Source organism: Spinacia oleracea, chromosome 1, assembly GCF_020520425.1.
Source record: "Spinacia oleracea cultivar Varoflay chromosome 1, BTI_SOV_V1, whole genome shotgun sequence".
NCBI lineage: Eukaryota > Viridiplantae > Streptophyta > Magnoliopsida > Caryophyllales > Amaranthaceae > Spinacia > Spinacia oleracea.
In genome coordinates this window covers 91,604,012-91,676,100 of record NC_079487.1, presented here as the reverse complement: position 1 = coordinate 91,676,100, position 72,089 = coordinate 91,604,012, and the positions used below count along the sequence as shown (strand labels likewise).

At 38.5% G+C, this 72,089-nt stretch overlaps 2 protein-coding genes across 3 annotated transcripts; one reads left to right on the top strand and one right to left on the bottom strand.

Annotated features, from left to right (window-relative positions):
- Positions 1-39,818: 39,818 nt before the first annotated feature.
- Positions 39,819-43,187, top strand: LOC110803886 (50S ribosomal protein L1, chloroplastic-like). Its single transcript, NM_001426485.1, has 7 exons — positions 39,819-40,284; positions 40,692-40,871; positions 40,994-41,048; positions 41,943-42,070; positions 42,288-42,371; positions 42,470-42,595; positions 42,679-43,187. Exons 1-7 carry the CDS (start codon positions 39,937-39,939, stop codon positions 42,814-42,816), a joined length of 1,059 nt encoding a protein of 352 aa, NP_001413414.1. The 5' UTR covers positions 39,819-39,936; the 3' UTR covers positions 42,817-43,187.
- Positions 43,188-43,302: 115 nt separating this feature from the next.
- On the bottom strand, positions 43,303-66,556 carry LOC110803878 (structural maintenance of chromosomes protein 5). Of its 2 annotated transcripts, XM_022009418.2 has the most exons (30): positions 66,212-66,556; positions 65,838-66,015; positions 65,538-65,691; positions 64,774-64,847; positions 63,822-63,971; positions 63,626-63,730; positions 63,386-63,531; positions 62,857-62,968; positions 62,615-62,770; positions 62,181-62,302; positions 61,962-62,106; positions 61,023-61,088; positions 59,413-59,541; positions 59,236-59,334; positions 58,920-59,085; positions 58,690-58,835; positions 58,492-58,555; positions 58,280-58,404; positions 58,114-58,191; positions 51,251-51,323; positions 49,728-49,831; positions 48,249-48,365; positions 48,097-48,174; positions 47,851-47,950; positions 47,701-47,755; positions 46,156-46,204; positions 45,985-46,072; positions 45,837-45,909; positions 43,675-43,778; positions 43,303-43,575 (listed from the first exon to the last, which is right to left on the bottom strand). In XM_022009418.2, exons 1-30 carry the CDS (start codon positions 66,247-66,249, stop codon positions 43,514-43,516), a joined length of 3,156 nt encoding a protein of 1,051 aa, XP_021865110.1. In that variant the 5' UTR covers positions 66,250-66,556; the 3' UTR covers positions 43,303-43,513. The 2 variants fall into 2 exon arrangements, with proteins under 2 accessions (XP_021865110.1, XP_056692148.1); XM_056836170.1 differs by lacking the exons at positions 64,774-64,847; positions 65,838-66,015; positions 66,212-66,556 and having other exon boundaries at positions 65,538-65,665.
- Between the last annotated feature and the right edge of the window lie 5,533 nt (positions 66,557-72,089).

Sequence of the window (72,089 nt, the reverse complement as noted above, 5' to 3'; positions counted from 1 at the left end):
CTATGCTGTAGACACCTAATTTGTGTCTCCCCTTTGGGATGATGACGATACCATTATCCTTGTTAAGTGATTGGAATAACTCCAGGCAGAAATCCCAATTGCTAAGAATGCTTCAAAAATTCAAGATCCAAAATCCAACCCCCGAGACCGTTCCCCTTTCGGTTCTCGGTACAAAATACAATTTTCCAAATTCAATTTCAAAATCCAAGTACAATTCCATCAATTAGACCATCCCATTGGTTTTACTAAGCCTTTTCCAATCAAAATCATATAAGGCAAGTCAAATTCAGGCGCCGACCCACAAAACCGAGCATGCCGGGCCCCGTCCCGTAAAACCGGAATTCAAAACCCGAGAAAGGCTTGTTTTTAGACACTAAACGATGCCTTAACCTCCAAGAAAATACAAAACTCCAAACCTAGTACTATTCGTACAACAGGTACAACACTACAAGACGAAACAAGGACGGATTCCCCGTTCTTGCTTTGGCGGCATTCAAGCCACGTCACCAGCGCCCAGCGCTGGTCCAGTGCCCTGCGCTAACGTGTGATGGTGCCTTGCACCCATTCCTTCTATAAATACCCCTCATTTTCAGCATAATGAGGAGGAGAACAACAATACAACGTCGTAATTTCGACATTACGCCTCAAAATACAACTCAAAAACTCCTCAAAAACACATACAAAGTTCCTAAATTCAAAAGCAATTGGGAGCTCTTGCCTAAATCTAACTAGGTAAATCCGAATCCCATTCTAATCAACTATGTTGCTTTGATTTCTAATTGATTAGCAAGTTGGTGTTTTTAATCATTAAAAAACACCACTTGCAACAATCATACATGTTTTCCAAAAATATAAACTTTTTCAAAATGCAAAATACAAATTTTCAAGATTCGAGGATGTTTAAGTTGTTTACAATCACCTCTTGGACTAGAATCATCTTCAAACATGGGGTAATCAAAGATGACACCTTTTAACATTTAAAGTTTTAGTCTTTTGAGAGTCAAAACTCCATTTTCAATATACAAGTTCAAGTTTTCAATTTTCAAGATCCTACCATGTTTAGGGTTGTTCATACTTATTTCCCTAAACTAGGATCATTTCAAGTCCAAATTTCAATTATTTCAAGTTCAAAACCTCAATATTCAAGCTTTCAAGTTCAAGTTTAACATGCAAAATCTAGGATATTTGGGTTGAGCAACCTCTCCCAAGTTGAGATTTTTGGCTTTGAATTCGTGTCGTGCGCACTTATTTTTAAGGAGTCGCTTGGCGTTCGAATCTCATGTGCCTGTAGACACCTACTTTTGTCCCCATTCCCGAAAGGGAAGGTTCGATGATGAGAACATAAATCTCCACTTGGCAACACATCTCCTATAAAATAACGAATCTCGATCACCCTTTTCATTTCACCCGAACCTGCTATTTATAGAAACATGCTAAAAATAGTAACTGCCGTAATGGGTAGTTGTTAAAAGTGGCCAGTCATAAAAGATAGAAACCTGTCAGAATTAGGTGTTGCACTCCAACATAAATCCCAAATGAGATAGAAATTGCAAGAGGAATCCTATTCCTAATATGATTCGAAAATAAGAGTTACGTATTAATTAAAATCCTAACGAGCCTAGAGTTCGTAACGGGCCCAGACGCATTCCGTCATAAAGTTAATACACACTAAAAGACTCGGATAAGTCTCAAACACTCCGGATTCTAAGAGTCCAAATATGACAAAGAACTCGGCCCAAACATCATTTTCAACGCCCAGCCCTGGGCACTGAAATTGCCTGGATCCCATTTTCAACGCCCAGAGCTGGGCGCCGAAATCTTTAACGCCCAGACCTGGGCGCTGAAAATACCTGGGACGTGTTCTCTCCTAATTCTTCTTGGATTAGAGCTCTACAATTCTATCTTTCCATGAACTCTTCCCTATAAATACAGCCCCAAATTCGACGTGAACGGAACACACAATTCATATTCTGAGTATTGACTCCAACCCCTAAGCCTAAGCCTCACGCTGTGAAATTGATCCCGCGTTCTGTCGCAATCGATCCAAAAATCGAACAGAACGTATCCTATCCCTTGTAGCTAAAGAACTAAGCCCGGAAACTTGAGATTCGTTAAATAAAAGGAGAAATAGCAAAGCCAAAGTGGTTAGTTTTCTGAGAACCGTGACGCACCTCTTAAGGGTGCATCGTAATGTGTCCCTTCGCATGATTTAATTGCTTTCCTCGCCCTTTTATAAATTGTTAAACTATTAAATCTGGTTGTTCTATCACGCCTAATAAAGATAATATTTTGGGAAATTGAACTATCATGCTAGGCCCTTTAAAACAATCTAAATCAGATAATCGCGATCGATCTAGTATTATGTGTTGCATATTGTTAAAATCAACTCAGATTAGTTTAATAGTTAACGCATGTCCCTTCAATTATTTATGCTGAGCTAGTAAGGATATCCTGCCTCTGGAGTTATCGAAGAGCGAGTACTCCTCTCGGTAGTTACAGTCCCCCGAACCCTCAATCTCTACCTTGCGGGTGTATATTGAGAGATCCCCACACCAGGGATCACAAGGGAACCTATGGCCGTCGTGGTAAAACATAATGGCACTCCCTTTATGTCACGATAACCGGGTTTTGTCAGTTTTTCTCATTGTCGTTAAAAACTGAATGGCGACTCCTATATTACTAGTCAATTGGGTGTAAACTCACAGGAAATCCAATTACACTTGATTTGACAAAAAGAAACGTCACACCCACGAGGGACGAGGTCACGCATTAGCCTCTTGCTTTTTCGACCCCCTCACAGTGGCGACTCCACTGGGGATAGTGAAGGAAATACTCGTGCTCGTAGGTAATCAAAATAGCCGAAGGGTGAAACGATCCTACCCCGCGTTTATTTCCCCATCAAGTTGGGACGACCTGAAAATCAGTATATTAATGTGAACGGACAGAACCGCATAACGAATCTTGGCTCCCTTGGATGTTTCATCTCGGGAGTTGGGACTAAGGATACCCATCGCCAACCGGGGGGTGCATACGCTTCGAATGTTGTCCACTCGGCACTTTCGCTAGTAGTACACCCGTCCCAAACCCAATCGCTCGCCCACTAGGTCCCTCTCATTGGTGCATGCCCCCTTGGCTTACATCGTGATTGGCCTCTTGGGCGAAATTCGTCTGTTGAAGGCACTACCTCGACCGGGGCATGTGTTGGATCTGCGATAGAAGCGGTACCAAGCCGGCGCAAATACTACCCATAGAAGCCTATCATAAACTACATGACATATTATTATTTTGCCTCATGTTGTAATGTTAGTTATGTGTAGCGAATTATGTGATTGTGTGTGACAAATAATGCTAGAAAACCAATGACCTTAAAAATTGCCCAAACATTCATAAATACCAATTGGCCAAAGAGTTACACCAAAATACGTGTTCCGCAACCTCGAACGACCGCCACAAAAATAAGCGACGTTCAGGAGGGCCCGTAACGGATCCCACAACGCTGCACAACGCGTAAAGGACGTTATTAGGCAAGCACGAAAAATTAAGTCGCATATACAAAAAAATATACGCGAACAGAATACGAGTACCAGTCAGGGACGCATTTTCAACGCCCCTGGCTGGGCGCCAAATATTCTCACGCCCACCGCTGGGCGCTGAAGTTGCTGCCTGGCCTTTTGGTCAGGCACAGCAGCCTCGGTGCCCGCGCATAAAAAAAATACGTAGCAGTACAAGAATATTCGTGAAAATTGCTGCAAGGGCGTACGAAAAGGCACTCAATTCTAAGAACGACTTATAAAATAAACAACTCTTTGTGTCGTCATTAGGCCTCCTATGACGACAATGTTCGGCACCAAAACCGAGCATGCTAATTAAATGACCTTGAATGTCACATGGGCAAAGTATTCAAAAATAATGTTCAAATAGAGTCTTCAAGGAAAAATAATGTTCGAATAAAAAATAAATAAATCCGAGTCTAGACTAGGCTATGCCAAAGTACAATCTAAATCCTAAGTCTTAGTTGTCTTATCCATAGAATCGGTCCTAATGCTTGGTGTCGTTCTGCAAGTTAAAAGGTTAAACCATATTGAGTCTCCCTTCCTAACATTTAAATCAATAAGCACCCATATGTAATTGTCATCCCTTGCTAAGAATCTACGGCCTCAATACTCTCTCACCAATAAAAAGAATATATTATGTAATTCAAGTATTTGCAAAATGGAAACAGTCACATTCTCAAAATCATTCCTCCATAGTCGCACAACCCCCAAAGTGAGCCTAAGGTGTCAATACCATTGGCAAAGAAAAAATTTAATGGCCTCAAGGCTTATGATCACATTGGGTCACGACTATCATAGTCCTCTCGAGCCACTTGCTCCTTGAAATACTACTAAGTACGGACTAAAAGATTTTCCATGAATGCAACATGACCAACCATGAAAATACCCAAATCGGCATACCATAAGGCTACCATTGGGGTAAAGCAATACACAATAAGAGGGAAGCCGCACTAATGATTCTAGTCTTGCAAAAATAAAAATTCGATCTCCCCAACTAACTACCTTGCCAACATTAAGCAAAACGGCGCATGACAAATGAACACCCAAGGATTAAAATCTAAAGTGTCAACCAACGAAAGTTATGGTCCAATTAGCCTAAGTCTGAAAGTTGCTTGGTCAAGTATTATAGGCTTACGCCACGTCATTATTTTGAGTCTAGGCCACCTCCTTATATTCCTACACGGGTTATAATCAGAAAAATTAATGAAAGTTCGAGTCTAAATCACAACTTCCAATTAAATCCCAAAAACTGTAAAAAATTATTTTCGATGTAATTCTTTCGTTAAATTTCAATAAAGTAAAAACAACATTTTGAATCTACGCTATTTGTACATTTTAAGAAACAACTAAATACGCTTGCAAAGTAAGACAATTTAAAGGTCCACCCTAGGCCTACTAAAATTAAAGGTCAACCCTAGGCCTACTAAAATTAAAGGTCCACTATAGGCCTACCAAACGAGGCTCACTCAGTCTCACCTCGTGACTCAAACACCACAACCATCTACCTTTTAGCTCAAATAAAAAAAAGGGGGCGAGAAATCCCAAGCAAAAAAGAGAAAGAGAAAAAGGAGAGCGAAAAGAGCGAGCAATGAAATTCTTAGCCCGTACCTCCCAAAGTACGAAATCTACCCAAGTAAACGAAGGGAAAGAATTGAGTCAACCAATCCAAATCATGCCACAAAAACTACATGAAATTCTACGATGTCTACCCTTTCCAATCCTTATGTTCTTAGACGCCTTCGCTCTGGGGCCCCTGTTCAGCTCATTTAACCCATCCATGTTCTCATTGCCATAACCCAAGAAACCATTACCTCGACTCTTGTTCTTGAACTTGTTGTCAACTGCAAACCACGTACGGCCATTGACACGTGCGTCATACCTATTATTTCCAAGGCCCAAACCTGCTCTTACACCACCATTAGTATAATGACCATATAACTTGTTTGGATACACCCTTGAGCCGTCCCCATGCTACTCATTGGCCTTGGTTGATGTAAACTCATGACACTAGCTTGAGGATGCAAAATGTGAGTCCTAGCAGATATGATCCTCATGCTTGACTAATACCTATACAAATTATCCTATCTCATTCGACCCGTCTTTCAAGCCGTCTTGAGTCACGAATAAAAAAAACAAATGAAAAGTACGTTCTATGCTTAACGTAAAAAAATAAATAAATAAAAAAAACTTTGCAGAGCGCACAAAAAAAAGAAGCATTTAAAAAAGGAAAAGAAGCATTTAGCGCACAAAAAAGATTCGCAAATATTTGGCACGAAACGAAAAGGAGCAGCGCAAAAAGGCAGCCCAGAACACGCTTTCAACGCCCAGACCTGGGCGCCGAAAATAATAGCGCCCAGCCCTGGGCGCCGTTCTTGCTTCCAACTCCCAATTCCTAAAAGTGTTCGTATATTTTCCTATATATATGCGGAAGAATAACGAACACTTGGGGGGTAGAAGATCGTATAAAAAACGCAAAATACGCGCGCTCCAAAATTTTCGTACACTTATTTCACCCTTTTTCAAACATTACGAGTCCACTCGAACGTACTTGTTTAAAATCGGCATTCTAAGAAACCATTTTCTAGGCTAAGAACTACGCAAGAGCTGATTCCAAATTAAATCTATTTGATGCGGATACGTAGGCAATCCATGATTCGGTCCAACCAATTTGCAAAAATGTTAAAGCCTATAGAATAACAAGAATAAAAAATAGAGTCCCTTATTGAAATTTAATTACTTGCAATCCAAGTCGAAAGAAAAATTTAAGTCAAAGGAAGAATCCAAGTCATCAAGATGCCAAAATGAGCACACATCGAAAAATAATAAAGGCACGTACCCTTGCCAGAAAGAGCACTCACACGCCTAGGCACTTAGCCAATACTCAAAAGATCGCCTTGCCTCAATTGAATAGGGGCTAGCGCGAGCGTCCATGACTTCTAAAAGTACTCGACTTGACCCTCCCTAAAAGGGAACTAACTCACTTAAAGACCTTCTTTCACCACTAGACACAGTCATAATCGCCAATAAGTAGTAAAGGCAGTAAGCTTGCAATAAAAAGGATTGTTCTACGGCGTCGCCCCATCGTTCCTTCGAACTCAGGGCACCCGTTCATGGTAATTCAAATGCTTGCGAGTTTCCTTTGAAAAAAAATCAGACATTGTCAATAGGACTTGGCCCTTAAACAAGGCTCACCCTACTCAGACATATGACACGGGCATCTAAAATCGAAATCTGAAAGCATCATTAATGAGAAGACATAATAGCAACTGGGGGCTAAAAATTGAAATAAAAGAGCTAGGGAAAGAACTAAGTATACCTTAACCTTTTGTGCAGACATACACCAAGTAAATCTAAGTCAATTTGAAAACGGTTTATATTCCCGCAATGCTGGAAAAGATGGCCCTAAAAGCCCAAAGCATGTGCCACACGGGCACAAGTAATACCTTGACGCCTGCACCCTGGCTTCCAGCAAATCCTTAGACAGCATTCCAAAAATCGTAACAGTATGTAATCCTGTACGAACCCTTCTATAAGTCAACTTACTTAGGACACCTCGGATTGTACATAGTAGGACTCGGACTTCAAATAATTTTCAAAGACTTCTTCAAACATAATAAAGTGTCATTGGTTTAAGCTAAGTATGCGTTTATCTCGATGTTGCAAGTGAGTCAAAAGATTTCTAAATATGGTTATGGGTAAAGAAAGGCACCTAGCTTTTGGTCAAGGCACACTTCAACATGTGACTACCTTGACCATGGCAATGTCGCACAATACGACATTTACAAGAGAAGTAGCAAATCACTACTCGAACGTACCTCGCACTAAACGAGTCTGGTTCAAACTATTCATGATCCATGTCACCATGAATGCATAAAAACATATGCCAAGCATTATAGCACCAAGCCAATCCCGTAGCTACAATTGGGGGCTTGAGAAAAACACTCTAAAAATGCTCGAAATGACGATTCTATCGCAAATTCTCGACGCTAATGCTATACACACGTCATAGGGGCACAATCCTAAGCTTTAATCGTGTAAAACGAACCTTATAATGGCTACAACCCCTCCCAAATTCTAAGCACTACTTAGAATATATAAAGTCACCCCACTAACAAGGGTAACTGAAAATCGCGAGTCACCAAAACTCCGATCAAAATACTGCACATAACGCTCGCCCTACAAACACCCGTTACACAGTCTACGTCGTTCCAAAGCAAAAGCAAAAGAAAAATCAACGATAAAAAAAACTGTCAAATTCTGCCCAGAAATCATTTTCAACGCCCAGAGCTGGGCGCCGATATCTTTAACGCCCCAGCCTGGGCGCTGATTCTCTCGGCTTGTCAAATTTGCCCAGGTATAAAAACAAGAAAGAAACATCCATGAATCCTCGCATCGAACGAAGTAACAAGCCGTGCACACCCACGCAAAAGGTGCTACACTTGTTCGAGCACCTGAACGAGGCGTGATGAAGTACTCCAATGCAAAAAATAATAATGATATCCCAACACCTGGAGAAATGTTCTAATACATGCAGTTAGGCCATACAAGCCTACGTCACACCATAAGTTCAACCATCCCACGGTACAAGTCTAAAAAAAGAGAGTAAGGCATATTGCACTAATGCGGGCACGACCAAAGAGAATGTGTAAAAGAGGCAAAAACTACTTATCGCCCAAATTCAAAATGCAAGCCACACGACTTCTACATTAAGGATTAAAGGTAGCAAAACATTACCTACCACGGAAGCGATAGCCCGCACCTACACGAGCGGAACCCCAAGGCATCTTTCTCGAAAGAACCTACAAAAATCGTACGCCAAAAGGAAGCATCCCAACATGCATACTTGGGGGCTCCAAGCTACGAAATGACCATAAAAAAATAAAAATAAAAAAGTCTCAAGGAACGATCAAAAGGGCACGGTGCTTGAGCCCACTTTATGAATGGGCCTGAACCCTATCAAGCTTCTAAGCAAACTATTCAACATCAGTCATTGTTCCAAAAAATGATTCAAGCAAACTGATTAATGGACCGCACGCAATGGCCATTCTATGAACGCTCGTTCGCACATACATTCTAAGAATCTAACATTCACGAACACGTTCAAAAAGAAAAAATATATACGTCCAAAATAACAACGAGAGCGATCAAAGTCTTACGCCTCAAAGTATGTTCCTCGGGCCATATAGACTCGCCCAACTATTGCAATAACTGTACGCCTTAAAGAGCAACAGTTCCTTTAAATAATCGCCCCAAAGCGACAAACACCGTGGTCCACCAATCGGCTACGGCTTCTCGAGAAATCATCACGATCACTCAGCTCATTGTGATCTCTAATAAAATTCTACGTTCCAAAAATAAAGAAAAACAAAAGAGAAGAGAATACATAGAATCTCCAAGTGAAATAAGCGAGCGGAAAAGAGGCAGATCTGCCCAATAATCAACTCCGACGCCAAATCCCACGCCTGACTTTGGGTGTTAAAGATTAATCCCACAATCGTTCTAAGCTAAGAAATGGCGAACGAATAAGGAAATAATAAACACCGTTGGTCCACTATTAGGCTACGGATTCTCGAGAAATAATTATTCACCAATCAACGGTGATCTCAAATGAACGGTTCGTTCCAAAAAAAAAGAATCTCTAGACGAAAAGAAAAAACGAAAACGAACGAACAAGAGGCCAATTGTGTCATCAAGAAACCTCGCCAGAAATCATTTTCAGCGCCCAGCGCTGGGCGCCGAAATCTTTAACGCATAGGCATGGGCGCCGATAATGAGCCCAGACCCAGAAAAGGCTCTAACTTCTATAGGGCCCTGCCGTATCCATTCGACTCGAAAATTGCCGATTTCTTTACAAAAGTCGCACCTCACGGCTTTGTTAAGAGTAGCACACCACTACAAAGATCGCTCGCACTTACGAGCACAATCCCAAACATGATCAAGGACATCACAAAATGCGTATCCCTAAGGAATCTCTTTGACAAGAAATGACCATCAAGCACGAATGCTTGGGGGCTCGAAAGAAAATATATATTTCAAAAGAGAGTATGCAAAGTTAAAACAATATTCCCAGACTACGCTGTACGAAGTCCCGTGTTTCGATAACCTCAAAAGATAAAACCGGATTACGACCTCAAGACAAAGGCCGTCGTTGATACTTATGCATAGTCCCCTAATCAAGGACCCAAGTAGTGGCAAAATTGAGCCGTAAAGACTAGCTCAAAACCATGAAAGATGATGACCACGAGACAATGGTCCGTCTAAGCACGTTGTCAACCCACATTCAGGTTGCAACTAAATCCGAGCATCCCTCGAAAGAAAATAAATTCTTCAAAAAACAAAAACAGGCTCGCCATCTTTAGCCGGCGGGGTCTACGTCACAAACCGCGCAGGTCCTTATTTTAAAAAAAAAAAGCAAGCAAACAAACTTTAAAACAGATTCGTCCACTTCTTTCGGACGGGGCGTCCACCCTTAGCGGACAGGCTCGCCATCTTTAGCCGGCGGGGTCTGCGCCACTAACCGCGCAGGTCCTTAGTCGCTGCAGCGATAACTTTTTCAGGTTTTCCCTTTTCCAAAAATTAAAGGATTGGTTTTCCGTTTTTCCAAAAAAGAGCGATGTGAGTAGTTTTCCTTATTTCCAAAAATTAAAGGATTGGTTTTCCGTTTTTTACAAAAAAGAGCGATGTGAGTAGTTTTCCTTTTTTCCAAAAATTAAAGGATTGGTTTTCTGTTTTTTCCTAAAAAGAGCGATGTGAGTACTTTTCCTTTTTTCCAAAAATTAAAGGATTAGTTTTCCGTTTTTTCCAAAAAAGAACGATGTGCTGGATTTTCCTTCATTTTATGTCCCATAAAAACAAGGGGGTTTTCTCGTTTAGCTAACCCTGAAAATGAGAATCTTTAAAAACATTTTTACCTCGTGATTGGGCTTGGCCAGGCCCAATTACACTTTATAGCTTTGATTTCGAAAACATCTGTAGCTACTCCCAATGACAAAGTGAGGGAGTTTCTACGCCTCTTTAGATACTTCCAATGACAAAGTGAGGGAGTTTCTATACTATCCGTTGACAAATCCCAATGACACGTGAGGGATATGTCGACACTTCAAGTGATGACCCTTAAGTCAAATGTTATCACTCGGGGGCTCGTGAGACCCTCGCAAAACAAGTCACATACACTATGGCTTGTGTGACGCACTTCGTCTAGTACTTTGACCATCGTCTCATCCCGAGACTCAGTCAAAGTGGGGGCTAACTGTAGACACCTACTTTTGTCCCCATTCCCGAAATGGAAGGTTCGATGATGAGAACATAAATCTCCACTTGGCAACGCATCTCCTATAAAATAACGAATCTCGATCACCCTTTCCATTTCACCCGAACCTGCTATTTATAGAAACCTGCTAAAAATAGTAACTGCCGTAATGGGTAGTTGTTAAAAGTGGCAAGTCATAAAAGATAGAAACCTGTCAGAATTAGGTGTTGCACTCCAACATAAATCCTAAATGAGATAGAAATTGCAAGAGGAATCCTATTCCTAATATGATTCGAAAATAAGAGTTACGTATTAATTAAAATCCTAACGAGCCTAGAGTTCGTAACGGGCCCAGACGCATTCCGTCATAAAGTTAATACGCACTAAAAGACTCGGATAAGTCTCAAACACTCCGGATTATAAGAGTCCAAATCTGACAAAGAACTCGGCCCAAACATCATTTTCAACGCCCAGCCCTGGGCGCTGAAATTGCCTGGATCCCATTTTCAATGCCCAGAGCTGGGCGCCGAAATCTTTAACGCCCAGACCTGGGCGCTGAAAATACCTGGGATGTGTTCTCTCCTAATTCTTCTTAGATTAGAGCTCTAAAATTCTATCTTTCCATGAACTCTTCCCTATAAATACAGCCCCAAATTTGACGTGAACGGAACACACAATTCATATTCTGAGTATTGACTCCAACCCCTAAGCCTAAGCCTCACGCTGCAAAATTGATCCCGCGTTCTGTCGCAATCGATCCAAAAATCGAACAGAACGTATCCTGTCCCTTGTAGCTAAAGAACTAAGCCCGGAAACTTGAGATTCGTTAAATAAAAGGAGAAATAGCAAAGCCAAAGTGGTTAGTTTTCTGAGAACCGTGACGCACCTCTCAAGGGTGCGTCGTAATGTGTCCCTTCACATGATTTAATTGCTTTCCTCGCCCTTTTATAAATTGTTAAACTATTAAATCTGATTGTTCTATCACGCCTAATAAAGATAATATTTTGGGAAATTGAACTATCATGCTAGGCCCTTTAAAACAACCTAAATCAGATAATCGCGATCGATCTAGTATTATGTGTTGCATATTGTTAAAATCAACACAGATTAGTTTAATAGTTAACGCATGTCCCTTCAATTATTTATGCTGAGCTAGTAAGGATATCCTGCCTCTGGAGTTATCGAAGAGCGAGTACTCCTCTCGGTAGTTACAGTCCCCCGAACCCTCAATCTCTACCTTGCGGGTGTATATTGAGAGATCCCCACACCAGGGATCACAAGGGAACCTATGGCCGTCGTGGTAAAACATAATGGCACTCCCTTTATGTCACGATAACCGGGTTTTGTCAGTTTTTCTCATTGTCGTTAAAAACTGAATGGCGACTCCTATATTACTAGTCAATTGGGTGTAAACTCACAGGAAATCCAATTACACTTGATTTGACAAAAAGAAACGTCACACCCACGAGGGACGAGGTCACGCATTAGCCTCGTGCTTTTTCGACCCCCTCATAGTGCCCAAGTACAAATTTCAATTATGCACCTTTCAATATTGCACCTTTCAATACCGCAATTTCAATATCGCACTTTCAATACCGCACTTTCAATATCGCAATTTCAATATCGCAATTTCAATACCGCAATTTCAATACCGCACTTTCAATTCCGCATCTTTACTTGCCTAGTCCCTTTCTAGGCAATGTGGACCTACTCCCTAGTCCTTTTCTAGGGGGTCTTGTATTTACTAATTCCGTACTTTATTTAGTATTGTGATGTTGCTTTATTTGCTTTATCGCTTTCATCACCAACATGCTAAATGCAACAAAATGCAAAGGTTACATCACGCTTAACAAAGATATTTTTGGACAAACCGGCCTTAGGTTCCTTAAATCAATCTTTAAAGCAAAAGTGACCACCATACAATTAGAGATTTAATTTGCTCTAAATTCAAACCCACATAGTCTAATCTAGGGTTTATTTTCGAAAACAATGTTGTGCCAAAGTACTTGAATATTTCTAAAGCTCGCGGAATAAGCATTTTTGTTCCCGTGCCCGGATCTCACCCATCTGTTTCAAGGATTCAAGGCCTTATCCAAAATAGAGTTACTTGCGGTCTTTCCAAACCAGACTTTAAACAATGTTTGGTGGCGACTCCTTCGAGGTACAAAAATTCTACGGTTTTCTAAAGAACCGCCCCTCTTGTAGAACGAAAAACAAGTTTTGACACAAAAAAACCCCCTACAATTCTGGCGACTCCACTAGGGATTCTACTAATTTCAATTCGAAAATGCGGGCAGATTTCGAGTAACAAGCCACTGATCTGCTTAAGTACTGGATGCCAGCACTGGCGCCAGGCGCAGCCCCTGCGCCCAACGCCACTGCCTGCATCCAGGACAGTGGCTCACAGTGGCTCGTCGCCCACTTTTGCTCAACTTTTCGTGTTGGGAGTTAGTCTATTTTTGAATCTGGAAGGACGCTCCCAAACCTCGTGAACAAGTGCCGAAAAACGAGCTTTACAAATACAAATTCAAGTACGATTTCAATTTCAATTTCTAGGCATTTCATGCATTTTTCGAAAACCATATTGTGCAAAATGAATTTCTACCTTTGCCCAAACGGATGTGTTCTACATTCGGGCTACCCCCAGGGGTAACGAAATGGTGACTCTCCATACGGTTCCCGACCAAAGTGTGTGACCAGTTCCGCGCCTACCGAAACTTGGCATTTACTTTACATTCCCGATGTCAAGTATGGAGGCCGTCTGCCGACACACACTTCCCTTAGGCGGATGTGAAAGCTTGTCGCCGGATCCGTCTCTTAGCCGAGTACCTTTTGACACCCAAAGCCGACCACTTGCATCATACAAAACTTAGACCGACCTTAGGTTGAGAACTTTGCATGTCGCATTCATATTCATGACTAATGTGACAACGTGCTACTTGTGCATTGTGTGGGCGTCTTTGCACGCGTGAATGGCTAACCTCGAGTTCTAGCTTGCCAAAACCAATTAGCCTCCAACTAGGAAGCCAAACCCCTAGGAGCATCATTCAAACCTCATGCATCTAAATCGCCGATTTTAGGGTCTTTGGGAGTGTCACTCCATTTGATTCAAAACCCTTAAACACGCCTCACGCACAAATTTCAAATTCAAAATTTAATCTAACGGCGTCATAATGCCGGATTTTCAAGTCCAAATTCCAAATTTCAAATTCAAAATTCAATCCAACAGCGTCATAATGCCGGATTTTCAAGTCCAAATTTCAAGTTCCAAGTTCAAAATTCAATCCAACGGCGTCGTAATGCCGGATTTTCAAGTCCAAATTCCAAATTTCAAATTCAAAATTCAATCCAACGGCGTCATAATGCCGAATTTTTCAAGTCCAAATTCCAAGTTTCAAGTTCAAAATTCAATCCAACGGCGTCATAATGCCGGATTTTCTAGTCCAAACCTCAAATTTTCAAGTCAAAGCTTAAATCCAACGGCGTCATAATGCCGGATTTTCTAGTCCAAACCTCAAGTTTTTCAAGTCAATGTTCAAATCCAACGGCGTCATAATGCCGGAGTTTCTAGTCCAAACCTCAAGTTTTCAGGTCAAAGCTCAAATCCAACGGCGTCATAATGCCGGATTTTCTAGTCCAAATTTCGAGTTTCAAATTCAATCCAAATTTTCAAATCCAAACCTCAATTTTCAAAATTCAAATCCAACGGCGTCATAATGCCGGATTTTCTAGTCCAAATTCGAGTTTCAAGTTCAAATCCGAATTTTCTAGAACCTCAATTTTCAAATCCAAATCCAACGGCGCCATAATGCCGGACTTTCTAAATTCAAATTTCGAGTTTCGAGCTTCAAGTCAAGACGCAATCCAACGGCACATAATGCCGGATCTTCTAGTCAAAATTTCCATTTCCAAACTCAAACCTCAAATCCAACTACGCCATAATGCCGGATTTTCTAGTTCAAATTTCGAGTTTCAAGTTGCAAGTTCAAAACCCAAATCCAACGGCGTCACGCCGGATTTCCTATTTCAAACATTCAAGTCTTCAAAACCTCAAACTCAAGTTGCCAAATCCTATCTCAAAGTCTCAAGTTCAAATATCCGAGCTCATACCGGCATAATACCAACTTTCCAACTCGACCTTCCAAATTTCAAGCTTTAAGGGTCAAATTCCAAATCCATGCCGTCGTAATGCCGACCTTTCTATTCTATATTTCAAACCTCAAAGTCCTATACTTCGAGATTCCAAGTCCACGGCGGCATAATGCCGGACTTTCAAGTTCCTAAATTCAATGTTTCAAATCCACGGCGACATAATGCCGGATTTTCCAAATACAAAGCCTCATGTTCTACATACAAAGTGCGTCCTCTCCATTTCAAAGTTCAAGCTTCAAGCCAAATTCAAATTCCAAATTCATCTTCAAGCTACAAAGAAATCTTGCTTTCCATTGCTCCCCAATACAAAATTCAAAACATTTCCATCGGGTTGAAAATCCCCAGAAATAATACAAATACAAATTCCAATTCTCAAACGGGTTGAAACTCCCCAGAAATAATACAAGTTCGAGATTCCATTCAACGGGTTGAAACTCCCCAGAAATAATACAAATTCAAATTCCATATTCTATCTTCGGGTTGAAACTCCCCAGAAATAATACAAGTTCAAGATTCCATTCAACGGGTTGAAACTCCCCATAAATAATACAAGTTCGAGATTCCATTCAACGGGTTGAAAATCCCCATAAATAATACAAATTCAAATTCCATATTCTATCTCCGGGTTGAAACTCCCCAGAAATAATACAAGTCCGAGATTCCATTCAACGGGTTGAAAATCCCCTGAAATAATACAAGTTCAAATTCTATCCACGGGTTGAAACTCCCCTAAAATAATACAAGTCCAATCTTCCAACGGGTTGAAACTCCCCTAAAATAATACAAATTCCAATTCTCAAGCGGGTTGAAATTCCCTTCAAATATTCCAGATCCAATGGGTTGAAATCCCCCTAAAATATTGACGGGTTGAAATTCCCTTGAAATAATACAAAGTCAATTCCCTTTCCAATCGGGTTGAAACTCCCTTCAAATACTCCAAGTCCAATGGGTTGAAATCCCCCTAAAATATTGACGGGTTGAAATTCCCTTGAAATAATACAAAATTCAATTTTCTAGTACAGTCCAATTTCCAAATTCTCGAGCGGGTTGAAATTCCCTTCAAATAAGTCCAATTTCCAATAGGTCGAAATATTCTTTTTCGACATTCCAAGTTCTAGTACAAAGAGTCAACTTTCACAAAAGAATGAACGCTCCTCTCAAACATTTCCAACGGGTTGCAAATCCCGAATACAAGTACAAAATCCCGAATCTTTGTAGTGGCACTTAGGGTCGAGTCTAGGTCTCATTCATTGCATGCATATCATATCATGTGTCGGGAAGTCCAAGTTCTAAAATCGTCTGGTATGTTCTAACTAGGAGTCCAAAGATCCTGTGGGTTTGCCGAAGAGGAGAAAGGTTGAAAAGAAATCCATCAGCCCTAGCTTTCCTCATAGCCAGCATCGAACGAGCAGCCAGTTCACCTTCTACAAATCAAGCTTCAAGTCCCTTTCAAGAATCAATTCAAATGGAAAAATGTTCAAGATTACTGTGGGCGAAGGATCTATGATGAGCGAGTCCGAGTCTGAGGATGAGTCTGGATCTGAGTCTAGCAATGAGTCTAAGTGTCTAGAACTAGAGTCTTGCATAAATCAATAGCCTCTAAAGGCCGAGCTTTAATTCAAAACAGTCGATGTAATGATTGCTGATTTCAATAACACTTCAATTTCTACTTACTCTTCGAGTTCTAATTCAAAACACAATCCTAATCCAAACAACTTTGCTTTACAAGAAACTGACTTTGAATTTCTAAAAGCTATCGAAAATCATGAAAACAGGACGCCCATAATTGAGGAAACAGAAAAAATCAACCTTTCTAACAACGGTGACTCAAAACTAGTTCAGATTGGTTTAACTCTTTCTCAAGCAGAGCGGGACGATCTTATCAAGCTACTTTCAGAGTATGTAGACGTCTTCGCATGGTCCTATCACGATATGCCAGGGGTTGATCCAAGCATCGGTCAGCATACAATTCCCCTTATTCCAGGTTCAAAACCCATCAAGCAGAAACTCCGTCGCATGAAACCGGATGTTTCCCTCAAAATTCAAGCAGAGGTCTCCAAGCAGCTAGAGGACGGGTTTATTCGAGAAGCAAAATATCCAGAATGGATCGCAAATGTCGTCCCAGTCCCAAAGAAAGATGGCAAAGTACGAATGTGTGTGGACTACAGGGATCTTAAAAGGGCCAGCCCTAAAGACGATTTTCCATTGCCTCACATCGACATCTTGGTCGACAACACCGCAAATCACGCCTTACTCTCTTTTATGGACGGGTATGCAGGCTACAATCAGATTCCCATGGCAGAGGAAGACATGGAGAAGACAACCTTCATCACTCAGTGGGGTACATATTGCTATACAGTTATGCCGTTCGGACTAAAGAACGCAGGAGCAACTTATCAAAGAACAGCCACAGCCATCATGAGCGATATGATTCACAGGGAAATCGAGGTATATGTCGACGACATGATTGTCAAATCCAAAGAACGGCACGAGCATACCTCGGTACTTCGAAAGTTTTTCAACAGGCTCAGACAATACAACATGAGGCTCAATCCTCAAAAGTGCGCATTCGGGGTAACGTCAGGCAAGTTACTCGGATATGTTATCAGCTCTCGAGGCATAGAGGCTGACCCTTCAAAAATCAAAGCAATTCTCGAGATGCAACCACCAGCGAATGAAAAGGAAATTCGGGGTTTTCTCGGCAGACTACAATATATCAGCAGGTTCATTTCAAGACTCACAATGATCTGTGAACCAGTATTTCGAAAGCTCCAAAAAAGCAAGCCCAAGGTGTGGGATGACGACTGTCAGCATGCATTCGAAACAATCAAGAGCTACCTTTCCAACCCACCAGTACTAAAGCCAGCCATGCTAGGGATTCCCCTCATACTCTACCTCACAACAACCGATTCAGCAGTGGGGGCTATGCTTGCCCAGGAAATTAAAGGTAAGGAGAACGCCGTATACTACATAAGCAAAAAGCTGATCGAGTACGAGACCAAATACACTCAACTCGAGAAACTCAGCATCGCCTTGGTTTGGGCCATAAAGAGACTACGGCACTACATGCTCTCCCATACAATACATGTGATCAGCAAAGCGGATCCTCTCAAGTACCTATTCGAAAAACCAGCACTCAACGGGCGGTTGTCCAGATGGTTGGTCATGCTAGCGGAATTCGACTCAAATACATTCCACAGAAGTCTATCAAGGGTTCAGCAGTCTCAGATTTCCTAGCCGACTGTCCTGTCGAGGCAGAAGAGGAAGATTACGACTTACCCGACGAGCAAATCTTAATGACCAGTGATGACAGTTGGTCAATGCATTTTGACGGTGCTTCCAACCAGAACGGATGTGGTGTTGGAGTAATCCTAGTAGCTTCAGACGGCACACACATTCCGATATCAGCAAAACTACAATTCAACGTCACAAACAATGCGGCAGAATATGAAGCATGCATCATGGGCCTGGAAGCCGCCTTAGCATTAGGCGTCCAGAAACTTCAAGTGTACGGGGATTCCTCCCTAATCATCAATCAAATTTCCGGCAAATGGAAGTGAGGAGCGAGAGCTTAGCTCCATACCAGTCCTATCTCGAACAGCTGTCTGAACAAATAGAAGAGCTTCGCTATACATACCTCCCGAGAGAGGAGAATCAATTCGCCGATGCACTGGCAAAACTGGCCTCAATGATCAACATTCCAAGCAGCATGGCTGAAATGCCACTTACAATTGAAAAACGTCAAGAAGCAGCATATGTCCATGCTATTGACAACGTCGAGCAAGACGAAGATGAGCCTTGGTTTACAGATATTCAAAGGTATCTACAAAATTTAGAGTATCCCCCGCACTTTTCAAGCAAAAATCAAAGGGCTCTACGACTACAATCAGCCAACTTCGTTATGGAAGGCGGCATTCTATACAAAAGGTCCCTTGGCTGTCCTAACCTCCGATGTGTTGACAAGCACAAAGCTCAAAGAGTCATGGGCGACATACATGCTGGAGTCTGTGGCACCCACATGAATGGGAAAATGCTAGCCCTCAAGATCATCAGGGCACGATACTATTTGACTACCCTCGAACGGGACTGCTACTTCTTTATCAAGAAATGTCCTACATGTCAGAAATGTGCGAATCTGAAGCACATTCCTCCATCACTACTATACTCTCAATCATCACCGTGGCCGTTCTCAGCCTGGGGTATCGACGTCATCGGCAAAGTCACTCCAACAGGCACCGGGGGTCATGAGTTCATGCTGGTCGCCATCGACTATTTCACCAAATGGGTCGAGGCCAGATCATTCAAAATATTGGGTTCCAAGCAAGTGGCCCAGTTCATACAAGAAAACATCATATGTAGATACGGCGTTCCTCACGAGTTCATCAGTGACCAGGGAACCCATTTTCAAGGAGAGTGTGAAGATCTATTCACCGAGTACAAGATTCAACATCATCGCTCTTCACCTTATCGCCCGCAAACCAATGGGGCAGTTGAAGCAGCCAACAAGAATGTCAAGACTATCATCATGAAAATGACTACCAATTACAAGGACCGGCCCCAGAAGCTGCATTTCGCATTATGGGGATATCGAACTTCAATTCGCACTTCAACTGGTGCAACTCCGTTCTCATTGGTCTATGGAATGGAAGCAGTACAACCTATCGAGCTAGAGATACCTTCTCTAAGGATAGTCCTCGAAAGCAAAATCCCAGAAGCTGCATGGGTACAAGCCAGATATGACGAACTAGTCATGCTCGATGAGCGACAGCTTCAAGCCGCTCACCATGTACAAGTCTATCAGCACCGAGTGGCCAGACATTTCAACAAAAGGGTCAGAACCCGAAACATCAAGGAAGGCGAGCTTGTCCTGAAAGCCCTTCCCAAAAGCACCATGGACCCAAGGGGAAAATTCAAACCCAACTGGGCAGGCCCATACATTGTCAAGAAAATCCTCTCCGGGGGAGCAGTCGAACTAACAGACATCGACGGAACAGAATTCAGATCTCTGACCAACCTCGATCAACTCAAGAAGTTCTATGTCTAAGTTCCATGTTCAAATTCAAAAATCCAAATTCAAGTCCTGTAAGGTAGTCAGAACTACGTCCGGCCTGATTCCCTAACGGGACACGTAGGCAACCTCATTTCGAGGCCCGGCCAATTTAATACAAAAAAATTCAAAATCTCCACAATTAAGGGCATCCTAAAAATCAAATCAAAATTCAAAATTTAAAATTGTTGTTGTTTTTATTCCAAATGTGCCAATTCAAAGCAAAGCATGTTCAAGCGGAATTTAACACAACAACTCTTTATTTGGCCCTAAGGCCCTCAAAGCTAATTCAAATACAAAGTCAGGATCAAGTGAAGCAAAGTTCAAAAGCCTTTTCACTTCCTAAACACATCTTCCAAACACATTCCAAACACAATTCATTCCAAACACATTTAGCCTACAAAGATCTAGGGTCGGGCGACTATGCTCTCGAGTCTTGGCACCTTGAGTACTATCCCCTGACTCCACCTGCAATCAATCATCAATCTTCCCTTTGCCCAAGCGGCGGGAGAAGGAACTTGCAAGCCTTCCAAGACGGGAGGACGACGAACCTCCTTTGGATTCCGAACGGTCAAGCACCGGATGGGCCACACTCCCGTCATCTCCCTCATAGTCAGTTGATGCAGGACGTCTAGAACCTTGGACTCTAGCTGGTCCGGAGAAAGAAATGTCCCTCTGGCTTAGGCCTCTCATCCATACAATATACCCCGCAGACAGAGTAACTGACTCAGGTGGGAATTGGATACTCAAGAACGGTTTGGCAACCCAATACCGCCTCCAAACTTCAAGTCGATTCGCATTCAGCACAGCAGGTTTCGGGTTCTCTTCAGTACAGTCCGGGATCTCCTGTTTCGAGCCATATTGTCTCATCACTCGAGCAGGCGAGTAGAAGACCAGCATTGTGAGGCTTGGCACCCTCAAAGCAGTAGAACCATGGGCGTGTCTCATGGCAGCAATTCCCCACCAAGGAACTACCCACCTTATACAAGATTCAACCCCAGAGAGTGCGCACCGCCACTCATCCAATGAAAGCCGGCCATGCAGCATTGGTCGCACAGTGAATCCATTTCTATTATAGTTCGCCATGTTCTCCGGTGGTGCCACCAACATGAGCCTCTCCATAAGCCAAACCTTGGGGAGTATACAAGAAGCACATTTCAAAATTCAACATTCAAAATTCAAATACAACTACAAATTCAACATACAAGAAAGCTCCAGATCCTTACTTGGAGTAACACCGGACTTCCCGATGGCAAGGAAGAGGGGTCCGACTTCAGCATATCAAGGCCCGTCAATGTTTCGCCAATCACAAGCGGCATTGGGTCCCGACCATTAGCAAATTGCTCTACAATTTCTATTAGGGAGGCATCACCATTGCCAAACCCCTATTTCGAAAAGAGAAAGCGAGCGAATATACAAAAACTCAAGGCTCTCAGGCGGAATACTTTGGGAACATCAAGCCCAGCAAAGTAGGTGACAAAGAGGGACAAATCCACCCCTCTGCCATATACAACAGCACTCAAAAGTGGGGGCTTCAAGCCCAAATACCTTTCAAAACTCAAGAAAAAGTGTTCTTCAACACTGGGCATGCATGGCTCCAGCATGATGGGCCACCCCAATATAGCACTAAATTCCTCAGGGAGGGGACGTACCTCATTATTTCCAAAACGGAAGACATGATGATTCGGATCCCAAGCCTCCAGAGCAGCAAGAATGAAGTGCAAATCCAATTTTACAAACCGGAAAGAGACGAGCACCCCAAGATGCATGCCATCAAGCTCCCTTTTCTCCAATTTTCCTAGAGAACCAAGCAACGAGTTCAAGGCACTCTCAAAGGACACAACCATATTTTCTTTTCTTTTCGAGAGGAAGCAGTATGCAATGATAGCAGGGAAGGATTGATGCAAAAAATGATCCAACAAGCTCCCTATTTATACAAGAGTCGGCTTGCACGATAGCCCACGAGCGCCAGGCGCTAAGCCTGCGCCAGGCGCAGGGGTCTGCATCTAAGGACGAGGCCACCGTCCTCTCTTATGACTCCGAGTACACACTCTTTAGTGTTTCGGACAGCATAGTACAACCTCCATTATTCAAGATTCCAAAGCCGCAAACCGCGCAACTTCAAGCAGTCTGGATCAACGCTTTGGGCAGATTTCAGGTCATTTCAAAATTCAAGCATCTAAGTCCTAGATCGGCGTCCTAAGTCGAGTCTGCATATGCATAGCAAAAGTTGAATATACTTTGACTTGCGCTTTTCCTAACCAAAAAACCTCAGTCAAAGTGGGGGCTTATAGTGGGTATATACACCAGAAAAAATGGGGCAAATTTTTTCAAAATTTTTTGGCAAAATTCTCATGCATGCATCTAGCCACAAATTTCAAGGCACACACAGCGCATACAATTCCAAACATTCAAGCATACAAAAAACCAATCTTCAAATGTTGCAAACCAATTCAAGCTCAAAGCCATACAAACCATACAAAAATTCAAGTTTCAATCCATACAGATACAATACAATACAACCTATACAAAATCAACCCAGGCAAGTTGGAACTCGCTACCATGCAGGGTCAGTCCGAGTCGTCACCAGCAGTGATATCAACCATAGGTGCCTTGCCCCTACTCCGGCTCCTAAGGCGCTCCAACTCTTGATCCAGCTCCGTCCCAGGGGTACTAGGATCCTGCTCCGAGATACGAAGTGTGTCAGTGGAGGGATGAACTCTCTGCTGAGGAGAGGAATACTGATACGGCGGCGGCATAGTAAACCCAGGAATCTGCACCCCAAGGCTGAGGACCACTTCCTCCGAAATAGTAACCAGGGGAAGAAACAAAGGGTCGTGAACCGCCTGCACCTCCAAACGAATGCCTGGTGGGATCAACATGTACAAAAGGGGAAGCTCCCAGCTCAGCATCATAATGCCTCTGATGAGCACCAGCACCGGACCCCTGTCCCAGATCCAAGCTCGGCCCCTCCTGCCTCGAGGACGTCTCCGCCTGGGGTTCTCTGTCAACGGATCCTCCACGGTCTCGACGGCGCTCCTATACAAAATACAATTTCAAGAATTAACATCCAAGTTCAAATTTCCAGAATACAAATTTCAAGATCAAGAAAGACACCTCTCTATCCCGGCTAGAAAGCTTCCGGGTTAGCTTGGCACAATGCCTCTTCCAAGAATCAAGCAAGAGCATCCAGCGACTCACTCTCGCCCGAGGCGCCTGCATACAATATCCAAGATCAATTTCCCAGTACAAGATTACAAACAGTTTCAAAAAAAATGCAACAGTACTTACAGCGGCATAATGCTCAGGTACAACATCATATGATTTCCGGTGCGGAGGAGAAGCAAAAGGGATGGTCTCCACCACCTCTTCCCCGTCCGAGTTCTCATAGCGGAGGATCCTATCAGCATGGGGAATATCCTCAGGATCAACGTCCTCCTCCTATTTACAATCATACAATCATCCAATCAATATAAGAATACAAGAATACAAGAATGCAAGGTTCAAAGCTCACCGGCAGTACGAAGCGTACTGGTGGAGCCAGCCTCCTCAGGAAGTCGTCATAGCTCCCCTTCCTGTGTACAAAATCCCTCCAAGAGCGGCAAACAGCATCGCCCCTAGCCTCCACATAGAGCCGGGCCAACTCTTCATCCAACGCCAGCATGGACCCTGGTGGGTCTTTGGGGATAAGTCTTTCCCCCAAATTATGCTGAGGGGACACTCTCTCCCCTAGGTACCACATATGGCGGTACACACCTGGAAGCAAAACCAGCCGCCCAGACAGGAAATGGGCACGAGCAGCCGAGGCAGGAATAAGCGCGTTGGCAAAAGGACGCCATACCACCTGCAAAACAGACAACTCAGGCAACAACACAAATACAAATACAAAGAGGGCACAATAGTACAAGAATATTACCTCGTCAGCAGGTAGGACTCTCCAAGCTTTGCGAGAGGCCGCCAGAGGCACACTATTGCGCACCGCTCCTATCCAAGAGGCAGCATACGGTAAGCCGCATCTCTAGTACGATCCGGCGCCAAAGTCGGAAAGTGCTCATATATCCAAATCTTTCAAGAAGCAAGCAAAACATCAACCGAGTTCAAAAAACAAGCATACAAGTACAAAGTACAAGGTACAAGGAGTCTTAAATACCTCCAGCAGATTCCACAGAGCAGCCATGCTCGGGTCACTCCCCACCGCAGTCCGGGAAGCCCGCTTCATCTCATACAAAAGGTGGCTATATGTCAAGACACCCTAGTTATAGCTCGAAACAGCTCTCAAGTCCCCCAGAACAGACAGGAACCGGATGTGCACCCGACTGTTCCTACTCGGGACCATCACCCTGCTCACCAAGGCTAGGAGGAAGAGCCTAACCCTCTGCTCCGCGGATACACCCATACCGCAGATAGCCTCCACGATCACCGTCACAGAATCATGGGCATCGTCATCTGACAAGTCAACAATAGGGCCAAGCAAGTCCCTGGCAACGGCAGAGCACCACGTCAGCTCCGGATCAAAGGTCACGTTCCTCTCAGAAAAAGGAAGACTCGTGATCATAGCAAACTCAAAGGGGGTAATGGTGATCTCCCCCCATGCCATGTGGAAAGTGTTGGTGGTATCCCACCACCGCTCCAACAAAGCCCACAGTCGGGGTTTGATCCCCGTTCTCCTCGAAGAGCCTCCCATGGTACGCCAGAAGTCGGCCAGGCCCGTCTGCGACCAAATCTCCATGGCCTCCTCATCAGCACGAAGAGCTTTAAAAGCCTTCTGAACCTCCACCAAGGACCAGAAAGTACGAAACGGCTTTCCATCGGCCTACGGGTGAACGAGTTAACTCCAAACCTATACAAATACAAGATACAAATTCAAAGCACAATACAAGACTCACCATGCCAGCGCGAGGCCGCTGAGACAAGTTTCACTCCGGCCGAAACACCAGGTCGGAAGGGCTCCAACCAGCACCACTAAAGGAAGGCGCATCCCGGGGAACCATACCCCCGTTGGGCGCGTTTATTGCAGCCGCTTCATCATCCGAAGCGTCCTCCTCATCAGCTCGAACTATCGACGATTCGGCGAGCTTCCTCCGAGTGTGACGAGGCATACCAAATCAAGTGGAGTACAAGGTATCAAAATTCTAAACTGGGGGCTATCCTACACTAGCCTAAACAAAGTCAAAAATTCAAGACGAATCCCCAGTGGACCTCTAGTTCAAGGTACAAGTTCAAACACCAACGCCTAGGCTATCCATGCCAAAGCATGTATACAAATTCCACAACAACGCCTAGGCTATCCATGCCGAAGCCGATACAAAAAATATACATTCAAGAAAACTTTCAAAAATTCAAAACTACAAGTTCCAACAGTTCAAGTTCAAGTGGCTATCAAACAGTCTTCTACAAGATTCAAAAAACTTAAGCATACAAGCATCATTTCAAAGTACGAGAAAATCAAAACTACATGCAATCCTAGAGTTATTTCATAAGCAAAAACATGAAATACTTACATGGATAAGGCAAGAACAAGATCAAGGGAAGAGCCTAATCGACCTTTGAGAGAAAAGAGCAAAGAATTCAAGAGAGTGTGCCTCAAAATGGCACGGCAAGGGGCACTTATATAGTGTATCCCCGCGCCACATGCAGCCCCAGTGCCCAGCGCTGCCCCCCTGCATGCGCGAATATTCAGCGCGCGATCTCCCGTGCTGATTGCACATCCTTTGCTGCTACGGTCTTCCGCACCAAGAATCAAACATCGCATCAAGCCATCCATCGAAAATACGGGTATACACCTGTATCTCCAAGTACAAACATATGCATATTTCAAGAATACAAAGTCCAAAAAATACAACGACTCGGGCGTTCAACTCCCAACGGACCCAAGCACCGGGAAAGTCAGTCGAAATTTCAAAATTTTAAGGGCCAGTAAAAAGATCTTATCCCCAGCAAAGCACATCCACAACGGATTAACTCCGGGTATTCAAAAATTCAAGATTCAAAATTTTCGATGCCAAGCTCCGTCCTGAACTGGAGGCGGAAAAGTACAAATACAAACCGGAGTCATCACCAACCGCACCGAGGTAGACTCTATCCTTTTTTCTAACGCCTGTTTTATGCAGGTACCGGCGTACAAAGAGTGGTCTCGATTGCAGAACATCTTGATCATTCTCCGTTCCTTTCGAAATACTTTGACTTGCGCTTTCCTAACCGAACGCTCAGTAAAAGTGGGGGCTTCTGTAGACACCTAATTTGTGTCTCCCCTTTGGGATGATGACGATACCGTTATCCTTGTTAGGTGATTGGAATAAGTCCAGGCGGAAATCCCAATTGCTAAGAATGCTTCCAAAAATCAAGATCCAAAATCCAACCCCCGAGACCGTTCCCCTTTCGGTTCTCGGTACAAAATACAATTTTCCAAATTCAATTTCAAAATCCAAGTACAATCCCATCTAGTAGACCATTCCATCGTTTTTACTAAGCCTTTTCCAATCAAAATCATATAAGGCAAGTCAAATTCGGGCGCCGACCCACAAAACCGAGCATGCCGGGCCCCGTCCCGTAAAACCGGAATTCAAAACCCGAGAAAGGCTTGTTTTTAGACGCTAAACGATGCCTTAACCTCCAAGAAAATACAAAACGCCAAACCTAGTACTATTCGTACAACAAGTACAACACTACAAGACGAAACAAGGACGGATTCCCCGTCCTTGCTTTCGCGGCATTCAAGCCACGTCACCAGCGCCCTGCGCTGACGTGTGCTGGTGCCTTGCACCCATTCCTTCTATAAATACCCCTCATTTTCAGCATAATGAGGAGGAGAACAACAATACAACATCGTAATTTCGACATTACGCCTCAAAATACAACTCAAAAACTCCTCAAAAACACATACAAAATTCCTAAGTTCAAAAGCAATTGGGAGCTCTTGCCTAAATCTAACTAGGTAAATCCGAATCCCATTCTAATCAACTATGTTGCTTTGATTTCTAAATGATTAACAAATTGGTGTTTTTAATCATTAAAAAATACCACTTGCAACAATCATACATGTTTTCCAAAAATACAAACTTTTTCAAAATGCAAAATACAAATTTTCAAGATTCGAGGATGTCCAAGTTGTTTACAATCACCTCTTGGACTAGAATCATCTTCAAACATGGGGTAATCAAAGATGACACCTTTTAACATTTAAAGGTTTAGTCTTTTGAGTGTCAAAACTCCATTTTCAATATACAAGTTCAAGTTTTCAATTTTCAAGATCCTACCATGTTTAGGGTTGTTCATACTTATTTCCCTAAACTAGGATCATTTCAAGTTCAAATTTCAATTATTTCAAGTTCAAAACTTCAATATTCAAGCTTTCAAGTTCAAGTTTAACATGCAAAATCTAGGATATTTGGGTTGAGCAACCTCTCCCAAGTTGAGATTTTTGGCTTTGAATTCGTGTCGGGCGCACTTATTTTTAAGGAGTCGCTTGGCGTTCGAATCTCATGTGCCCAAGTACAAATTTCAATTATGCACCTTTCAATATTGCAATTTCAATATCGCACCTTTGAATACCGCAATTTCAATATCGCACTTTCAATACCGCACTTTTAATACCGCAATTTGAATATCGCAATTTCAATACCGCAATTTCAATACCGCGCTTTCAATTCCGCATCTTTACTTGCCTAGTCCCTTTCTAGGCAATGTGGACCTACTCCCTAGTCCTTTTCTATGGGGTCTTGTATTTACTAATTCCGCACTTTATTTAGTATTGTGATGTTGCTTAATTTGCTTTATCACTTTCATCACCAACATGCTAAATACAACAAAATGAAAAGGTTACATCACGCTTAACAAACATATTTTTGGATAAACCGTCCTTAGGTTCCTTAAATCATCTTTAAAGCAAAAGTGACCACAATACAATTAGAGATTCAATTTGCTCTAAATTCAAACCCACATAGTCTAATCTAGGGTTTATTTTCGAAAACAATGTTGTGCCAACGTACTTGAATATTTCTAAAGCTCGCGGAATAAGCATTTTTGTTCCCGTGCCCGGATCTCACTCCGTTTCAAGGATTCAAGGCCTTATCCAAAATAGAGTCACTTGCGGTCTTTCCAAACCAGACTTTAAACAATGTTTGGTGGCGACTCCTTCGAGGTACAAAAATTCTACGGTTTTCTAAAGAACTGCCCCTCTTGTAGAACGGGAAACAAGTTTTGACACAAAAAAACCCCCTACATATGCGCTCGGCCTCGTGCTTGTCGAGCGATGGGTCGGCTCACCGGGTTGTCGCTCATCGAGCTTCCGATTCGTTTTCCGATTTCTGAATCTATTTTCGTTTCGAACAAATATTTACGTTTCCGTTAATATTTCCGATTCCGGAAATAATTTCCTATTCCGGCAATATTTCCGATTCCGGTTATATTTCCGTTTCCGGCAATATTTCCGATTCCGACAATATTTCTATTTCCGATAATATTTTCCGATACGATCCATGTTTCCGTTTCCGGCAATATCTACGACTTGGATAATATTTATATTTCCGTCATGAACCATATTTCTATTTCCGGCAATATCTTCATTTCCGGAATATTCATTACTTTGCCTTTTGACGATATCAGCTCCCACTGGAACCGAGATCCTTCATCTCCGAATGATCATAAATAGAGTACTTAATGAATAATATATTCACTTAAATACTTGATCCGTTCATGTACTATTTGTGTGACCCTGCGGGTTCAGTCAAGAGTAAGTTGTGGATTAATATTATTAATTCCACTTGAACTGAAGCGGCCTCTAGCTAGGCATTCAGTTCACTTGATCTCACTGAATTTATTAACTTGTTAATTAATACTCAACCGCATTTATTAGACTTAGCATCTAATGCATTAAATGAAACTTGGACCAAGGGAATTTTTTCCTTCATGTTGCTGCCAGCTCCCTTAACCGAGGCTTCCTAGGTCTAGTAAAGATAAGTAACGGAAAAAAATTATGTGGTTCCTCAATCTATTCCTGCAATCAAAAGAAAACAAAGAAACTGTCACTTGTGTATAAAGAAACAGTTGGTGGAAAAAGGGCAACAGAGTACTGTCTCTCAGAATCCCTATCACCAAGCCTTCTGAAAGTCAAGGTCGTTCTCTGTATGTGTGGCATCAATGACAAAACTTAAAAGGGCTTAGTAGTAAAGTCAGCAAGAGGAGCTGGGATGATACTACTTAACACTCCTAGTTACGGGGAAGATCTTGTGGCAGACCCTCATGTTTTACCAGCACCCCCGTTGGGAGCTTCAGCTGCCAAGGCCATCAAAGATTACCTGACATGAGACAAAAAATTAACAGCCTCAATTTCATTTTATGGTACGACATATGGAGCTAGATCTCCGATGGTGGTTGCCTTCTTGTCTAGGGGCCCAAGCCCTTTGGATCCCCACATCGTGAAGTGTGACATATATAAACTCAAAAGTAGACTAAATATACTCAAAAGTAAACAATATAGGCTCAAAAGTAAAATAAAGGCAACTCAAAAGTAAATGAACCTACCTGGGATTCGAACCCACATCTTTTGTGCATTTGCACAATGCTCTACCAAATGAGCTAGTAGGCTATTATCTAAAAACATAGTCGAGTAATTAGAATGCATTCACATATTTTTCCTTTTGTATAATTTAAAAGTAGATAGAGAACCCTTAAAAGTAAATAGAATCGATTAAAAAGTAAAGATCATCGAAAAGGAGAATTTATTATATGCACTATAACAAAGAGGTGTGGCCGGAATCTAGAAACCTGGTAGAAATACCCTAAAGAAGGTGGTTTCCTAGTGTACGGATTGCCGAGGCTGAAAAAGCAGGCATCAGTTAACAGTAAAGGTGTACTAGTGTACTGATTGTACACCATAATAGTTACGCGTAGGGTTTTATGGTCATACGTTCAGACCCTAGGGCCTAGAGATACAAGAATGGTCATCATTCTAGGATATGGTTGTTGATTTGGCTACACACGATCTGATGTTGTTCTAGTACACAAGCATAATCAGACACTACAGTTGCAGGACATAAAATAACTTTATTATAATCATAATGACTAAACCAGGCAATACGAGACTTATTATTAAAGATCGGTAATTAATTAGAAAATGGACAAAGAGACAGGAGCCAATATCTATATCTTGTTGAATTCTTAAGCACTTTCTTGTGTGTAATACTATAATGAACCATTAAACTGACCAAAGTTCCTTTGGCTTGCAACATCAGTTACAGGAGTACGTCTGAATGCTGAAATCCTGCAATTACTGAATTCTCTCTGTTTGTCTTTCACCTGCATCAAGGGCATTTATTTGACTACACATAACTTCATAAGGTAGATAAAAGATCTAAATGGTTGGTTGTCTCATCAATCCTTAGGGAAGTTACAAGGCTATGTAGCCAACCATTGCAGCATCACCCTTACCTAACCAATGACTTCTGCCCATGACAGAACCTATCAGACCAGACCAGAGCAGCATAACCACAAAAACATAACCCATAAGTCACCATTGAACTGAGATAACCAATAGAGCAAAGACTAAGTTCAAATTAAACTAAGACTAGAACATAACTGAACTCTAAAGACCATACCAAAAACACCTAGCACAAGCCCAGCAAAACAAAACAAAACAAAACAAAACAAAAAACCTAATTCTAGTAAAGTCAGAAAGAAAAAATCAAATAAAAGGCATTAAATTCAATTGAAAACCTAATCAAAGAAAATTAGAAACAAAGGTAGATTCGAATTCACCATCAGACATTTCAAGGACTACATTAATCAAAGATTAACGACAAAACAGTTGCTTAAATTCTCATTCCCTTATTCTTCAACCTAAAGCATAATCGTCGATTGGGGAAAAACAATAGGGAATTTGAAACCCTAATTTTAGGTTTGTGAAGAGAAAATGTAGAAGGAGAGAGATAAGACTTACAAACTATTCGAAAACGCCATTGATGAATTAAAGTTTGAGCCGAAGCTTCGATTGAAGATGTGAGAGGATTGAGGGGAGCGAAATTTTCCAAGAGCGATCCAAGGAGACGGGAGCAGTAGAGATGATTTGGAGGAGGAGAGAGAAAACAGATGGAAGAGAGAGAAAGAAAACTTGAAAATTCAAATTGCCTTCCGCCAATATCTGGCGATAAAGAATTAATTCCACCCTTAGCTTGAAACTATTGTAACCACCCACAACCAGGTTGGAATCACTGCTAAGTCCTACAGATCGGCCACCTCCGGCGTCGCCGCACCCGAAAACTTCACCGGCGAACCTGCCTGGCCCACCATCGGAACCACAGCCTCCGGCGCCACCTCGCTCAAATATTCCTCGAGGCGGGCCACCATAAAAACTGCCAGACTCATATCTCAAATTTCCACTCTCGATCATCACAAAATCACAACCCCCATCTCTCCTATGTTCTTCGGCGAAACCCTCCTCGAAAATTCCCGAATAATATCCGGATCTACTGTTCTTCACCTTTATTTTCTCAGAATAGCCACCAAAACAGCCACCCATTGAAGGGATGGTGGTGAGAGCCTCTAGGCTTTGCTCCTCCCTTGATTTGGAGATGCCCTCAAATTCTGAATGTTTTATGCACTTTGATATTTTCAGATCTATTTTCACCACCTCCTTTTCTTTTTCTACTCGATCCGCCTCCACATTGCGGTACTCCGAAGAGAATCCACCGTTTGGTGACGAACCAAAGTGTAGCACTACTTGGCCCTTCAATTCTTGCCATCTATGGAAAGGCAAGAACTTGTGTTCCCCTTAAAACCACTGCAACGCTTCACCCTCGAGTGATATAATGGCAGCCTTTAACTTCGCCTCCTCATTAAGTCGGAAAAAATGGAAGGTATCCTCCAATTCCATAATCCAACCTTCGAGATTCCTTCCATTAAACTCTGGAAGTTAAAGCTCTCTCCTGATTTTCCGCTCCTCTTCGAGATCTGGAATTCCTTGACCTCTTTTGCGTGTGATATAGGCAAAACCCTCCCCAATCCATACTTGCATTCGATGTGTTGCACGCTCATCAGCGAACTCCATTGCAGTTTTTTTTTTTCCCAGAAACTGAAATTCAACATTTAATCTCCCTGAATCGTTTGCTCTGATACCATTTGCTATGGATTAGCATAGATAACAAACCATAAATCAAGAGACTAATGAAGATTTGATTAATAAACTGAAAATACAAGAAGTAACTGATATTCAAGCATTCGAGGGGCTTGATTTCCCTCCCAATGAGCTCTTAAAAGCTCAACCAAATTCCTCAACAATGTTCAACATAACATTCCCTCTCTACAGCTGCCTATATATATAGTACTACCTCCCTGACTAACCCCTAACTTGTTCCCCAATCTACTTGTACTAACTTATATAGCTATTTCCTAAAGTACCCCTCCATAATATTAGTTCATTGCAGTAGATCACACTACTCAAACGCATCACATTATTCTTTGACCAGTGTTGTTGAGTCCAGTCACCACAATTACCATCCTGGATGCGTGAAGAACAAGTTGCCAGAATGCAGGAACGAAAACTGGTTTAACAGTAGCAGGAGCTATGTGTTATAAAAGGAACCACATTATGGGTGGGGCTGACTGCGAAGATAAGTGCTTGGACAATTGCTCATGTGTTGCTTACGCCTCTATCTACCCCCAATGGAACCGGTTGCGAACTCTGGAGTAATATTTTGCATTTACAAGAAGATAGATAGGCGCACACTTCTCACAAGATGTTGTACCTGCAAAGACAAAATACAGAGGTACGGCAACATTTTCTCATCCATTTTTAAACTTTTGGCATAAACTTACGGTTCAGTATAAAAAGTTTTGTAATAATAATGAAATTCAAATTGCAAACTGGTTGTTAGATTGATGACATTCCTTGTCCATCCTGCTATTGACAGTTAGTATTTAGAAAGGTATGCAAGGTATGAAATTTTACTGCGACATTTTGTCCAGTCTCTTGTATGCTTAAATGAATTTGGTTATCTTACATGAGAAGTCCTTTTACCATAAAACGTTTATTGTTTTGGGTTTAATCCAATATCATCAATTTTATCTGAATTTTGGATCTTTGGTGCAAATTTATTTGTGGGATTGCGTCAACAATGTTTTCATATTTATTTGTGAGAATTTTTTTTTTAGATTGTGTTTTTGAGTGACTAATATTTGCTAATTATAGGATATTTGAGCTAAATTTGGTCACTCTTTGTGATAGACTGATAGCTTGCAATAGTAATTGAAACTTTGTTGTTCTCATGATTCCAAATGGATGATTTAAGGTGAATCGTTTAAGAGGGTGAAGAAAAGACGCCCTGTAAAGAGCTGGTATCGCGAGATAGGACCTATATGTTTTTATTTCCCTTGATCACCCTCTTATTGCAGTAGAACATCCTCATGCTATTTAGAAAGAGTGTTTTTATACTTGGTATTCTTTGTGTTGCTGTTTTTATATTTTCTATATTATTAGGCCTCTGCTTGTTAGTTTTCTATTTTTATTTAGATTTGTTGTTGGGATGAGCAGCTGCATAGGATTTGTTGGGTATCTGGAATACAACTCTCTTATGGAACAGAGAATGCCCGAGACTCATTTTATCGTTTAGCTGTACACAATGTCATAGACACTTGTTGTCGGTATTGGTCAATACTTGCTACCTAGCTTCCCTTCAGAACTTAGAGAAGAGGTTAAATATCAGTTGTCTGTAAAAGAATTTTGAGTGTTGATTGTCATGTTTTTATCTTAACAAATTCATACATCTTCCAGGTTCTTTTAACATCAACATATGTAGTACTGGAAAATCTTACTCCTACTCTTATTACCAAGCAAACATGTTGCGCGAAAGATTTGCACATTGTTAACAGTTGCACACTTTTTGGTATGTACCCAAGAGACCGAAGAGGCGAGTCTTCTAGAAGAGGTGAAGGATCAGGCCTAGGCAGAGCTGGTGGAACTGTTACTTCTTCACGACGCTCAATCGGGGCTAAACTATCGAAGCTGATGGTGCTCCCTTAGTTGATACGGAGCTCTGAAGGGCATGATTCGGTTATACGTGTTGTTCAGGTGTGTTATGTTGATGATTGCTGAATTTATTGATTTGTTGGTTTTCTTCTGAAACTATTCTAATGCATATTGCTTTGAAGCAAGTCTATAAAGGTTCTTTTCAGAGACTTCTTTTGAATCTGTGTGCATAAATCGAGACCAGGACTGCATTAGTCAAAATTTCGATGGAGATGTTGATGCTTGATAAGCATAAGCAGGGCAATCAGCAAAATGATGTTGAGCCATCATATCGGCTTTATGCTTTCCAAAGCCATGTAATGTATTCTCGTCCTCAATTCATTGACGGTAAGACTTTATTTGTTTATTATTAGATGAACTTAGTTTTATAAATGAGCATTGCTTGGTTTTGTTTCTTGTTGTACATCTCATCCTAAGTGTTGGAGCATGGAGGTCTGCATTTTAGACACCATTTATAGATATTCCTTCTCTTTTGCTTGTCTGTCTTTATTTGGATTTTTCAACCATTATGATATTTCCTTAAGCTGTTAGCTTTACTGCATAAATTAAACCGAGGCTTGTTTGTAAACTTGAATATGTAGACACTTTAAATTTATGTTGATGTGAATGAAGATCCGCTCATGCCTCTTTTGTTTTAAACTAGCTCCACATCTGGAAATGCTTAATTTTTATTTTTAATTTTAAATTCTAATGGTATGTCTATCCATCTGGTATTTATGAGTTCCTTCTTTGGTTTCTCGGCGAGTTCTTGAAACTCTAACCTATTTTGGATATGAATTTTATAAATTTTATATGAAATTTGGATATGAAGATCTAATGGTAAACATAAAGCATGTGTTAATTTTTCAATGTTAGCAATCACCCCATACTAAGTTGGTTGTTTCTGTAACATCTTACAAAGACGTTGAGTATAAATATACCTGAATTGAAAGAACGAACCATAGTCCAAACAAAAACAAAACCGTTTCAGAGAGAGGATCCACCGGTAATCGAGATTGTCGTGATTAATTTGTAAGAGCACCTACATCTGTTTGTGTACATAGGCTGAATGTCGGGATTTGGAGGCTTCTATGATAAATTATTTAATGGCTAAATCACAAAGGGGATATATTTTTGTTTGTTGTTAACCGTAGTATAACCAAAAAGCAATCGAGCCTTAGATATAAAAGGCACTGCAATTTACAGATACTGTAATTTCTTCATAGCAAGGCAATAGAGAGAATGACTGATGAATATTAAGTGTGTTCTGGTCTTGAGATGATCATTATCCTCTCTTCACCAATTATTCGTGCTTTAGTGGTAAAAGCCTGAAACCTTGCCATTTTCAGGAATGTTTGTCATGCTTTTCAAATCAAGTTTTGGTTTTTTCACGCCAAGAGCTTCCCACTGATGGCCCGCCATATGATTTTTTGTGCCAGACAAGTTCAATTAAATTCTTGGCAAAATATCATTTTGACTTCAATGAATGCATACATGAAGGTAATGTACTGGATACGGTACTATTTCAGTTTACTTGTGTACGTTTATGTACAGAAATTATTGTCATTTGTGGTATTGTCATGATGACATCAAATCTTTAGGGTAAATTTACACGTTGCATAATCTCAGGTGCCTTATTTATCCAGAGGACGGGAAGAAGAGGCTTTGAGTCACTTGAATTCGGTATATAACGGGAAATGGAAAAATAGTAAAATACTAATGAAGTTAGAGATATGACTTTGAGCAATATAACTGATATTCTATTCTCGGAACGAATGAAAAACCAACTCAGTGATTGGCATGATATGTTGCTACTAAACAAAAATTATGCACTTCCAAGTGATGTGAAGTCTAAACAACAATTTGAAACCATCTTTATAGTATCTGTCATGCTCTCATATTGAACGGGTTCACTGTTCATCAGCAGAAATTGCTTGAATTGCTAATCCTTTGAATGGCGTTTTATTTATATGCGCCATGTCTTGTTACTTCAATTTTCAGATTGGTTATCTTGTTTGTTGTAGTGATACTTTGATATTACACTTGAATTGATCAGGGTGCGAGAATTTATCTTGTCTTTTGGATAACAAATGTAACAATAATTTATGAGATTAAAATTTTGTCTCATTTATAGAATTTGATTGCTTCACAATAGCTAGGATGCGTGTCTTTTTACCAGTAATTTATTTTTTGTCTTCATGGAAGCTGGAGAACGTAAGTTTGCACTTGGAACATAGAATCCACAATTTAGGTGGAAAACATTTTGATCCTCTCTTAGAGATTTTGTTTCCGTTGAAGTCTGACGTGTCCATAATTTATCCCTTAAGAAATATCAGTAAATGAGCTTGCATTGTCTTACAATGCCGCCTTTTCAATCAACTTTATAACATCTTGGAATGCTGCTGATTTAGCACTGATACTAATTAAAGCTACGTAACCTCAAAATCAGTAGAATCTATATAAAGAATTGCAGGACCATGCTACATCACATGGATGAAGATATCATTCATGGAGGCTTAGTTGGGCACTTTAGAATGTGAAATCGGACCTGCATCACCTCCGTCGTAGTAAGGATCTGGATTCCAATACCCATAATCTTCTTCTCCCACATATCTCTTAGGTCGGGTCTGGCGTTGATGTTGGACACTAAGCACTTTAAGGATCTTGTTTTCGTTCGTGCTTATGATGAAAGTTCAATCTTGCAGAAGTTTGTTGTTTATGTAGAGTCCGACAATGACAAGATTAACCTTATGGTGAGAATAATGTCACTTGCATTGTGATATTTATAAGGCTGGTTTTTAGACTAATTCAGTGAAAATGGGACTGAAAGTGGATATCGGCAGCATGGAAAGCAGAGAATTATCGACGTTCCTCTGTTTGGAAATAAGTATTAGTTATTGTAATGAAGAGAATAAATGAGAACTTATTGAAATTGAAAACAAAAAGTTTAGATACAAAATGTAATTGGACTTCAGCTATCTTTGTATAATTTTCTTGCTTTTTTTTGTTTTGTTTCTATTGTGTTTGATTTTGCATATAAAAAACCATCGCTTATTTAGAAAGGCGCGCGGCCCAGGTACTAGTATTGTGAAAAGTCAAAAAGATTGCATCTGTTGCGAAATAAATGAAGTACTCCCTCTGTATTTTAAAAAGAGATAAATTTTCCTTAAACCGTTGGATTTTAAAAAAAGATACATTTTCTTTTCTTTGACATGTTTTGGTCTCCACTTCCAATTATATTAATATTTCTATCTTTCTTGTGGTTCACACACATACTCACATCATCTTTTTACTATAATAAATAATTCATCCAATACCCCACTTTCATCTTATTTTAATAAATTTAACACTCTCCTAAAATTATGTGCCGATCAAAATATATTCCTTTTTAAAATAAAGAGGGAATATCATGTTGGAAAAGTCCCAAAAAATTAGACCGGTAGTGTCAATTTTTCCCATGCCTTTCCCGCAAATTTTTGGCTATACCCGGGTACAGCCAAAGCTAGCTGTACCCCATCCAAATCGATGTCGTTTTGTCTTGTTTAAAATGAACATTAATATACTGGTACAAAAATGAACATTTACTATTTCGGAAATGAACATTTATTTATTTATTTGGAATGATCATTTACTATTTTGGAAATGAACATTTATTTATTTATTTGGAATGAACATTTACTATTTCGGAAATGAACATTTATTTATTTATTTGGAATGAACATTTACTATTTCGGAAATGAACATTTATTTATTTATTTGGAATGAACATTTACTATTTTGGAAATGAACATTTATTTATATATTTGGAAATAAACAGTATAGGCGCTTGTAAAAAGTTAAAAGACCAATGAAGTGAACAATTTCATTATGAACATTAACCATATATTTATTGTGAACAAACAAATAAACAAGAAAGAACAAATAATTCAACAAAAAAGAACAAACAATATAAAAAAGAACATAAAATTCCAGAAAAAAGAACAACCAATAAAAAAATTATGAAAATTTTTATGATGAATTTTAAAGCCAACATGAAAGAACAAACAATACAACAAGAAAGATCAAATACTGGTACAAAAATAAACATTCACTATTTCGGAAATGAACATTTATTTATTTATTTGGAATGAACATTTATTGGAAATAAACATTTATTTATTTATTTGGAAATAAACTACAAAAATGAACATTTACTATTTCGGAAATGACCATTTATTTATTTATTTGGAATGAACATTTACTATTTTGGAAATGAACATTTATTTATTTATTTGGAAATAAACAATATAGGCGCTTGTAAAAACATAAAAGACCAATGAAGTGAACAATTTCATTATGAACATTAACCATATATTTATTGCGAACAAACAAATAAACAAGAAAGAACAAATAATTCAACAAAAAAGAACAAACAATATAAAAAATAACATAAAATTCCAGAAAAAAGAACAAACAATACAACAATTATGAACAATTTTATGATGAATTTTAAAGCCAACATGAAAGAACAAACAATACAACAAGAAAGAACAAACAATAAAGCAGATAATTATTATGAATAAACAAATAAACAAGAAAGAACAAATAATTCAACAAAAAAGAACAAACAATATAAAAAAGAACATAAAATTCCAGAAAAAAGAACAAACAATACAACAAATATGAACAATTTTATGATGAATTTTAAATCCAACACGAAAGAACAAACAATACAACAATAAGTTTGATGAATGAATTTAAAAAACAACAAGAAAGAACAAACAATACAACAAGAAAGAACAAACAATACAAAAAGAAAGAATAAAATATTAATGAAGAGTTTAATTATGAACATTAACCATATGATTATTATAAACAAACAAATAAACAAGAAAGAACAAATAATTCAACAAAATAGAACAAACAATATAAAAAAGAATATAAAATTCCAGAAAAAAGAACAAACAATACAACAATTATGAACAATTTTATGATGAATTTTAAAGCCAACATGAAAGAACAAACAATACAACAATAAGTTTGATGAATGAATTTTAAAAACAACAAGAAAAAACAAACAGTATAATAAGAAAAAACAAACAATATAAAAAGAAAGAATAAAAGATTAATGAAGAGTTTAATTATGAACATTAACCATATGATTATTATAAACAAACAAATAAACAAAATAGAACAAACAATATAAAAAAGAATATAAAATTCCAGAAAAAAGAACAAACAATACAACAATTATGAACAATTTTATGATGAATTTTAAAGCCAACATGAAAGAACAAACAATACAACAATAAGTTTGATGAATGGATTTTAAAAACAACAAGAAAAAACAAACAGTATAACAAGAAAAAACAAACAATATAAAAAGAAAGAATAAAAGATTAATGAAGAGTTTAATTATGAACATTAACCATATGATTATTATAAACAAACAAATAAACAAGAAAGAACAAACAATATAAAAAAGAACGTAAAATTCCAGAAGAAAGAACAAAAAATACAACAATTATGAAAATTTGATGATGAATTTAAAAAACAACAAGAAAGAACAAACAATACAACAAGAAAGAACAAACAGTACAATAAGAATGAACAAACAGTACAATAAAAAAGAACAAACAGTCGACAAGAATGAACAAACAATATGAGCGCGTCGTTTTTGGGGGTACAACCAGAGCTGGCTGTACCCGGGTACAGCAGTTAGCGATTGTGCCTTTCCTTAAGAACATGGTGTGTGGGCCGTGTGGCTACTATTGTAACATTCTGGCCCAAGTTAACTTATGGGTCATGAATCATACCCATTTTACTATGTTAGTTTATGGGTCATGCATCTCATAGTCTCACACTCTCTCCCTCTTCTTATCTGCTTATATTTCTGGATAGCCAAAGTTCAGTTTCCTTTGAACTTCATCACTCTCTCTCTCTTCGGTGAGCAACAATGGCTACCGCTGCACCTCCATCTTTAAGCCTCTGCTACGCTTCTTCCTCCTTCCAATACCAGCAAGACCCCTCTTTTCAAACCCATTTTAAACCCCTTCTCCTTAATTCTTCTCTATGCCGTTTAACTCTTAATCAAAGGGAACGCAGTTGTCTGAAATGGGTTGATTTCACTTCTCAGAAACAATCACCCAAGTCTGTTTCTTTCCGTGTTTTGGCGGCTGTTGCTGCGGAAGCTGAGGTTGCGGACATGGAGGAGGAGGAAGGAGAGAGCGGCGGTGTTGCTACTTTACCTTCGCCTACTAAGCCTAAAAAGGGGAAAGCTGCTTTGCCTTTGAAGAGTGACAGGGTATCATTTTTTCTCTTTTCTTCCATTTTTTTAGTTTAATTTTGGGAATTATTTGCTTACTGATTAATTCCGATTCTGGGTTTCATTTAAATTTTGTTTGTGTATTATCAGAAATATATGTTTATTCATTGATGAATTGAATTATGATCACTGTTTTTCTGGGTGAAAACTGATAAATAAGCCCAATTCAAAACCGGGGTATAAAACCTTGTCTAAATTTGTTACAATTCTGCTTCCTTTGGTTAATATAAGATGAATTTACTGATTAGCCATGTATTATTACTTATTGTTGTGGTATAGGAGAGATTGTTAGTTTTTAAAGGGATGTTTAGCATGTTTTCCTTGGACCTTTTTTAGGGTTGGACTTCTATTATTAGTGTACTGATGCTTGTTTAATAAATTGTCAGACGAGGTCGAAGAGGTTCTTAGAGATTCAAAAGCTCAGAGAAATCAAGCAAGAATATGACTTGAAGACGGCGTTATCATTGATGAAGCAAATGTCGTCTACAAAGTTCGTAGAGACTGCAGAGGCCCATTTTCGCTTGAATATTGATCCCAAGTACAATGATCAACAGCTGAGAGCAACTGTATGTCTCCTCAATAACTACCTTTGCCCCTTTCCTGAGAACTTGCTTGTTTCTTCTTCATTTGTTTTTGGATTGATGTACGTAGCTTGAAAGTTTGGATGCTAAGAGTTAATATTATACAGGTGAGTTTGCCCAAGGGAACTGGAAAAACTGTTAAAATAGCCGTGCTTGCCCAAGGTATGGGTTCTAATGATTTTTTGGGATTCAATTGCTTAGTTGCTTGCCAAATTTGGAGTGAATTCTATACCGATATTACTTGATAAGGTCCTTTTGTTCGGATTCAATTGCTTAGTTGCTTTTCAAATGTAGAGTGCATTCTATACCGATATTACTTGATAAGGTCCTTGTAAAGATATGTTATCAACATATATAGGCATCAAAGGAAGTGTAAATATATGTGGATCAATTATAGATGATGTAACTAGGACCTATGAGATAATGATTATGATGTCCAGTAAAGTTGCACAAACAGATGTGTGGTAGAGTGAAGACTCAGATCAGATGTTAGGAGTTGTATTCAACTTTAGGCAATGCTTGCAGATTTGGTATGATTTTTGTTGTACCCAAAAAAATAAAGATCACTCAAAAAGTGAGGATTACACATCTGGGAAAAGAGACTGTAAGCCTTAGATATCAATTATATGTCTTAGCAAATAATGTCAGCATGTGAAACATTTGGAGAATGTTACCACAGAATTGCTGTAAATGGCAGTAGTTTTTATATTTTCATAATGAAGCTCTGAAGTCGCAAAATTGTCCAACTTCCTGATTGCATTTTGTGTGAGAATAATTGTTACATATCATGAAAAGACAAGTAATTAGAACTTCTGAATCCTCCTAGTCCTTTGCTCTGGCCAAGGCAAGAGCCCTGTTTAAGGCATCAGTATCCCTTCCCTCCATTTCTCTCCATTTCCTCGTATCCAGACAAAGTGCGAGTCCCCTGACATCCTCATCTGGGAAGTAAGAAGATAGTCTTGAGTTGGAAGGAGCATTTATTGATTTCATTTCTTTGTGTTTCTACTTATTTTGTTCTTGAGGATTGTATCTCATCCCAGAAGTGTAAAATGGCAGGCGACAAAATTGACGAAGCAAAAGCAGCAGGAGCAGATATAGTTGGTGGAGAAGAATTAATAGAACAAATAAAGGGGGGATTCATGGACTTTGATAAGTTGATTGCAACATCTGACATGATGGCTAAGGTGGTGTTTCTCTTCTGTTACTTTTATATGTGAAACTGTAAAGTATTCTAGAATACGGCTGCTGAATCCATCATGTGCTGTTTGCATAAGTCCTTATTGAATCTGATATCATGAATAACTTGAGTAGTCAAAACAGACTTCAGAGCTGTTTGACAAATATAGACTATTTGCCTCCAATCCAGTGTTCCTAAACTAATCATCTTGGTATTTGCCACAGGTTGCAAGTCTAGGAAGGATTCTGGGGCCACGAGGGCTCATGCCAACTCCAAAAGCTGGAACGGTCACACCAAATGTAGCTCAGGTAAAACAAATGTGTCCTATTAAAAGGAAATAGGTGTTATATTTTGGACTTGTTAAGTGTGACTGAAAGCTAAAATGTTGTGCTCTATGATATTCCAGGCTGTGGAGGAATTCAAGAAAGGCAAGGTCGAGTTTAGAGTTGATAAAACAGGAATTGTTCACATTCCCTTTGGAAAGTTGAACTTCAAGGAGGAGGATCTTCTTATAAACTTGTTTGCCACAATTGTATGTTCTTTGGTCCTTAAATCTATAAATTATTTCATGCACCTTTCTTCAAATAATTTTTAACCTTTAACACTATGTTTCAGAAATCAGTGGAGACCAACAAGCCAACCGGTGCTAAGGGGGTTTACTGGAAAAGTGCCCATATCAGCTCATCAATGGGACCTTCTATTCGGTTAAACATTAGGGAGATGCTTGATTATAAGCCTCCTTCAAATGCTTAGACAGCCTTGTGTAATCTTTGTTTGTCATCTTTTTGCGTTTGCTTTCTAAATTTTTTGAGGCACTTCGATAATTTCAGAAGCAGCATTTCAAGAACGAAGACTTCATATGTAGCAGATTTCTTCAGTGACGTGGATGTTCTTCACTAGCAGGCTGACAAGTTATTGTAATTTCAAAGTTGATACTTGTACAATAGCTGTATCTTAGTTTTGGATAGTGAATTGGAAATAGTATGATTGTGGCTCGTGTATAGCTTCATTGTGCAAGAGTTTTGCCACTGAGATTGAGAATATACAAGTAATATTTCAAAAATAAGAATTGCAATTTAGATGTTATACATACATGAATAAACTTCAACGTCAGATAAAAGACCAACGTCTAAAAATTTTCAAGTATGGATTTGTTGCTACAGCTTCTAAGTGTGTAAAGCTAAAAAAATTCAACGGTCACAAATGTAAAGCTAAAAAATTTCAAGTTAAGAAGCTCTCTCATAATAATTTCACTTGAAATCATTTCATTCAGGCCAGCGGCTTAAAATCAAGTATAGATTTGTTGCTACAGCTTCTAAGTGTGTAACCACAATGCTTTAGGATTACAATCAATAATATGAACTGTTCCCAAAAGGAAAACCGAAACCTAAATCATAGGAGTTGATTTTCTGACTTTTACCAAAAATCACAACTACAACGAACACAAACATTAGCATTGAGCTTGACTCAGTTGCATTATGACTGTACCCCAACATTCTCCATTGCTCCACGCTAATTGGACAGGAAAAAGTAAAGAAAAAATAAAGCTTGTCAGCACGGTTAGTCAGAGTATGAAATGATCCTGTGTCGTAATTTCAGACGAATACTAACCTTTAGCAGGCTCTTCAATATATGGTCCATTCATGATATTCAGGACGGTACATGCATCACCATAATCTAGGTTGGGCAGCAATTTGGGTGTCAGCAAAAAGCACCTGTAAAGGAAGCCTCAGTCATCTAGAATTGACACACACAAAAAAAAAGAATACAAAGTCCAAAGAGGTTGCGGGTTGTGGCCTGCGGGTGGTGGAGAAGTATCAAAGGGTGTCAGACCACCAGTTATGCAACACGCTCATGAAGGGTAAAATACTACTGCGTAATACAAGGCAACTTTATTTTTCTTTGATATCAGAAACTGTAACATGATAATGCAGATCTCCATTCCAGATATCTCTAATACTTACCCCTCTTACTCTAATATCAAAATCTGTCTCGTCTACCTTGTAAATACTTCCTATTGAAATCATCGAGTACTTCTAGCCTATTAACTTTATGGGTTGCGTGTTCAAGTTTCTTAAGATAACAGTTATACGTTTGTACAGTTGTACATAGCATTTTCATCCAACCCTATTATATTATACGAAGTATAAAATTAAAAAACCTTATCTGGTATGGAGTATTGACAATGAAAAGCCTTGTTGTGCTTTCTTTAGCACTTGAGTCAGCAAAGGTTACATGTTAGGCTCTGCCTACATTGTTCATTCAAAACATCTTTTTAAGTGTTGCTTTGATGTATTTAAATTTCATGCAAGTTCCTGGTTCCATGTTAATTCAAAACATCTTTCTAATTGTTGCTTTGATGTATTTAAATTCCATGCAAGTTCCTTCCAACGCCCTCTTATTCTTGCAGTTGCGCCCACCAAGCATTCATAGAATGCTTACAAATGCTAGTGTGTAAGTTGGCATTCCTGCCACTACGAGACAAGAGTGTCTCTGCCATAAAAAAGGCAGATCACGCGGGAGCTTTAAAAGAGGCAAGGATTATAATTGGATTTACCAATATATACCTTCTAATGAACTCTGCTTGTGTGTGATTTTTCCTCTCTCGTTATGTTAACTCTCAAGCCCAGATAAAAGAGGGTTGTCATGCGTAGGTGAAAACCAACGGACTTTTGTTGTCACATTATTATACAGACTAAGATACTATCTCAACTATTATAATGAATACTTGAATAGTGAAAAGTTGATCACAGTGTAGAAGGAATGTGCTGGTCAGGTGCTGCGGGAAATATGTTAACACTCCTCTTGGAAGGGCAAAGGAGAAAATATTTGTTGCGAAATGCTTTTAGTGACTATGTCACTATGTGGTGTCTTTGGTTAGAAAAGAATAAGGAACCGCTTTGAGCTGTGGGATACGATAACTTATTTAGCCTTTATGCTAAGGTGGTGGGGGGAATTTAGAAGTTATTCAGAGGGGGAAATTCATCGAAGTGGGCTAATATGTAATATCTTTTTGCTGTTACAAGGACAACGTGTCCTCCATACTCCTCTTGAAGTTTGGATGGCATATCCGGTCACACTAATCTCGGAAAAGCATTCCATGACCATATAACAAAATATCGAAGTGGCTTGAACAATGGGCACATGATACTTTTCATTGTTTCACAAGAACCTAGGAAGGAAGGATGTTTTAACAGTTTGAGCATGGCATGTTTCTCTCTAAGATTGGCTTCTGTCTCAACTCCTATATTTTATTATTAGTCATAAATTGGAATCACTGGTTAAATAGACAGGAATTTCGGGATTTCGATGAAACCTCATTTGGTGGATATCAGAAGAAAGAAGAGGCAGGAAGTTGGCTAACAATGAATCTTGCTGACATGTCTTTATTCTCTATGATATGGTTTGCTACCTTACGAAACCACTCTTTGCAGTTTACGATGAGCCTTGATTCACTTCACAGGGTGTGGTGCAGGGAAGGAGAAGCTGCTTTGGCAGAATGCGATAATGGACATTTTGTGGTGTCAGGTTGGAGCAGAATGGCTGAATTTATAACGTTGTTTCTGTCCCATGTGATCTTCTGTGGGATAAAGTAACTTAATTAGCTTCTAAATGGGGTTAGGTGGTCGAAGCTTTCCAAAGTTACTCTATAATTGGGCTAACTTGTAGTTCTGATTTCCGGTTCTTTCTAAGGGGAACTTTTCCAAATTATCTAACTACAGAATAATTAACCAAAGCCATAGCCATAAGTTGGGGAAAACAAATGATCTTACTGTGGTGTATTTGGTTGACTAGAAGCTCTCACCAACTGCTGAAACATCTTTCTTTCGTTGATGGGATCCATTCCTAGATAGCACCGGAACCAAGTTAACGCATTTTTATTAGATTAGTAAATTTTTGAAGGTATATAGCAGGAATTACCTTGATTAATTTCATCAACTACTCTAAAGGGGCAAATGGTAAGATCCTGTAGAGAAACAAGGTACAGTATGGTTGAAACTGAACGCTCCTACATGTATAAACACAAGATTTATAAGGTACATATATAGTTTAAATGTGGTACTCTAGAAAGAACTTGGTTATATGAAGTACCCCTCCAGATTGATGATGGGCACTGAGGACTTGAAGTTGTCCAGCTTGCCTGACAAAAACAGGGATGAATTAGTTCAATTGAAAATCCATCAGAAAATGCAGTTTCAATATGCTTAGTTGGTCTGCATGGAGAAAAAGAAATATAATAATTAAAAGACAGCCTTCCTCTATTAAATTCTTAAGCTTTACCAAACCCTTCCTGTTTCCCCAGCCATTTCAACAGCAATCCACCACACAAACATTTAAGAGGGAATTCACACAAGCATAACTAATTTGTTCTTCTACTGAGATCAGCGAAAAATGAAGACAGCAACATCATACAATGTACTTCGTACTATCTTAAGCTATGTTGTTCCCTTTTGTCATAATACAAGCTTCCGAGATTAACTTTGACCATTAGTTTCACTTAATAAAAAAATAAAATTAAAAGTTGATATGAATTTGAAGTATCATAACATTTTGGAAGAAATTGATGGTTTCAATAAAAATTTAAAAAGTATGGGTGTCACAAATAATAAAGCGGTGGGACTGAGAGTAGCATGGCAACTTATTTTTGGGCTATGTTGCTCAGACTCTTATTGGGGTGTCATGTCCGACAAGGGATCCAAGGATCTGACACTCTAAATGTTATAAATTTCATAGAAGGCCACTCTATATTTCGGTGTCATGTCGTGTCGAAGTGTCGGAGGATCGGACACTGACACCTTCTATCAACCAAAGTGTCCAAGTAACATAGTTTTTGGGTAAGCAAGTAAGCTCGGTTCTGTTTAACTTATTTTCACCTATTTTAGGTACAATAAGACAAGATAATAATTCGTATAAGATAAGGGTCAATAAGTTCAAAAGGCACCTGTTTATAACTTCCAATAAGGGCCAATAAGTGAGATAAGATATGGGGTAATAAGATAAGATAATATAAGATAAGTACGGGGCCAATAAAATAAGATAAGATAATATAAAACTCAGTAACGAACATGTGCATCATCTGATTCATCCCCAATGATTGTATTCTCAACTTATGCTTTTTAAATAGTACTAGTCTATTGTCTGAAAAGGTGACTACAATTTGCAGCATAATCGAGGTACCAAGTTTTCTTTGTAGTGACTAGTGAGATTCTTCAACATGTTACAATTTCAATTAGAAGTAACACAAGTTACCAAGTCTTAGCTCTCACAATAACGCGTGCATGTCTGTGTAGCAATTAAATTTTAAAGGAACAGACAATTTCACGTATATTTCTTGGTAGCCCAGTTTCTCAGCAACTATGTGGCCATTTGAAGTTCGAAATGGATATTGTATTTGTGTGGATCGATTGCAAATAGCTCGATCTGAAACCAGGAATTTCATTTAGCCAAAAAGAAGATACCCAACATACTGTCCAAGTGCCAGCCTCTTATTCCCTTGCAATCTGTTTTGGTGCCTAAGATAGACACAAGAATACCCAGAGGAAAGAAGTACAGAGAAACACAAATAACCAGTGACAGTTTATACTGAAAGCTATCAGACATAAAGCATAAGGCAGGACAGAATTGAAAAGTAGTTACCTGAACTTTACTTTTATAACAATACCGTATGCACCAAAGTCCATGTCGTGCTCATCTAACAATACATAAAAGACATGTCAGACTATCAACCTAGACTCAACTATTTTCTCTATCAGTAAGTGTTTTCATTTCAACATATCACAATGATACCTAATAATACTTCTCCAGCAACAGCCATCTCCTGGAAATTATGACCAAATGTTCCATTGATCTGAGAAACAAGATTCTGCAATGTTGGAAGCCAGCTAGCCTGAAGCCAAAATAATATGGTTGTAAGAGTGAAGATTGAACAATATAAAATGGCTGAAATTTTGTGGAGAGTAAGCTTCCAAGGTCCAACAGCATGGACCAAAAAGTCCCAATTAATTTCTCGATTCCAGTACAAGAGAATCGCACCTTCAAGGCATCTATTTCAGCCAAAAGAGTCCTTAATCCATGTTCTTCTTCTTCAAGTGTTCTTGCCAGGGCTTCAATCTTCAATGCATAAGAGCACAAATTAACATAAGTGCAATCAGATGGATGTTCAATGCAATGCGAAAAGGCACTACCTTTCTTCGTCGCATTTCATATTCTGCCACGACATTATGATTGAGTAGGAGGATGGAACTAGCTTGCTCCAAATTATCTTGAATAGCAGCCTCAAGTTCCTCAACTGTACCAGGCATCTGAAGGCAAAGGAAACAAATGTATGTAACTTCAGAATAAACGATTTCCATTTGATTAAATATATATAGAACTCTTAGAGATTAAGCATGGAGAGTTCCACAGAATATCATTTTCGTTACGGTAAGTTTTCACAGTTACTTCTCAGAATCCAAAACAAATTGTCATGTTCAGAGGAAGATTAAACCCCAAGAAGAGCACTGAAATCTAAAGCTAGTGGATATATGTGGGAAAGCTCTATCAATTTTGAGTATGGTTTCAGGTCCAGTCTCTCAGCATATTGGTTTAAAGCAGCTCTGAGTGATGGGGAATCAATCAATCATCACAAGGTTGCTGGAGCTGATTGCCATCCAGATTCTTGATGCACATGCTGCTATTCTGCCTGACCCATTTCCTGAGGTGGATTATGTACGCAATGGTATGTTGGAGAGATCAACCGCAGAAGTAATGTACAAAGTAAGCAGCGCCAAAAATCCAGTAAGTCTCCTACTAACTAATGTTAATCTATTTAAGAGAATGCTGATGAAAGTTGCCGCTAAGTTGGCCACTTGGAGAAAGTTTCCATCAGTACTTGATAAGCCTGCTAACCAACTCCATGGAATCCATAGAATGGGGTCAAAATTCTGAGGACGAGGATAACAAATCATAGTACAAAGAATCAGATGGAGGTTTTCTTTAAGAAGCGGAGGGCTGAGAGACCAGCGTATCCAAAAGACTTATCAGCAGACCTGAAGGTTTGCCAGCCTCAACCTTGGTCTGCACACTCAGGTGCTTAAAGAATTGAAGTTGTAACCAAAAGGAAGTTCAATTATTTGACTCTTCATGGCATAAGTTGAAGAAGAATGGATTTATGTACCCCGATTGGCAGCAGTCAAGAAGCATTCCCTTTCTAGATGTAAGGAGAAAAATGAACAGGAAGGAAATCTCATAAAAGGAACGGAGCTAAAGCTGCTAGGAGAAGGGTACCTAAGGCTTGCTACTCAAACTAATTAGGGGAGAGAATTGCAAATGAGAATTACATAACTTCTCTTTCTCCTCTTGTCATTATAGTAATATTTTACTCTTGGGAGCCATTAAACTATTAAAGCCACGTGTTTTGATTTTTATTTTTTAAAATTTTTATTACATATCATAATTGGAGCCTTATACCATAAGGCGCTGCGCCGTAAACCCTGAAAAGGCACAAAAGGCGCACACCTTTTGTAAGTGCCTGCGCGTGTCGCAGCTAAGGGGCCAGGACCTGCGCCTTCCGCACAGCCGCGTCCAAGACATGCCTTTTAAAACTAAGATTAGAGTTGAAACACAAATTAATGTAAAGATCATGTTTTCCGAAAATGAAAAGTCATCAACATTTGAAACTAAACCTTAAGGAAGGCCTCCTTAATTTCAGGAGTGATCGTTGCAATAGATTCTGCATATTTCTTGGCCTTTGTAAGCAGCTCCTTGTGTCTTTCCACTTCTTTCTTACCTGATTAGTGAAGAGAGGAAAAAGAAAATAAATGACACTTCTGCAGGGCTAGAATCTCAATCAGTCAAAAAGGCAAATACTAAAGAAAATCACAAACATGTTCAGACTACCCAAGTTTTACTGAAGAAATTTTTGACAAATACCGTAAAACTAAAAGCAAAAGATTTCCAAAATGAAATTTGGAAAGAAAACAAAACGGAGACAAAACAGAAACGGAACTACGTCGATTAACACACTTGATGGGATCACATCTAAATGGACAAAAGCCTGGACATCAAATTTGGCAGACCAACTGCTCAAAAAAAGAGGGGAGGTCGGCCCAATAGTATGAAAAGAATTTGAATTAAATCCCTTCAACACATCCTCCAGACCCCCACGACCAAATTGGAACGCTATGACAGTATTCTTCTCAAGTCGGGCTATAGGCTCATTTTTACACACAAAAACCTTGATTTAATTTAGGAGTGACGCATCCTAGAGGTGCTTGATCCATGATATCACGTTTTAGATTGGCTTTTAACTACAAACCTATCCAGGCAACAAATGGGGAAAAGCCACGTTGTACTTTTCTACATCAGCGTCAATAGACCCCAGCCTTTAAAGAAGAACTCAGCGGAGGTAAATGGGCATTGTTAGAGGGGTCACATTAAGGTGGCAAACAGACCGTTTGGTAAGGTCATCAGTCATGCCCTTTCCGTTCGGATCATTTCCAGGTTCGAAGTCATTGGGTTTGGGTATGGGTCTTTATTGCCAGTTAGCTTATTATGGGAAACAGATCAACTTCAGCCATATTAATTTTGTGGTCAGGTCATCCAGTCTGAGTACAGATCAGGTCAATTTATGCACAACTTATCCTCCGGTGGAATAACAAAGAGGTTTTCTTAAGACCCTTGATTCTAAATGCAACAGCCACATCACAACAAACAAAAGCACAAACAATTTAACAAGCTACTTTGATTTTGTCCATCATAATACAAAGCCAAAGAATAATGAATCTTTAGGTCCATTGCGAATGGAACTAGGCATTTTTTCTAGGATACATAGATTCCATAAAACAAGAATGACTACAAGTGGTTTCTGCTTTCAACAACCAAAAAATATGAATTACAAATTTGGAAGGGCGTAAACAGGTTACCTCACAACCCTTGTTCATAACTTCATATTGCATAAAAGAAGATATTGGACACATATTAAAACTTCAACAGAAATGAGAAGAACAATCCATAATTATCAGAAAATATAGGAAACATATAAATCCAGGAAAATAGAAAATATAAGTACTAGAGTGTAGGATAGAAAAAAAAAAGTTAATAGCAAAAAAGAAGGAAAAAATTACAATCTTGAAGACATTCAACACAATGAAGATTCGCAAACTTTTAATTTAAGAACGAACGAACTGGAGGGGCTAATCACACTTACATTGCTGCAATTGCTTGCTTGCTTCCGTAGTGAACGAGTTTTGCTGCCTAATTTCCATTTCAGACTCTCGTATCTAACGAAGAAAACCATGAATAAGATTTTACTAGGATGTATAAAATGATATAATATTAATACCGTGCCTTGATTAGTATATATGTGTGGTAAAGCGAAAGCATGACACATCTAGGTCTGTGGTACATGCCTGCGCCTATTTGGCAAGTTCAATCAAGTATACCAATGATTTTTTAACTAATGTTCTATGATTACATGATCTCATAGAAGACTTGTCACTAAAGAGATTAGGTTAGAAAGAAAGACGGTCATTGTTGAACTAGAGCTGAACAATCCTGTAGCAACACAAAATTTTGATTGTCATTTGAAATAACATAAGTTGTGCATTGAACATTTTAACAAAGAGGTAGAAGCCAGCCTTCAGATGAAAAGTTTCACAAGTAGCGGTTGATATTATGAGTGTTTGGCAGAAGTAGGGTTAGAAATACAAAAATTAATAAATGTCATATATATCTTATATAAAAAGTTATAAAGATTACATACATAAAATTATATAAATAAAACACCATATTGTATAAAATATTTCTCATCATACAAGCTAAGAAGTACCTATATTGGCCATATGTAATAATTAAAAAATACAGGAAAATCATTTAAATGCCCACAATCCATTAAAAAAATTACCAGTACTCCGTATTAAACATGCAGCAATTTCCCTAGAAATGGGAGAAAAAGAAAGAAGAACAAGATGCTTTTTGCCTACTTCTTCCATACTTGATCTGTCATAGTGTTGGATCATCTGGATGAACATTGGAGTATTCATTACCAATTTCTCACAAACAAAGTACAACAACAATAAAAGCATACATCAATGCAACTTAAAAACCATAAACCCATGACAGATGGCATGCTGAAATGGGAGAAGAAAGAAAAAGGAATGAGGAAAGTTTTGGACTCTTTGCACCACTACTTCCTTGTATAAAACGTTAAAATTTGTAACATTTTTGCAAGACTCCACCAAACGCTACCTTAAACTCTACCTGCTACTCTAACCGCTACCTCACCAAACACTCCTAATTTTTTCTACTAGTGTTTTGACTAAGTTAGAACGCTACCCGCTACTCCGGTCCCAACTTTAAAAGTTATGGAGGTCACTAACTATACTGTAATGCTGCATTGAGAGTTAACAAACACAACCATGAGAATCACATGAAAGAAAAACAGATCGGGTACTTAGTTACTTATATTTCCACATGTCCAGAAGTCATCAATTATGGCTTCATGAGATTTATCTATATACACTATACTATAAGACAAGCAAACGATGTGGGGTTGACAAGTTTCGCTCTCTGATTTGCTTGTCTTATAATTAAAATTATTTTTTAAAAATTATCTCTATATTTATAGAATATTGTCAGAATTTAATTAAAGAGCAGAAAATTAATGTCATATACTCCCTTTGTTTTCATATGTTAGTCGTGTTTGGAATCTTAGACAATCCATTCTAAAGCCACTTGTCAAAGAATCTCATAAGGATCTTATCCATGTGCTCACCCATGTGGGTAGGATAATGAAAAGATCAAGGCCACAAAGGGAATTTATTTTGGATGAAATTGAAATTACAATTTTGATATGGTGTATAGTGGGGATAAATATTGCCACAAAAAAGGAAAGATACCAAGTAGGACTAACATTAAAAGAAAAATACAGCTCAATAAGGAAACTTGACTAATATTCAAGACCGGTGGGAGTAATATTGACTTTATTACTAATATACATACTAACTAAAGTGTAGCAAAAAAACTGCAACAATCATTTTCATATTAAAATATTACATGTTCCAACAATAATATAGAATATAATCCCATACCTAATATCTCACGCTCAATATCTCAAGCCTAATATCTTAAACTACCTAACATAATTCTATCTTAGTGATGTGTTAAAAAAATATATATTAATTAAAATACATACTAACTATTACTATTGTCAAAACATTGTCTCCTTATCTTTCTTTTTAATTTTTTTAACCTAAATAAACTATTAAAAATATATGCGGAGTAACATAAATGTACGTATTACTCTAATGGATATTTAAAATATGATCTTATGTATCACTTTATTGTACAGAGATAAACTTCTACGGAGAATATACACATACTTCCTCTGTTTTGTTTTGGTTACAACCTTAACTATTCACCCCAAGTTTTGCAATTCAATACATAATAAGTTACATTCATGCCCCCAATTTTAGATATAATTAGGGGGAAAAGTGGGTTATTGAATACAGATGAGGGTAGTTTGGTAAAGTCTAGTGGGTGAAGTTGCCAAAAATAGAAAGGTTGCAACTAAAAAAAGCCCAAAATAGAAACGTTGCAACTAAAAGAGAACGGATGAAGTATCTAAAATCATATAATGAATCTTCATATTTTCCTACTAAAAGTATTTCCAAATGTAAAGGATCTTGGGCAATCCCTTATTATCTTAGACAATCTTATAAAGTTCGACAAATAAGTTAAAACTTTTCTTTAATTTTTGCTTCCTTACTAAATATCTCAAACTTGAAAGTCGTAGTGACGTTATCCAATAAATTAAAGTAGATATGTTATACTCCGCTATATCTTTATTGCTTACACAAATTCCAAATTGAATAATGTAATTACATCCAAATAATTTAAATTGAAATCACAAAAATAGAAATTGGGATGGTTTTTACCTATAGTTATTTTTCACGTATTACGTTAGTTTATGATATTGACACATGATCTCTTTTCTTCTTATTTAGTTATTTATTTTAGTTTATTTACTTGCGGTGAAAACTATTTATTTTATGGGAGGTAATAAAGAAAATTCATTTTGTTGACGTCATTTCAAGAGTTAGCTTATATAATAAAGACAATTGTACTTATAAAAACAAAACTCCCTTACCATAGAAAAATGTTTTGTATGCAAGACAAGGTTCTTAACATGAACGTAGTCATGCATTTTTACTAACAAACAGTATTTCTCAGTATGATTCAGGATCTGATTACAAGTTCATACTTAAAACAATGTATTGTTATAAACTTTCTTTTGCGTAGTATTTTAAGAGAGGACATATTAGTGCAAAAGTATAGTTAATCTCTACCAAAAAAATATATATATATATCCACATTAACTACACAAGGATTATGGGAAAAAAGTACTCCATAACAAGTTGATGGCTGGAATCAAAATAATAAAAAAAAAAATTGTACATACCAAGGCAAGGAGGGTATGGGTTGGGCTTACACGCGCCATGTCCCTCACACCCACTAGGGAAATGATAAATCCAAGAAAGAATTTCACTTCTTCCAAGGAAATCAACTTAAAAAATATGGACTTCCTTGGAAGAAGTAAAAATTTCCTTGGATTTATCACTTTCCCACCCACTAACCTATCCCAAATCCTTGAATAGTTTATTGTACATTCTTAGTATTTTATTCATTTTTATAACACGTGTAATATTAAAAATCTATGTCAAAATACTCAAAAGTAGATGGGTATGTAGTTCCTCTGTTTCTTACTAAGTGTTATTTTTGGAGATTTAACTTTGACAGTTTGACCTATAATATCTCTCAATATATTTAGAGAAAAAATATTAAAAAACTTATTTTGTAAAGGTAATTCATAATACGAAACAATTGATATATGTTATAATTTTAAATAAAACTCTCTCCGTCCCGGTTTAATTTTTACGCTTTCCACTGTCATCGTCCCAAATTAGTTTTTTACACTTCTATTTTGAGAAAGACTCCACAATTATGTTAATACCTCTCTTCCACTACCAAAAAGGTAGGGTCTCACACTCCCTCACGTTCAATTAAAAAAAATACTCCGTCCGTTCTTGATTGTTAGTCCACCCATGTGGGTAAAAAGGTAAAACAAATAAGGGGTTTAATGGGGACAAAGGTGTACTTTGGAGCAAACAAATGAGCTATTTGTATATTTATGAGGGTATAATGGGAATAAATGTTAGACAAATAAGGAAAGATTCTATAAGAGACTAATAAAAAGAACAACCCACTACGGAAAGAGGACTAACATTCAAGAACGGAGGGAGTACTCCATTATCTTCTACCACATCCACTTTTCAATAAAATAATACTCCCTCGGTCCCTTAATACTCGTCCCGCTTTCATTATGAAGTTGTCCCTTAATACTCACCCCATTTCTATAAATGACATACTTCTACTAATATTATATCATTTCTCTCACTTACCATGTACCCACATATATTCTTACTTCCTAAAAAAAACCATTAAAAAATTCCATCCACCCCACCCCTTTATTTGACAAATACCACACTAACTATATTAAAAAAATACTCCACTATCAACTACCACCTAATAAATTAATAAGTCAATTAAATTGCCTAAAACTTTGTGCCAGTCAAACCGGGGCGTGTATTAAGGGACAGAGGGAGTACTTCAGTATCTCCTTTCATATCTACTTTTCCAACAAAATATTATTTGATAACCAAACAACTTATCTGCTAAAACTATGTTCCCTGATAAATGTCAAAACTACTATGTGACGGAGGAAGTATATTTTAAGAACGATCAAAGGCCAAAATTTGTTCTCAAAAAATGAAATAGATTGTTATTCAGGAATAGAAAGAGTGTTCATTCGAGTACAAGTCATTTACGCATAAGAAGACTTTTAGTTTGGATATATAGTTAGGTACAAGTCAGTTAGGCATTTTATCAAGTTTATGGGTAGGTAAACGTACTAAGGTGGTTACTTGTTGGGTGAAAAGTGAGTACGAGTATGATGAGTGTTAAGCTTTGTTAGTACATAAGCGGGTGGTATGACAATACTTTCAGATTTTATTCCTCCACCGTTAATGAAAATAATAAACATACTTCTATTATATAATTTACTCATTTTTAATGCAATAGAATATCAAATTCTTATAAAATTTGAGAAAAAGTTGTGAAGGATTAGGTGAGATATTAAGGTGGTTATTCGGGTGGGTAAACAGATGAGTACGGATACGACGGATAGTATGAGTAACAATAATAATTTTAGATTTTATTCCCCCAACAGGCATGAGTACAATGGGGTCAGAGCCTCAAAGGTGGTTAAGTGGACCAACTCTAAAATGTATAAGCATTTTGCTCAATGTTTCATGGAAATATTTTCAAATACTTAGTTTTTAGTACACCGAAATTGAGTAGTTTTTGTTTTAGGACCTGCAAAGAGCCATTTTCTTAAAGTCAAACATTTTAATAGGGTGTTATAATAAATTGAATCTTCCTCTACACTTAACCCCACATTTAAGGGGGAAAACAAGGTAGGAGAAATGCAAAGGGCCAAAAATGTTATTGGAAACCTCATTGCTTAATTAACTTATTTGATATTTTAGCGGCTACAATGTGATGATTAAATTATGGAAGACTTTTGAGTGGCTACACAAAAATGGTAGCCACTATAACTTATTAAATCTCAGCCCTTTATTTTAATTGACTAATCTCAACCATTCGTCCAGTTGACTATAAACAAAAGAGAAATCAGTTAAATGATAAAATTTACAATTAAATACGGAGTATTAAATTAAAATTACCACACTCTTCGTCCACAATCTTCTGTTTGTCTTAAACTTTCCTGTTAACTCCTATTCTAAAGGGGGGAAAAAAACAACTTTCTTTAATTATTAATTAGCTAGTTCTTTCTTCGTTTTGTGTGTGTTCTTCTGCATGATAAATTGAATAAGTAAAAACTTTGCAATGACATCTTTATCTGGTCATTTATTTTCATGTATCTGAGAAGAGTTTCGGAAAGGATCTCCACAAAGAGGTGTTTATTTCTCTCTATGGCTCTACAAATGAAGGGAACAAATCTCTCGATAACTAACAATAAAGGGAAAGGAAAATCGAAGCTAGAAATAATGAATTCAGAACTTGTTTTTTATTTTTTTTAGAGGGAAAAACTGGTTGTACAATAAAATTGGCCTTATACATCAACCACGAACGAACGAAAAATGATTTGTCCTTCAAAAGCTATTGAGGATTTGAGGGATCGGTAAATCTTACAGATTAAACATGAATTGAGTAAAACTCGAACCCTCTGTTTTCTTATTCGAAGAACTGATTATTGGAGTACCACATTTTTTCAAATTACAGAGTAGATGTTTAACAACGGAATATAAGAAAATGAGTTTAGAGAATTAGAGGAGAGAAAAAGAGAGAGGTGGATTGCATAGGTCGTGGGATTAAAAATTTAAAATGGAGGATTTTTTTTTATTTTTTATTTATTTTTATAACTGCCATTTAATATGTTTAAAATCCAATAAATGGATGGATAAGATTAGTCTTATATATTGTAGGGTTGAGATTCAATCTATTGTGATGGCTACCCTTTTATTGTAGCTATTGTAAAATTATCCTTAAATGAATGGTCTGGATTTAATACTAAATATCAATGGTTTAGATTTGAAGATTATAGTGGCTACAGTTTTATTGTAGCCATTGTAAAATTATCCTTAAATTATTAACGTAAGAAATCCCCTATATATTATAGATTTTTCTACAAAATTGATATTACAATTCTCAAACCGTGCATCGCACGGGTGCTAATTTTCAACCCGCAAATACACAAGAACTATTATTATTAGTATTGTTCACGCCAGCACACAGACGTGAGACTACTAGGCCTTTAAAATTTCTTTCCTAAACTGCAACACTGTAGCCTCCTTTTGCCAGCACCAATAGACAAAGAAAAGTCTACCGACAAAATCAAATCAAAGCACGGGAAGGGGAAATTACATGGGACAATTTGATCAGAAAATATAAATAATAAACTTAATTCAACAAAAGGAAAGGACCAACTACCTTTACATCAATTTCAACAACAGAGAGGCGTTTTTCAGCAAGAGACCATTTGTTTTTTAGAGCTTCCATTAGTAAATTCTGAAAAAAAAAGGAAAACATTGTTAACAGTTCACAAAATCTGGAGGACCAGGATACTCAACGTCTAATCAACAAAATAGAGCTTCACCTTAATCTCAATTGCATTATGAAACCGCTGGACATTCAAATTTACAGCTTGATCAGCCAGGCTGGCAATCTGACTATCAACATCCCCCTCCTCTTCAATGGATTTCAATTTACACATCGTCTGATCTAGACCACAATTGATCATGCAAAAGCTATTATACATGCCGAATGCCAGACAAGATCATGTAAGCATATCTAGTTAAGGAGGCTTACTCCTACGGTTTTCCAAAAGCTTCCGTCTTCTCTTCTCATACTGTACCCTGCCGGTCACTTCCTCCTGAAAAGATCAGCAAATATGTATGACGCGGATACTCCCTAAAAAATGAGCAACACTTACAAACACTAGAAGATTTTTGTATCGTTCAAGCATACACAGGATATTTCTTCTCTGTTCAAGCATAACAAGCATACCCGTTGTTTGTAATATTTAGAAGCTTCATTTTCAATCTGGTTAAGCTCAGACTGCAGAGATTTCAGACTTTCGTCAAATTCATTGATTTTCTGTTGAAGCTCAATTTTCTTGGATCTAAGAGTCTCAATTTCTGTATTATCTGAACCTGCAAGCATGATTCAATGTAGTCTAAATAACCATCTGAACCTGCACACTCAAAAAAATAGCAGCATTCAATAGCATAACTTACTGCACGAAAGAAGACTGGATCTAGAAACTGATACAACACTAGCAGACACATGACCACCATATCTAGATCTGGACCAAATATAGTGGTTAGCTGGAGTCCAAAAATCATGTATTCCCAACTTTTCAACTTCATCTGCCCGTCGATCGGTTTCCACGGTACCAATGTACTAGAAAAAAAAAATTGTAGGATGTAATAGGTTGAATAGGAAGTAGAAATTACATGCCAAAATAATAAAAATCGTAAATCAAAAATCTTTTACAACGTATGCTTAGGCTAAAAATACAGAATGATCAATCATGAGGGGCATCAAGCATACCGAATTATCAAGACCAGACTGACTAATCAGAACCTCCTTGACAGCAGCTGGGGCATCAAAAATTTGATCAAGCCTAGCATGTATCCCAAGCTTACGCATCTGCCAAATAATAAATAGTGGGTAAAAACTCGAACCATTTCAGTGTAGATATAAACTAGTGCCTTTAAAGCCGCATACCTCCTCGGATATTCGAAAGGAATCTCTATGCCGTTCTTCATTAGGGACATAGTTAAGAATTGGGACGTTAAACGATTTCATATTTTTCGCCAAAAAGTCTCGATCGCCAGGATCTTGAGTAATGAAGGACTACAATATCAAAGCAATAAAACAAAATAATTAGTTGGTCTTCATTTTTTGCTGGGAGAGAAAGTGACAGGAAAGCCAACGAGAATATGCAAGTACACTACCATTGAAGCAGAAAAATGCAAATGAACTTTACAAATTAACTAATCTGTTATAATCAGCACTGTCTAATTCCAGGTAAGAAAATACATTGAAGGATTCCATAGATAATCAACAGCAACAATCACAGAATGGATCCAGCTGTTGGTTGTTCAAGAAACTTGACTTAAAAGCTTACCACATACAAGTAAATACAAAGTCCTTGTGCATTTGTGAGGTCAATCTTTTATGTACATTTTTTTAATACAACTATCAGTCAATTTTGAAATGTCCTGGAATAAAAAGTCATTCAGCCCCCACAGCGATTCATACTATGCACACTTGGCAGCCTCCATTAAGGAGAAGGTCAAGATCCATGAAACATAATTCCATGGTTCAAGGAGAAGAAATCTAGAGTTTGAGAATGCTAAATCATCTCCATTCGATGAATAAATGCATACATAGGAGTTTGAAAATGCTGAATCTCCTTCTCTAAGGTAATGGAACAATTCTAGAGTTTCAGCATGTTGAACCCTATTATTCAGATGAATAGCTGACTGACAGAAGTTTTCAACATACTAAATCCTTTTTCCCGTGCTAACCAGTAGTACAATTAGTCAATTCGTCATCCTTCAAACAACCAAGAAATTTTTGCGCTATTACTACACTGTAAATTTTGCTAATGTTTAGCCATCTTCTAATCAGTAAATGATCAATATACATCTCATATTGTTTAGGCCTTCTCATAGCAGTCTACATTTAGCTAAAACACAAGCAAATACGAAATATCTCAGCTTTAACCGTTTTTAGGTTTTGGTATCACAAAGATCAAACTCAAAGAATACAAAAAAGAGAGAAACACCAATAGTCCAATACAATGAACGCTTCACCCCCTTCTGCAAGCACGCCCATCCATCCAGGAAATAACTTTAAAAGAAAATTAATATATACCAGAACTTCTGTGTAACAAAAAATTCAACAATATTGCAACCCTCTAAATTCAAGGGGCATTGTACTATGCTGCAATACACTAGCCGACGGGTAAGGGCTCTTTAGGTATTGCAATGTTGGTCTATTACAATTAGGTTTGAGAAGGCAGAGAGTTTGTTACAGAGGGAAAAGAAGTCAGAATATCATGTACAAAGGAGTTCAAGGAGGGATGACAGAAATAGAAATTTGTTTAGAGAATAAGAATCTTACTTTTCTTTAGCTTGTAATTTAGACTTTAGAGTGTCCAGCCACTTGAAGGTCTGGGATTGTAAACACAGTTTTATGATTTAATTGCATCAATTTACAATCAATTATCAACTGTTATCCCAGTTCATTTCTACAATTTTTAGTTTTTTCACTTTCTATTCTAATTACACATACAACCTGTGAGAGAAGACTAATGAGACTTGACATACCTTCCATATGTAATGTGGAACTTGGCCCCCCAAATAGTCAGCATGAGATTGATCCTTGACAGTAACCTGTATCACACAGCATATAAGAAATAACCTTCAAAATGTCATCACCTAATATACAAAAGCCATCATCAGTTTATTAGCCCATATATAACTCAAGCATCATTTCCGGGACTTGCTTTGATTTGCATTTCAAATAACAATACAAAGGTATCATTTCTGGGACTTGAGAGCCACAATCTTCAAGACAATCAATGTGGATTGTCGTCTACCAAAAATGATAAGGAACTTCAGATTGATAATCAAAGCCAAAAATAATGTAAGGATCTTCAAAGTGGAAAAAAAAAAAATATATATATATATATATATATATATATATATATGTATAACATGGTCTGAAAAAACGTAAACAGACCCAAAGGAACACAATATTAAGTCTCACTCATTAAATTAAAGATAAAAACTTGAGGAGAGCAAGATGCACATAAATTCATACTACTTTTCCCTCAATTGGTATTAAAAGTTCCAACTTTTTTTCTTATGGGAGTAATCATTTGAATGGCACATGATCAACTTAATAATGACTAAGATGCAGGCCAAACTAATAAACGGTATCATACTTGCACACGCCTATAAGTCCTGAACTGGATCACTTCACACATATAGAGATATGCAGATGCTCCTTAGGAATACAGGCCGGAAAAATGGCTGGGCTTTCAAGGAAGGGCCTATATCTTTAAAAGTGAACCTAGCAATTCCCAGTTTCCCACCAAGTCAAAAGCTTCTTATACTATATAGAGTTAGTCCATACAATAACGCCATCAAGTTCAATATATTGAGGGATCCTAGCTAGAAGCACATTTACAGAGAAATGGAAACTTGCTCACGGATAATTCATAATCTCGCAATGATGCCTATAAATGCATTATGCATATATACCTCAAGCAGAACAGGTCCGTAAACCTCTCTTTTCAGCTGGCCGCGATGTTCCTTTAACCAACGGTGAGCTTCAAATATCTTGTCTGCTCCACTGTTTTTCAGCCCTTCCAGAAGCTTGTAATTTTTATTCTCCATAGCCTTTAAACTGCAGTGATTCAGTATTTGAGAATCAGATGCACCATGATCAAATCCAAAAGGTACAAGTATAACAAAATATACCTTTCATCCAACCGTGTCAGTTCTTTTCTGTGTTCAGACCAAATGTCACGGTTCTCGGTCTTTTGCTCCCTAATCTCCTTTGCATTGTGTTCAAGTTCTACAATTTTGGCCCCCAATCTTTCCTGAATTAAACACATTTGATATCAAGAACTAAGATAATAAGAATATACGATCAAAAGATGACAAAACTTCAAAGAGGCTGCTAGGAGAGGAAGACAAAGAGGAATAAAATAATGAATAAAAAAACTAAATTCACATACGTCCATACAATCATGCTTACAAAGAGAGCCATAAACGGGATCAAAGGAGAAGGAATTTAAGGTCAAATTTTAATTACATACAAAAGGTGTCAGGAAATCCTGCATACAGTGATTCAGGCTCATATTGCATATTTGCTTGTAAGAACGGAAACTGAAACAAACTACATAACATACAAATTCATCCCTTGGAGGCTCATAAGGTGGCAAGTTTGCTAGTCCTAGTTCAGCAGCTGCAAGATCATCTCTAGCCTCCAAAATTCTTTGCTGACGTGATTCTTCATGCCTCTTCAATTCTTCCATGTCCTTGTATTTTCCAGTTACATCGACTTCCTAAAATTGTCCAAAATTTTGATATTAAAATAGATAGGACATCAATGAAATACTGAACGACAAGAAAGATAGGTAGGAAACACAACCCATTGAATTTCATTCTCCTGAAGTTGCTTGCACCTTTGGGCAATCCTACTCAAAGTATTCTGCACTGTTTTCCCCTTTGAGTCCTGCAGTGCTTTTTCCTCCTCCTGCTGTCTGAATAATTACAATTGTCACTGAATAAGTGAGTTGTTAAACAGTTTGGAAAGGAACTTAATTTTAAAATATGCAGTAGGAGTTGGGTACGGTCAAGACATCATGTCAAAACATCATGATGCAGTTAGTAGTATTTGATATGGCCACTTAAACTTCCACTGACTGAGTGTGATAACTCCAAGCACCTTATAACACCACACTTGGGGATGAGAACCCTCATAACCTTCAATATTTTGAGTAGGATATCAAATTACGGACCATACAAATTTAAAGTTCCATATTCCTAATTTGGCATGGCAAGGTAAGAAGCCATTGGGAACAGAAAGAGTAAAAACATTAAAAGTGTTCTACATAATATAACAGTGACAATCAGATGAAAAATAATGAATAGTGCTACATAAGACTAGAAAATTTTACTTAATAGGTTCCAGTAGATCATTCAAGATCTTTGCAGCTTCAACATATTTCTTATTTGCGTCTTCAACCCGCTTTTTGGCTTCCAGATATTCAGCTTTATTCTGATCATATTTCAACCAAGGTAACTTCTTCTTCAATAAAGCAACCTACAAGAAAGTTAAGAAAGAAATCCATGATATAAAGGATGTGAAAACATAAACTATGTCTCCCCGCCCCTTCCTAAGAATGAGGAAATGTGACCTGATCTAGAAGGTCTTCTCTCTGACGAACTCGTTCAACATCCCTTTCCTGTTCAGCATGTTGAGCCTGAAGCTGGTTTAACGTCACTTTATTCCCGTCAACAGCCTATAACAGAATAGAAGGTATGTCAAACAAATGAAAGACTACAACTTATGGATTATCATCGCCAGTTATAAACATTAGACTAACAACTTACTCTCTGGAGTCTGCCCAGCTGACCACTTTTTTCTATAAGAGCATCATGTTGCATTGCTAGTTGAGGATCACCTATAGCATTTTCTGTTGCACGTAACAGGTCTACAGGACTTAACTTGGCAAACTCGCACACTTTGTCTTGCGGTAAAAACTGTGAAACCCCACCACCATCATAAAAGAAAAAAAAAAGGGGGGGATTATCAACAACAGAAGGAAGAGGAAACAGACAAGTAAAAGAAGGAAACAGAGCAAATGAATAAACACAACAGAAGGAAAAAAGGCAAGGAGGAGCCATTTTGTCGCATATTGACCTCAACTCATAAGTTAACACCAGGGCAACCAGAAATCAACAGCCAATTATGGGGGTTTTATTTTTTTTTAAAGTACTTCTGAGTTCTGACAGAGTCTTCCAGCCGCCTCACACCCAAAAGCGGCTGTTTTCCTCGCCTAGCACCTTGATAGAGCTATTTTTTATATAAAACCTATTGGCAAAGCTAAAATCCGTAATCCATGAAATCATGCATGTTGATATGGACATCTACAAAATCAAGAGATGTCAATTGATGCTCCAGTGAAGAGTTGACTTCGACATTTCAAGATCCTGAACACATTACTTAACGCCTGGAGAGATGAGGCTTTTGGCTTTCCCATTAAATTCTTCTGTGACTACCGATTTCTCTCCTTTGGAGTACACCAACAAAGCCTAAACTTGAGCCTACTAATTAATAAGCCATGCGAAATTTGAAACAAAAACAGGCAGGCCATGTACAATGCTAGAGAAGTGCATATAAAAGTCAAAAGGAAACACCTTCATGGCTTCAAATGACTTGTGTGCTTGGTTGTTTAAGAAAATTTGTCTTAAGATTGTTGAAAGAAAATACCAAGATAACTACATTCCAAACACCACCAAGTATCAAAACTTAGCATGAGGTTACTCTGAAATGAAGATGCACCTGAGTCAAATTGTTAACTTGTATATTGAATTTTTTAACAACTTCAATAATATCTTTCTTTGCTGCCGTATTGCCTACAGAAAAACAAATCGCTTCAGCATTCAGAGTCAGAAACAATCGTGTAATATGCACAAAACACTATCTGCCAAGAAATGATAAAATTGAGCATTGATGGTCATGTTTGAAGCAATAATATTTTCTGAATTTGTAGAATAAGTGTATCTAACCCTGTCATTTTAGGATTGAGGTTATGATATAGTTGTTTTTATAGGGAAGAGAGAATAAGACCATGTGAATGATATCTCTGCACACAGCTTCGATCGAATACCCTATATATCAGAAGCATATCTCGCAAACTATCCTCATTAATGGAACAAAATGAAAAGCCATTGTGTTTTTTCATATCTTTTTTAACACAAGGCACTGTAAGCTTGATCCAAGTACCTCAACCAAACAATAACCAGAAGTACACATACAATTGTTGTAAATTTATATCTACACATATTTACCAAGGGTTTCTTGCTAAAAATCTTAAACAAACACGTGTATTCAAACAAGAAAAACAATTTGCAAAGCAGTTGCAGAAAAAAAAAATGAGTATACAAAAGGAAGTAAAAGTTGAATGAAGTTTTTCACATAACAATTTTCTCTCAAGCAATCAAAACAATAGTTTGTTGGAAAGGATTCCCATGAAACAGACTTTCAGGCAACACTTTAAGCAAATTTTCCAAATATCATTTCAAGCATTAAAATCATTGTCTTACCATTCAACAGCCACTCAGACTTGTTACTCGTGTCAATTTTACGAGTAATACAAATCTGCTGCTCATTAGAATCACCTCTCAAGGTGATCTTGATGTGTCCAGATTCTTCTCCCCGTTTTACATATGCCCCAATACTTCCAGCTCTCCCAAGTATCTACAAAATCACAATCCCGGACAAATGTGTCTCATAATATTTAGGGACGGAGTTAAGACTACCGAACACTGGCAAATGACAACTGGAGTATGAAAATTAAACTAGAAGACAGAAACATTCTTATAACTTGGATGGGATGAACAAACCTGAGGATCACCACCAAGACCAAGTGCAATAGCGCATACAATCGAGCTTTTCCCGGAACCATTAGGACCAATTACTAGGTTTAAACGCGAACCAGGCTGGCATGTCACGTCACTAAAGGTCATGAAGTTATAAAGCTCAATCTTAGTTATATTTCCAGGCAAATAACCATCTGGCCCTCTGAAAAAAATTGAAAATTGAAATCAAGTGAACCTTCAAAATTATGCCTCGCACTGTAATTTTACTAGGTTAAACTGAATACTCTTGAAAATTAAAAACACCGACGAAACTAATATGATTGGGAAACCCTAGAATTATGCAAATTTAAGAAAATTGGACAAAAAAAGGGCTAAATTGAGACGAGTTAGAAACGAACCTAGTGAGTTTGGGGCGTTTAGCACATCGATCGGACATTGGAAACCGTAAATTGAAGCCGATGAAATTCGATTGAGAAACCCTAAGAAAGCCTAGTAACTGGAATTCATGGAAACCGGAGATAAAGTTAGGGTTTTGGTTAAATTGTGAAGAGTGAGAGGGAAGAGAGAGAAAGATAGTGGCCCTATTTTGCAGGGGAACTCTAAAATTGGCGCCAAAATCAGAACAACAGTGTCTCAAAGGTCACTTGCGTAATTGTTACGCCAGAAACTTTTGTGTTGGACTGACTTGTTGGCAGTCTTTGAATGTCCGCGCGACGCCTTGTAATTACAAGGCTTGATCCAGGCCAGCTTACCTTATATGCAACAAGCATTGAACAACACAATAGTAAAGGAAAGGCAAATTTGCCAAAAACAACCTTTTAAAGCCATTTATTTGCGAAAAATAACCTTTAAAATTTTTTTTTGCCAAAAACAACCTTAAAGTAAAAAAAAAGTTGTGAAAGACAGCCTTTGTGTGTTTTCAGGCATTGACAAACAATTTTCCGGTTTGACTTTGGTTGTGCCGGTCACGTGATGTCGTGTTTTGTTAGTGACACCCCTTTTCCCTCCATTTTCCTCCCTATAAAAGACTGAACCTTGAAAACCTAAAAAAAAAAAATCTGGAATTCCAAGAGGATGAAATGCAGCGCCATTAATGAAGCTCCAGCCATTAATTCCATCCATTGAATGCTGTAAGTATGAATTTCGAAAGTCATTTTCACCAACTACTTAAATTGAATGTCTTTTTCCATTTTTGGTACAAAATTCTGACCCCAATCTCACTGAATTTTTCCATTTTTGACTCTGTTTTTACTTGCTCTTTTGAACATCAATGGCGCCCAATAAAGGAAATAGCAAGGCATCAACATCACAGAAAAGGAAGAGGAAAACGACAAAGTTGGTTGGAAATTACAGACTCACACAGAAATCAAGGTAATTAACAATATTTAAACCCTAAATTTTCGTTTTTTATTAAAAAAATTAGGGATTTATGATTAATTAATTAGGATTATCTTATAATTATTGCTTAATCGTGTTCTGAAATCAATGTGTTAGTATTTTAACCTTAAAACACTAAACTGAAAATTTGGTGTATGAATGTTGGATTATTTGTGGTTGAATTTGGTTGTGGTTGGATTAAAATCAAGATATTGAGTAGTGTGTTATTGTATGTGTGCTTCAGGTTTAACGGTAGGATTCACATAGACTACACTTGGTATAAATTGATGGAGCCTGTCACGATTAGATTGTTTCACGGGGGTCAGTTTGTAACGAATAATAATAAAACTACGTATGAAAGGGGCGATAATCCTAAGGCGGGGATGGCATTGCATACAAATGTTGACGAAGTATGCTATTTTGAGTTTTGTGATTGGATTAAGAGGGATTTGGGGTATGATGAGGTGGGTCAAATATGGTTTCGGAGGAGCTTAAATGGGAATGGTAGGAAAGAAATAAAGAGTGACGCTGAGATTCCGGATTTTTTGAGCGCACCCGAGAAGGATGGATCGTACAATCTATATGTGGTACATGTTGAGAAGGGGTTTGATCCGAGGAGTAGATTTCCTGCATATGTGAGGTGGTACACTGAGAGTGAGAGTGATACAACTGAGGGAAGTGGAGGAGGGAGTAATTCTGTGAGTGCTGACTCAGCAAGGGGGGCCCCATCTGTTGTCCAAGTGAGCAGCACAGTCAGCCCTAATAGTCAAACCCCTCAGTCCAATCAACACTCACAACATGTGAACAAGTTGCCCCCACTTACAAATCTGACCATAAATAACCTACCTCCTCCATCAAATCTGAATCCCTCCCTCATACTCCCATCTATCCCTCAAAAACCATTCTCACTACTAGACCAAGCATTGAGACAGAAACTGCCCACAGTTTCCCTATTCAAGAGAACCCTTGACCAAAAAAGGGCACAGCTAGGTGTGACTGGTGGAGGTGATGAGGAGAGACTGGTGGTAGCTGGAGTTGAACAAGAGAGAGCTGTGTTTGAGGGGAAGAGAGCTGCTGCAAGTGAGGGGAAAAGAGGTGGGTTTGAGGGGAAGAGAGCTGCTGCAAGTGAGGGGAGAACAGGTGAGGGGGCTGCAGGGGAGGATTCAGTAGCAGAGGGTGAGTGTGAGGACAGTGAGGATAGTGATGTACTCTTGAGTGATAATGACTTTGAGGATGAGAGTGATGATGATCTATTTCATGAGTTTGTAGATCATGAAATTAGTGAAGATGTTTGTAGGAGTCTGGGTGCACTGACAGGGGCAGTGGGTGGAGTGGTTGAAAACAATGATTCAGATGAAGAGGGTAAAGTTGGTGAGCAAGAAATTGGTGATGATGTGGAGCTAAATGACAATGATGGTGAGGTTGTAAGTGTTATAGGGTCAGATGATGAAGGCCCTAACTACCCTGTGTTTAATCCTGCAGTAGATTTCAAAGGTAGTGTGGAGTTGTGGAAAGGGTTGAAATTTCCCTCTAACATAATTTTGAGGAAGGCCATTAGGTACAATGCCATTGAAAAGGGATACAACTACTACCACCTACACAATAACAAAAAGAGAGTGTCTGTTTATTGTGCCAATAGGTGTAAGTGTCCTTGGAAGAAGGCTATGATACTAAGTTGTACTTGTAAACTGAAAAACAAGTGTAGATTTAAGCTTCATGCAAGGAAATTGAAAGGGGAAGAAAGTTGGCAGATTAAGAGCATCAGGGCTGATCACATTTGTGGGTGGCAGTATGAAAACCCAAAGGTAACCTCAAAGTATCTAGCTGAGAGATACTTAGATGATTGGAGGGATGAACCAAACACTAAGGTTAAGGCTTTTATAAAGAGAGCAAGGAGAGAGGTCAAGTCAGAAATTGGGTATTTCAAGGCATATTATTCTAAACAAATTGCTTTGAAAATGATATTTGGTGATGCTAGCTTGGAATATAAGAGGGTGTGGGACTATGCTGTTGCAATTAGGAAGTATAACCCGGGAAGCACTGCTGTTGTAAAGGTTCAAGGCATAGACAGTCCACCACCTTTGTTTCAGAGGTTGTATGTTTGCTTACAGCCTTGCAAAGAGGGCTTCATGGCTGGATGCAGGCCTATTATTGGGGTTGATGGGGCACATTTGAGAGGTGCATACCCTGGGATATTGTTGACAGCATTGGGAAAGGATGGGAATAACAATATATTCCCTGTGGCTTGGACAGTTGTTGAGACAGAGAATGCAGAAACATGGGGTTGGTTCCTTGAGCTATTGAGGAATGACATAAGTTCTGTAGCTGATGCTGTCACATGGGTGCATGAGAAGGAAGATGAAGTTGCCTACATGTCTGACAGACAGAAGGTACACTACTTCATTTTATTTTGTCTTGCTTTTGTATTATGTGAAGGCATGTTTCCCTGTTTCTGTTTAAGTTTTTCATTAGTTATCAGTCACTTAATTGACCTAAGTTGATCTAAAATGATCAAAAATGACTTAAATACACTTATTTGACCTTACTTGACCTAAGTTGACTTAAGTTGACCTATATTGGAACGATCGGGTCTAAATATACAAATTTGACCTAACTCGACCCAAATTGACCTATGTTGATCTAAAATGATCAAAAATGATAAAAAATGACTTAAATACACTTATTTGACCTTACTTGACCTAAGTTGACTTAAGTTGACCTATATTGGAACGATCGGGTCTAAATATACAAATTTGACCTAACTCGACCCAAATTGACCTAAGTTGATCTAAAATGATAAAAAAAAATGATCAAAAATGACTTAAATACACTTATTTGACCTTACTTGACCTAAGTTGACTTAAGTTGACTTACTTTGACCTATATTGGAACGATCGGGTCTAAATATACAAATTTGACCTAACTCGACCCAAATTGACCTATGTTGATCTAAAATAATCAAAAATGATCAAAAATGACTTAAATACACTTATTTGACCTTACTTGACCTAAGTTGACTTAAGTTGACCTATATTGGAACGATCGGGTCTAAATATACAAATTTGACCTAACTCGACCCAAATTGACCTAAGTTGATCTAAAATGATAAAAAATGATCAAAAATGACTTAAATACACTTATTTGACCTTACTTGACCTAAGTTGACTTAAGTTGACTTACTTTGACCTATATTGGAACGATCGGGTCTAAATATACAAATTTGTTTTTGTTTTTGTTCTGAAAACTGTAACTACTTTTGTTTCTGTTTCATGTTCAAATTTGTATGCAGGGTTTACTTGATGCATTCAAAACTGTCATGCCAAATGCTGAGACTAGATATTGTTGTAGACATATATGGACTAACTTCAAAAGCAAGTTCCCTGGTGTGCTGTACAAGGAACATTTCTGGAAGGCAGCAAGATCATCCACAAAGGTTTGTTGTGGAACTTTTTTTGCAATTCTGCCTTGGTTTCTCTGCTTTTGGGGCTAATGCTTAGTCATTTTGTTTGCAGCATCATTTCAACACACACATGGCAGCTATAAAGGAACTAAATGTTGAAGCATACAAGTACTTGGAAGCAATCCACACAAGTCACTGGTCTAGGCATGGGTTTAGCACTGCATCTAAGTCTGGTATGCTACTCAACAATTGCTGTGAGAGTTTTAATAATGTCTTAAGGGAAGCAAGGGGTAAACCTATCCTACAGTTAATGGAATGGATAAGGAGGTATGTAATGCAAAGATTCAATGAAAAAAGAGTGGGATTGAAGAGCTTTCAAGGTGTTATCATGCCATCTGTGGTTAAGATGGTTCAGCAAGGATTGAAGCAAGTGCATAGCATGAGAATCAGACAAGCTGACCTACATGAGTTTGAGGTGGACCATGAGCTCGATTCCTATGTTGTGAACTTGGAAACTAAGATTTGTGGATGCTACAGATGGAGTCTGATGGGAATTCCATGCTTGCATGCATTGGCATGTATCCAAACAAGGCGGCTAAACTATGAAGACTTCATCCACCCAACTTACCATGTTCAGACATATGCTAAGTCTTATGCCCCACCATTTAGAGGTATGCCTGGTCAGACCCAATGGGAAGTAACACCATACCCTGGTCCATTGCCACCTCCTTACAGGAAAATGCCTGGTAGGCCTAGCACACACAAAAGAAAAAAGGCAGCTGGAGAAGATGAGGATAAACAGCCTGTCAAAAGAGCTAAAAGGCAGAACAGGTGCAGCAGATGTGGTGCTCTTGGGCATTACAAACCTAAATGCCCAATGCCTCCTCCACCTGGTGTTACTGGAACAGTGGCTGATCAACCTTTAAGCCTTGCTGCAGAGCTGCTGTCTTCACAGAATGCTCCCCCTGTCACTCAAACTCAGTAGCTAGGATGAATTAGTTAATTTAGTTAAGTTAGTTAATGTGTTGTGCCTATTTTTTTAACTCAACAGCTTATTGTGTGAAGTGAATGACCTCAAAGTGTTTGCTAGTATTTTGGTGATCAAACATTAGTCAACTTTGGTATGAATTGAGTCAACCTTTTGTTAATTTGACTACTTTTGTATATTTTGGCAAACTAAGGAATGAAAAGCAAACTATTGATCTTATATTGCCTCTTATTTTAGCAAGATTTGTCCTTTTTTTTTTTTTCAATTTATCTTTTGAAATCGAAACCGAACTAGTTTTGCGAAAACGAGAATTTAAAACATTGTTTTTGGCAATGTGTTATGATGGAAATGAAAAATGCATTATGACAGCGAGCACGTCAAGTGGAACCAAGCTAATTATCAAAACATTGTGAAACCGATAATTTAAGTTTGAACCGATAAATTTAACTTTGATCTTTTCATGGACAAATTAAAAACCCGATAGGTGTGACAAATTTTCATTCATTACAAA

Coding starts and splice junctions, on each gene's coding strand:
- LOC110803886 (NM_001426485.1), top strand. CDS start 39,937: ATGGCTACCGCTGCACCTCCATCTTTAAGCCTCTGCTACGCTTCTTCC. Junction 40,872..40,993: donor ATCAACAGCTGAGAGCAACT/GTATGTCTCCTC, acceptor AATATTATACAG/GTGAGTTTGCCCAAGGGAAC. Junction 42,596..42,678: donor TAAACTTGTTTGCCACAATT/GTATGTTCTTTG, acceptor ACTATGTTTCAG/AAATCAGTGGAGACCAACAA.
- LOC110803878 (XM_022009418.2), bottom strand. CDS start 66,249: ATGTCCGATCGATGTGCTAAACGCCCCAAACTCACTAG. Junction 62,107..62,180: donor CTGACACGGTTGGATGAAAG/GTATATTTTGTT, acceptor GAATCACTGCAG/TTTAAAGGCTATGGAGAATA. Junction 46,073..46,155: donor CCCATCATCAATCTGGAGGG/GTACTTCATATA, acceptor TTATACATGTAG/GAGCGTTCAGTTTCAACCAT.